The following is a 64,276-nucleotide window of genomic DNA, read 5'->3' on the forward strand; positions in this document are numbered from 1 at the left end:
GATGTGCGTTAACTAACTTTACGCGCATGTTATTATTTTGTTGAGTGTATTTTTTTGCTGATTGTTTTTTTTTCTATTTGTAGAGTGTATTTTGTCATGCACTCGGCACCGAGTATCTTATTTTTGCCGAGTGTATTTTGGAATACACTCGGTAAATATATTGTTTGCCGAGTGCCTCCCACACACAGATCGTTGGCGAAGCTCCCTACCTGGCTGGCCAGCTGTCGGTGTTTAATCGCCAAGCCCACCGAGGGATGCCCCCGAGGTGGTAGGTTGTAGGCAGGGACACATCGAGATTAGAACGCGATGGTGTAAGGAACACAAAACTTTAAACAGGTTCGGGCCATCGGAGCATAATACTCTACGTCATGTGTGACGGTTTGTATTACCTTAGAGGATTGATTGTTTTGGAGGGGTCCCTGCCTACCTTTATATAGTTTGGGGAACTGGATTACATGGAAATCCTAGCAGAACATTAACAAAGTCCTTGTATGTCGACTAGCTTAGTCCTACTTCTGTTTGAGCAGTTACAAGAGGATAAGTACATTCCATGTGTTATCCTTTACTCTAGAATATTCCACGCGCTTAAGCAGTCCCACTATTTCGGGTCTGACAGAGAGTTACTGAGAAAGGAAAGCGATAAATATAGTATATTTTTAAAAAAGAATAGACCGGCCGAGGAGGTAATACTATGGCGGCTGTAAGTTAGCGGGGTCCATATTTATTTATACATTTTATATGGGAATGAAATTATGAAAAATATCAGTATTAGCTACTCCTACATTAGGAGTTGTTTGACAAAAATACCACGAGAGAGAATCTCACGCACGACATTTTGGACATAACAGTTTTACTTTCTTTGTTCTTTCTTGGGTAATAAGTGGGTGGCTTGCAATCCTAGAACTTGTATTTGCGTGCACGTGCAGCTTGCTGTCGTGATTTGATACCAGTAAAGCAGATACGCATGCAATCTGCATCGGCCGTGCTGATCGAAGACCGCTGATACATGTCCTATTTTCAAAATAATGTCAACGCACCTTTAAGTACGTCTTAATTAGCAGCATTGAGAATTTGAAATAATAGCGCCCATAGAGAGTTACACAATTAAACACGAAGACTAGTTGCCTCGGAAAAAAAAAAAGGGGGAAACGCAAAGACTAGTAGCTGACTACCACCGCATTTATCTAGCTAGCTTCCACAAGGCTAATTGCCTTGGAGCCCAAGCACGCACAAGTCGTGACTCGATCGGCCATCGTGAGGCCGTTTCTGTGTGTAAATATATATGGCGTGCGCGCGCGGCGTCAAGCGTACCGCCCGCCCCGGCCGCGCGCGCGCCCAAGATGCTTGGGATGATCGAGCTTGCCGGCCTCCATCAGCAGGCAACTACTCCCAAGCATGACTGCATGCATCGATCATCTCTCTCGGGATCAATTCAAGGAAATCTAGTCAATTAATTCTCATCATCAGCTCCTTCTTTCAATTCGTCGTTGACCACCACATGGAGAGGAGGAGGGGGGCGGGGGCTGAATTTGATCGAAATAACGCCGCCGCCGGCGATGGAGGAGGAGCAGGAGGAGCAGGAAGGGTGGTAGCTGGCCCGAGGAAGCCGCCGGCGGCCGCAACGGCGGCGGGGCGCGTGCCGCTGCACCGGCTCTTCGCGTTCGCGGACCGGACGGACGCCCTGCTCATGGCCGTGGGCACCCTCGCCGCGGTGGCCAACGGGATGGCGCAGCCGCTCATGACCTTCATCTTCGGCGACGTCATCGACGCCTTCGGCTCCGCCGAGTCCTCCAACCGCGTGCTCCACAGGGTTGTCAAGGTGCCACAGCTACTTCTTGCTTCATCACATTTCTTCCCCTTTTAATTTGCCTCTATATATATCTGTAGAAAAGGTCAGGTCAGCTTCTATTTGTGTAAAAGAGCGCTTACACATGGCACTACATATATGAATTGACTAAAAGAATTATTACTCTTGTAGTCTTGTTTTCGTTCACTCTATTTCCAAATATACAATGTTTAGGATAAATAATAAACTGTTTAGTCTATTTTTTAATTAATAATTTATCTTAAATATTTATTTATATATTTAAAAACATGGGGTAGAAAATAAAAATACCATTGCCTTACATAACCCTCAGGTCGCAGCAAACCAGCCCACGTACGATCGAATATATTCAGGCTCTTTCAATCGACCTGCTCCTTCATCCTTCCTCACTTCACCACCAGTGGTGGGCCATCGCCAGTAGAAAAATTGAATGATTCATGATGCAAGCTGCCTTTTGTTTTAGCAAATGCTGACACGTACAGCATGAATTTGTTTACTGTGCCTTCGAATTAAATCAAGAGCGGCAAAGTAAAGCTATGGATTTGACTACTCGTTCATATATATATCATAAAACTTTTTAAAAAAAGAATCCATAATGGGAGGGTCACGTGGACCGTAACATCATCACTCTCATTTTCTCTCATACTCTTTCGAAGGCATCACCGACAGATGGACCCGAAGTGTGTATAATGACAATCAATTAATAATATTATATTGGAAGCACAGAACGCTGCACGACACTGTTGTGTCTTCAACCAAGACATGAGCTCACACGACGATGAGGACGCAAGGATTGGCCACAAATAGGGACACATATTATTTCTTCTTTGGATCCAAGTGCTAAACTTTAGCACTAGTGTATCGAAAAAAGTGCTAATGGGGTGGACCAAAGTTTAATCAAAACTTTAGTAAACATATTAGTGCTACTAGTCGCTAAAGTTTTGCAGTCGACTTTAGCCCGTCAAAGAAACCTTACATGTATGAAATCTTCAACTATAGCAGCTACTCCTTATGACCAAAAAATAAGTCATTCTAGAAATTCTAGGACAATAAAAAAATAAAATAATCATGTTTATTTATTATATATATTCACATGCACTTTTTAAATAGAATAAGATAACTTACTTTTTTTATCGGAGGGAGTAGTTTAGTACAAATAGACAGAGAGTGGCCCATAAGGTATTTCGGCCCAAAAAAATCATCACGCCTGCTTCTTCTGTCCTCTGTTTTGCTTGCTCTGCTTGGCGTTGCCGCCGGCTCGTCGCCACCGCGAAGGCGATGAGGAGTCTGCTAATATGCGGCGGCAGCCTCCTGTTGCGGCAGGATGACTTGATCCGTCGATTGCAGCAATATGGTATTCCTAAATCAACATCCAGAATCAGATCTCCTAGGAAGTCTGTTCGTCTTTTTGTTTATCAAATTTGCGATCTTCCACGATTATGATTTTTTTAGAAAATAAGTTCGACTTGCTCATGTAGATATGAGCTTTTCGTGCGTTTGACATGAAATAATTTCGTAGTATGTTAGTTCCTGGGCCTTCTAGTACTTGCTGTACTCCCCCAACTGAATATTATTGATGTGCACTTAGACTGTAGAAAATTTGTTCTGTTGAGCAATCATGGATTTAAGTATGCTTTGATAAGAATTTGCACCCCTACAGAGTACAATGCCACAATCAGAATAATGCTGTATAAATATTTTTAGTATTTTTCTTGCTCCAACTAAGATGTGTTTGCTTTTTTTTTCTATTCACATTCCTGCTCTATTCTTTCTCTTGATATATGTCCCGTTTCTTATTTCCAGGTGATCTTGAACTTTGTCTACCTTGCCATCGGAGCAGGGGTTGCTTCAACACTTCGTAAGTTGAATTCCTATTCAAAATTAATATGCCATATCCATTTGTGGACAGAAATTTTATTTATTGCTGATTAATAGAAAAGGAATGCTTATACAATTATATTGAAGTACTGTTATTTAGAATTTCTTTTTAAGGAATGTTATTACTAGAAAGAAACCTCCTCCCATTTAGTAATTTAGTATTTGTACTAGAGGTATCTTGTTGGACAATAACTGGAGAAAGGCAGGCAGCACGAATCAGAGCCTTGTACCTCGAGGCGATTCTGAGACAGGATATCACATTTTTTGACATGGAGATGAGCACTGGCCAAGTCGTTGAGAGGATGGCAGGAGACACATTCCTCATTCAAGATGCCATTGGAGAAAAGGTACACTGTTTTGAGAAGATAAGAAATGAAAGGCTAACAGAAAGGCCATTACTAAGCTGTTAGATGACATGGATATCTATGATCATTACAGTGGAGCTTGTAGAAAAGCCTATATCTTTAAGTCCATTGTTTGATGGTATAGATCTCTATGAACAATGTGGCAAAGCTTTTGTATTTTTTTTCACATAAAAGCTGCTTATACAACGATTCTACAGACACTTGTGCACCTACCTTTCACCAATACAGAAAATGGAAAGTTCTTCCTAGAAATGATCAACTAGTGTGAAATAGAAACATATTGTTCTTATTTTGTACTCCCTCCGTTCCAAATTGTAGTTTGTTTGACTTTTTTTACTCCAAGTTTGACCACTTCTTTGTTGTAGCTTGCTTTATCAATACAAGTTTTTGAAGAATGACTTAAATTTGACTATGTTTGTACAATTTTTTTTAATAAGATGAGTGATCAAACTTGAGGTTAAAAAAGTCAAACAACCTATAATTTGGAATGCAAGAAGTATTTAGAAAGAAAGTTTACTTTATTTTTTGTACATGGCATGCAGGGTTTGGGTTAACTACTCAAGTTATTTTCCAGATACAATATGAATTTGATACAAAAAATAAAAAGAGTTTTGATTTGATTGAACTTTTCTCTAAAAAGCAGTGTACTTAGTTACGTGGTGCTACACATTGCTAGAAAAAAACTGACAAGCTGCCCATGCCTCCAAATTGAGAAATACTAACTTCATACTAATTATTATTTAATAGTGAAAATTCACTTTATTGTGATATTTTCAAAAAGTAATTTGATAGAGTTGCCAAAGCCAAAGTGGAGACTGGTTTCAGACAGACAATATTGATGGCATGAACTTGCTATGCAATGTTTCAAAGTGTTGTAATTAGTATTCTTTCGGGAAAAAATAAATATGTGCTTGTTTTGTGTGAGAGCATCTGATAAAATATAGGCATTGCTTTATTGTTAATTCTTTGTAGTGTTTCTGCACATGTTCTATTTAGGTTGGAAAGTCCATACAACTCCTTTCTACTTTCATTGGTGGCTTCATTATTGCATTTGTGAGAGGATGGCTCTTGGCCCTTGTTATGCTCTCAAGCATACCTCCAATTGCAATTGCTGGTGTGATTGTATCAAAGCTTATGACAAGACTCTCCACCCGCATGCAAGCAAAATATGGTGATGCTGGCAATGTTGTTGAACAAACACTTGGAGCCATTAGAACGGTTAGTGTTACTAGGCACTTGTTTGTGGTTAGTCATCCTTGGGTCTGTCGCTATTAAAGTCCTGATGTTCTTTCTACCTGATTTATCTTCTTTTGCTTTGAAGGTTGTTTCATTTAATGGTGAGAAGCAAGCTATAACAACGTATAACAAGTTCATAAGAAAAGCATATGAATCTGCTCTACAAGAAGGTGCTGTAAATGGACTTGGATTGGGTTCTGTAATGGCAATCTTATTTTGCAGTTATGGTTTGGCAGTTTGGTATGGATCTAGATTGATAGTTGAGCGAGGATACAATGGTGGCATGGTTATTTCTGTCATAATGGCTGTCATGATGGGTGCAATGTAAGTTTCAAAAGTTGATTATGATCCACTGAAGGGTTCATAAATGAGTAATGACAATGATGATAAATGAGCCATGTTTCTGCATGGATGTGCCTAACATCTTCACTGTGTTAAAATGCAAAGTATAGTGTTTGCACTTAGGACAACTTTATAACTTGTAATATCAAAAAGACTTCCCAACACATTTAGAATAAGTTATTTTCATTTCTGTTTTTTTGGACAATGGGCCTTCTAATTTCAGTTTCATACTTATATTCTGCAGGTCCTTAGGTCAGGCAACCCCATCAGTGACTGCTTTTGCAGAAGGTCAAGGGGCAGCATATAGAATGTTCAAGATAATTGAACGGAAACCAGATATTGATATATACGATACCACAGGTATTATATTGGAGGACATAAAGGGTGATGTTGAACTGAAGAATGTGTACTTCAGCTATCCTACCAGATCTGAACATTTGGTATTTGATGGATTCTCATTGCACATACCAAGTGGTACAACTATGGCCCTAGTTGGAGAAAGCGGCAGTGGGAAGTCAACAGTGATCAGTTTGGTGGAGAGGTTCTATGATCCGCAGGCCGGAGAAGTTTTGATTGATGATGTTGACATCAGAAGAATGAAGCTTGGATGGATACGAGGAAAAATTAGTCTTGTCAGCCAAGAACCTGTGTTGTTCTCAACTACAATCAGGGAAAACATTGCTTATGGGATGGAAAATCTAACAGTTGATGAGATCAATAGAGCAATCGAGCTTGCAAACGCTGCTAAATTCATTGATAAGCTGCCAAATGTACACAAACTAACACACTCATATTTAACTTAGTTGCTAACTTTCTCCATACAATGATTAAGCAGTAATTTTGTGAAACATTACAGGGTCTTGACACAATGGTTGGGGAACGTGGAACTCAGCTGTCAGGAGGGCAGAAACAAAGAATAGCAATTGCTAGAGCAATTGTAAAGAACCCTAGGATCTTACTACTTGATGAAGCAACCAGCGCATTGGATATGGAATCGGAGAGGGTAGTTCAAGAAGCATTGAATAGGATAATGTTAGAAAGGACTACAATTATCGTTGCTCATCGCCTAAGCACAGTGAGGAATGCTGATGTGATATCTGTCCTACAACATGGGAAGATGGTGGAACAAGGTATACCATGTGAAAGTGGGTGACTAAATAAAATCCTAGAAATGGATATAGTTTCCTATAACCTCTAGAAGATTTATCATTCATATGTTGTCCCCAGTGCTGTAAAGATTTTAGGTCCCACAGTACAATATTTGTGCCACATAAAACTATAAATATACACAAGTCACGTCATATTTTTGCAGCCTTGTACTCTTGTGAGCAGCACAATTCATTTAGATACATATATTTTTTCCCTATAAGGTGCCGAATGGAAAATGTTCTGAGCACTAATGGACAAATACCTGACATTCTTTTTTTGCTCAGCATATCGGCAAACTAAGGTTTATAACATGGCAGTTACTTGTGTGAATTCTGAACAGGTTCACATGTAGAATTGATGAAGATACCTGAAGGTGCTTACTCTCAGCTAGTACATCTGCAAGAGACTCGGCAAGCAGAAGAATCTTCTAATGTCGACCCTGATATGATACTAACAAATGGTTTTGGCTCCAGATCTATTAATAACAAAGCAAGAAGCCAAAGTATCTCCAGGGGATCAGTTAGTAAAGGATCTTCCTCTTTTGGGCATAGTGGTAGGCACTCTTTCCCTGCTCCACTTGGCCTACCTGATCCAATGGAATTCAGTGAAGCTCCTGATGCAGAGGAGACTAGAGACCAAATGACCAGTAGTCCAAAGAAAGCTCCAATTGGTAGACTCTTCTATCTGAACAAACCAGAAGCTTTTGTGCTTGCACTTGGTTCCATAACTGCTGCAATGCATGGAGTCATTTTTCCAATATATGGAACATTGATTTCAACGGCAATAAAAGTGTTTTATGAGCCACCAGCAGAACTACTGAAGGATTCCAGGTTCTGGGCAAGCATATTTGTTGTGCTAGGTGCTTCTGCCTTTATTCTGATTCCAATAGAATACTTCCTGTTTGGATTAGCTGGTGGGAAGCTTGTGGAGCGTGTACGGTCACTGACATTTCAGAGTGTGATGCGTCAAGAGATCAACTGGTTTGATAAACCAGAACACTCGAGGTATGTGTTCAATCTTTCAAAACAAAATGCTTTCCTGTTATTCTAAGAAACATTCCTCCAGATTGTCTTTTTCAAAATTTACAAGTATGAAATCATAGTTGTTTCTCTAAGTAGAACTTTGACTTATATCCTTAATCCTGCAATACATAAATCTTATAACTCATCTTCCTGTTTTAAAATTCTTAACACTACAAAATTCAAAAATTGTGATGACTTGACGGTAAAAGGTAATATTATTGTCTTTACCACTACTGTGGTGCCAAATACTCTTGTATGTGCTTTTGGCGAACAGAATGTATGCTAGTTAGCACTAATACCCATCAACTTTACTCATTGCAAGTTTCACTTTTGCTTCAGTGGGTCAATTGGTGCGAGACTATCAACTGATGCTCTTAATGTTAAGCGACTTGTTGGGGACAATTTAGCAATGAATGTCCAGACTCTTTCAACTGTCATATCAGGCTTCACAATAGCAATGGTGGCAAACTGGAAGTTGGCACTGATTATCACTGTGGTGGTTCCTTTAGTTGGTTTCCAAGGCTATGCTCAAGTGAAGTTCCTGAAAGGTCTCAATAAAAATGCAAAGGTACATACAATGTGTTAATCACAAGTGTTTTCTTACAAGCATTTATGGTATGACAAATATTTTATGTCTAATTCTTGGTGGGATGCAGTTGAAGTATGAAGAAGCAAGTCAAGTAGCAACTGATGCAGTTGGTGGCATCAGAACTGTGGCGGCATTTTCTGCTGAGAAGAAGGTAATGGAGGCCTATGAGAAGAAATGTGAATCTCCAATAAAGCAAGGAATAAGGGAAGGTGTCGTTGGTGGCTTGGGGTTTGGATTCTCATTCCTCGCCTTCTACTTTACATATGCTCTGTGCTTCTATGTTGGAGCCAAGTTTGTTCAGCAAGGAACAGCTACATTTCCTGAAGTGTTTAGGGTGAGATCAAATTTTTATCTGTTCTGCATAGATTTATCGTTTCACATGTGGTTAACTGATCAAGAAGCTTTCAGGTCTTTTTCGTATTAGTTTTAGCAACAAGCGGAATCTCACGAACAAGTGCAGTTGGTGCAGACAGCACCAAGGCTAATGATGCGGCTGCATCTGTCTTCGAAATTCTTGATCGTAAATCCAAAATTGATTACAGCAGCGAGGAAGGTGTGATCATCACAAGTGTGAGGGGTGACATTGATTTCCAGAATGTGTGCTTCAAGTATCCGTCACGACCAAATGTCCAAATCTTCAAGGACCTATCATTGAGCATTCCTTCTGGAAAGGTCAAATTCAATCAGAAAAAACCGTAATTTAGAAATTTCTTGCTGAACTAAATTTTAGCGAATTATCCTTGCAGACTGTTGCACTAGTTGGGGAGAGTGGGAGTGGGAAATCCACAGTGATCGCACTACTTGAAAGGTTCTATGACATGGACTCCGGTAAGATCCTCTTCGACAATGTGGAACTTCAAGCCCTAAAAGTTAGCTGGCTTAGGCAGCAAGTTGGGCTAGTTGCCCAAGAGCCAGTGCTGTTCAATGACACCATCCGCACAAACATAGCTTATGGGAAGCAAGGGCAAGCATCTGAAGAAGAGATCATTGCTGCTGCTGAAGCAGCCAATGCACATCAGTTCATCTCCGCATTACCTGACGGGTACAGCACCATTGTCGGGGAAAGAGGGATCCAATTGTCAGGTGGGCAGAAGCAGCGTGTTGCTATTGCGAGAGCCATCATAAAGGACCCCAAGGTGCTGCTGCTGGATGAGGCAACAAGCGCGCTAGATGCGGAGTCAGAGCGAGTGGTGCAGGAGGCTCTGGACCAGGTGATGATCGGTAGAACGACCGTGGTGGTGGCACATCGTTTATCAACGATCAGAGGTGCAGACATCATAACTGTACTGAAGAACGGAGCTGTAGCGGAGAAAGGCAAGCACGAAGAGTTGATGCGGATAAAGGGTGGAACCTACGCTTCGCTTGTTGAGCTAAGCTCTAGTTCTGCATGACCTGATGAAAGCTTGGGTATTATTCAAACTTAGATCATCGTCCTCACATGGATTTGATAGGGATAATATTTAGAAGGCCATTGCTACTCAAGGTTCCACTTGAAGTAATTCTTATTCTGTTGAGAAGCAACTGGTTTCAGCATGTACCACTCGTTTCTGTGCGCAAATTTTCATGCAATGTATGTGAATTGACTAGTTAGGAAAAGTTTGTATAGGGATAAATATTTTGTAAGTGTGAAAAGCAAAAAGCTCTTTTGGTCGTTACTAGAAAAATGCCATGCTGTTGGCGCACCATATGAACCCGTCACCGGCACAAATGTCTTTGAGATTATGGAGAGATTACCATGGGATTGCTGTAGTTGGAATTGTAATTAGGAAGTTGTGTAATTGTATAATATAGAACATGCTAAGATGATTGAAAGATGTCTCCATTGTTTCATCTGGACAGGGTAAATAGAGTGTAGCATAGTTAACTTTTGCATATTACAATCTTGATGGCACTAACATTCAAAGGGCACTATGCATAATATATGCAGACTTCATCCCATCTAGTAGAAAAAGATGTCGAGTTCACAAAAGTATAGAAAATAGTCCATTGGTCATGTTGCTCGCTGATCACCTGCATATTGTGAGGAATTTTTTGTTTTCTTAATTAGAAAAGTAGCAGTTGAAAATAGAAATGGAAAATAAATTGAATTAAAAGGAAACCCAAAATTGAAAGTCGAAAAATGAGGAGATAGATGGGAGATTGGTCTTACTGTTTAAGGTTTTTGAATTTTGAATTGGTGTCTTTGTCCTCAGGTTGGTCAGACTCCAAGGTTGCTGCTCGTTTATTGTTTCCTTTTTGTTCTTCTCTGGAGTAAAAAATGTAGTAAAATATACAGTTAGTATGTGTTACTCAAGGTATGTAACATTTTTTGTTTTTAAGCTTTTCGTTTTGTAATGAGTGCAAAGGATACTTTGTTGGAGCTTCAGTTTCCTTCGGATCAGCACCATATTTTTCAATGTGAGATTCCTGCAAGAGATAGTCAATGCATATATGCAAGTATACAGGAATTTGTATATATGAACAGATAAAAATGTTGTAGTGAACCTGCTGATTATAGCTTGTACTATCACAGCGGCCAGCACGCTAGCGACGCCGCCTTCCCTCGCTGCTGCTGCTTCGCCGTCCCCGCGGTCGGCGAATACACCTCAGCCGCCGCTATGGCCTCCGTCGAAGAGCTGTTGCTCCACCGCCCGTGCGCTCGCGGCCGCCGTTCTTCTCCCGCTCCATCTCGTCCCGGGGATGCTCGTGCAGTCGTGCTCCTGGTCTACTACCTCGAGGGCCGCGTGTGCATGCCGTTCGCCGCCACAGACGGGGCCGGCCCCGCCTCGCGGGGTGGAGGAGGAGGCCGGTCCTGCGGCCGTGCTGCGCCCTCTCGCGGGCAGGGCTATTCGTCTTCGACTTGTATGGGTGATTGTATATATGGTTGAATGACAGGAACAAAGAGGAATCGGTAGAGTGCCGATTTGAAAGGTATGCGATGTAGCTATTGCTAATTCGCCGGTTGTTTAAATTGATTCACGGGAGATTTAAAAAAAAAGACAATAAAGGGAAAAGTCACCGGTTTGAAGACCTTTTCTTACATGACTTTTTTTTTCCTCCTTCGTATGAACGGGGAGCTTTTTTAAGTTTAAACTTTCTGAAGTTCAAAGGTCACTTATGAGTCTGTTGAGAAAGCTTCAAAGGGGACCAATCTCATCTCATGATTGTGACGGAACCGCTAAATTAAAACTCTAATTAAGCGTAATGGCCGTCATTTGAACACATTGGGCGCATTAGCTTAACGGTTTAATTTGGCGATCCTTTCTCAACCCACAGTCCGATTAAAACAACACCGGTAGTCTCACACGAAGGTGAGCGCAAATGGTACGAGTACCGCACAATATTTAAAAATACAAACATCAAATGCTATGAAACATTTAGTTTACAAACCGAGTTCGAAATACATAATATTATACAAGTGTATCTGCCTTTTTTTATACAAAGTTGGATAAACATGGAATCTGCCACTACAATATATAAGAACGGAAATGAATTACACACTCAGCCCACGAGTGTGCAATTCCATACACTCCAAAGCTACGTGTCTGGGTCCTCAACATTCCACTCCTCCGCGTCCAGTTGAACGAACTTGGCGCAACACGGACAGAAGTCTACGTGTGCGGGTCCTAAAATTATTTTTCCAACAAAACCCTGAGTATACTAATACTCAGCAAGACTTACCCGTCTAATGGGTATACTTAACCCACATATCTAGACATGCAAGACTTTCTGGCTGGTAGTTTGTTTTGCAAAAAAAGCACCTAAAAGTAGATCCTTGATTTCAAGATTTTAGCTCCCAATTAAAGCAATAGATTTGCTAAATATTTATGGTTTGCAGGTATATGACAACCAACGTGAAAACACAATTGATTAAGAAATATCATTCCGTTTCACTTCCTTACTACGATGTGACTCGAAGATCAAGGTGCTCATGTCCGAGAGCGACTGACGGCGAATCGATCCGATTTAACCTTGCAAGGTGGACCTAACCAACACGGCACACAAAAGCCTCGTCGGACTCCACGCACCAACCTTTCCCCTCCCCGCCTCGAACTACAGAACCGCCCCACCTGCATATAGTCAGCCGAGCCCTACGAGAGACCACCAAAAATAAACTCATGCATCCCAATTCTCCGCGGCCACTCGACTCGCCCTAAGGGGTGAGTAGAAGTTCTGTACTTTCGAAACAAGGCAGTACTCGGCTTACCAGTTTCGACTACCTCCTACTCCCGGCATGCGGTTAGTACAATTCAAACATGATCAGCAGGGCCAACAACGGTACGGTCCTCAATCGACTCGGATGGGGCTAAGACACCCAGGAACACTGTCCTACTGCCATACCTATACATCATCATCATTCCCCGCCCAGTCTCATATTTCTATATCAATTTCACAACTCAGGTACTGTAGATAAGTATATAACCTATATCTCGTGAGTAATCGGAAATTACTCGACTTCTAAATATCCTATATCTCGCGAGTGCAAGAAGTCACTCGACTTCTATCGAGAACTATTAAGCATAGCATTTCTATCGTCCTATACATGCTAGTATAACTCAGGGGAACCTAGGGATCATGCAACTAGGGTTCCAGTCAACTCCTGAAACGTAATGCACAAGTAATAAATACATATATAGGTGTCATAATTTGAAATAATAGGATGTGCACCGAGGCTTGCCTTCGGGTTGCTGCTCGACACTGGGCTCAGCTGGGCCTTGGGGCGGGTGCTCACAATTCTCCTGCTGAACTTGCCCCCGCTGCTCCTGTGGCCCGGCGATCACCTCGTACACGGCTCCTTCGGCGGCGGCGTCTACACGTATGCATATGATATGAGAATGCATAAATGGGTTGCAACCTTAAATAGCCAATGACTAGATGCAACTACTAGTAATTTACACAAAAATTGCACTCCCTGGCCCAAAACATTCCCCAAAAATCCAGAGTATCCGGACGAATACCCAGAGTATCCGGACTCCCAAGTCCGGAGTTTCCGGGCCTATACCCGGAGTTTTCCCCGTAGTGTTCCAAATCCGGAGTATCCGGACTTATACCCGGAGTCTCCGGGTTTCCTACCATTTTCGCCCCCAAAAAATGAAATCTTGATTTTTGGCAAAACCAACCCACAAAATTTGAATCCCTTTCAGACCCTAATAGAATGGTACATAAGGAGATGATTGACCCAAAAGAAATCGCTTTAAACACCCTAGATCAATCAATCCCTTTTTGCCCTAGCTCTTAGTACCTTGAGCAAGCTCTCCTTGCAAGAAAAACTCAAAAACGAAGCCACCCCATGGTGGAATACCTGGAGAAGATGATCCCCGCGCCGATTTGAGCTTCTTTGGCTTTGGAAATGGATTTGGAGGGAAGGATTTGGAGTTTAGGGCTAAGGGGAAAGGGAGAGCTCTTGAGGGAGAGAAAAAGAACATGGTTGGTGTTTTAACGTATGGAAATAGAAAAAGGACCCTAGCACGTGTTATAGGGTTGCAAGTCCGGACAATCCGGAAGAAAATCCGGAGTATCCGGGTAAATCCAGAGTTTCCGGATTTAACCCCGAAGTATCCGGGTTCACCCCGACTCTAGGAAATGAAAGTGAGTTTGAGCAGAATTTCGACTTGATTTGCGACGGATTAACTCAGGTCACTAATTAATTAGTTAAGCCCAGTTTTAACACTTGGGTGTTACAATGATTTGAAGTTGTTACGTGGCCATGTGTCTTGCCTTTTGCTTTTTTACCATACATGCTTGATTTACCGTTCCTTAAGTGATCAACGGCCGGTAGAAAAGAAGCTTACGTGGATGCTCTCAGCTGTGAGGGAATGCACTAGGTTTAGTTAGTAAGAAGATACTCATTGAATAAAAAGATTTGAAATGTTCATAAAAATCGCTCCCTATGTCCAAAAATTTAAACCCAATATTTGGGACAAAATAAGTAAGCACGCGACGGAGTTCATAAAAAAAACTCGACCCAGGGTCGAGAAAAGGCTAGGAACCCTGGCTATCCAGGACGTGCCACTAGTGGCATCAGTGGACCACATATTTCCTGTTTAAATAGCGGATCACACATTCTCTGTTTAAATAGCACAGCGAGTTGCCTTTTATTTACTCCGTGAGCACCAGCCTGTTGAATTTGGGGTTCGAGCACGAGTGGGCTGGCTGAGCAGTGAGCACCACAAGCCTCTGCCATCCGAGCAAACGCTCGCTCAAGCCAAGTATATCATATCTTATCACTAGTGTTGCCATAATCTTCGCCATTGTTGTATCGACCTAGTGCCAACCGCCATGCATGGTGCCTTACACATACAACACACCATTGCCCACAACACCATGACCATGGCTCTCCTACCCCCGTTGTGCCAACGTGACCATACGTCGCCGCCACAAATTAAGCCCGAGATGGCGTTGATATCGAACCTGGGGGTCGAGGTGGGGGGCACCTACTATGTAGTGTCGGATTCACAAATTTTGAAGAGTCCGGACGAGTATAGCAACTATTCTTCCCTCCGCCGATGCCCACACCGGCGTTGGTGGGAGTGGAATCGGCGGAGAATGGAGGCGGCCAGTTGTGCATACCTACTACTGGATCAGTTGTGGTTGCAATCTTCTACTGGAGATGGTAGAATTATCTTAGACTTTGTCTAGGCTTTTTTTGATCCCTGGGTCCACCATTGCTCGGACCCTTGATCCCGCCCTGCGCGAACTCACTTTGGTGAAATCCTCCACTCTAACACCAGCCAAACCGCCTGCCCCTACCACCGCAACCAACGGTGCATCGCTATCTTGTCCTGCATCCTCCCACCGCGCACGCTGGCCTGCTTTCAACTTTTATAGTTGGAGGGAGAGAGCTCGCCTCGAATCAAACCCCCTCAGCCCTAAAGAGTTGACTATTTTGCCGCAGCTTAACTCGGAGCTCAGACCGAGGGGATGAGAGAGAGAGAGAGAGAGAGAGAGAGAGAGAGAGAGAGAGACGACTACTCCTATTTCAGTGGAAGAGGAAAATAATACATAAGAAGATTCAACATTCTATGGTGGATAGGGGTTCGAGGCTTAATAAGATAAAAAGAAGAGACATCTTGTTTTCGTTTTGTTAATCCATAAATTTTATTATATATTTCGCAGAAAAAACTTCTATTATACATTTAGACATAGCGTATATTTAGATGTATTACAAACTGTTCTATAATTTTTTTTAGACAAATTAGTTGTGGCATGAAAGACTCTCATGCTTAATGCATATAGTTTTTTAGCATGCAAATCAAACATAACTAATTAGTTAAGCAGATAGTTGAGATCTAATTTCTTAAGATTGCACTCTTCGTTATATTTTTTTCAGACGCTAGGATTGTATTTTTTATGGAACGCGTATTTATTAGAAAAGTTATACCTATAAAGTTTTGAACGGATGGAGATGCAGTAGACATCTAACCGGAGTATCGGACTCGCGAGTGTGAATCGAAGTCCGACTCGCTGGAGATCTCCCGCTCATAAAACCGATGCCCCCGATCGCATCAGCTAGTAGAGATACAAGCAATTCTTCAAAAAAAAAAAAGTAGAGATACAAGCACACAGCTGCGTAGTCACTGACCATCCGGGCACGCTACGCCGTGGCCGTCCCGTGCGTCACACAACACGCACGCACGCCATCCCTCGCGAAGCTTCCTCTTCCTCCTCCGGCCGGCCGCCACCGACCCGAACCCACCCCGCCGCGGCGCCTCCCTTACCACCATATATATTCCTCCCCGCCTCTCGCCGTCGAGGGTCGTCGAGAGGAAAGGAGCCGAGGAGAAGTCGGAACGCGTTTTAGATCGGATCGGAGGAGGGGGAAGGGAGAGAAAGGATTTCATTCAGGATGGATTTCGAGCTGCGTCAGGCCCGGGAGAAGCTGGAGCGCGAGCAGCGGGAGCGGATGCAGCGCGCCAAGGCCAAGGCCGAGCGCGAGCGCCGGGCCAAGGCCGAGGCCGCGCGCCGCCAGGAAGCGCTCGAGGCGTCCCACCGCGAGCGCCGCCTCGACGCCGCGCGCGCCCAGGAAGAGGTAACCCCCCACCACCTCGACCTAGTTTCGTAGGCGCTGATTAACTGCCATGCCTGTGTGAGAAATAGTATGTTGCTAGCGCTGAATCCCTAACCCTTGATTCGGTTTGCGTGCTTTGATTTCTCGCTCCTGTTTTATCGGCAAACTGTTTGACAGGTTGCTTCCTAATTCGATCGCCAAAATCCTGCTAATTTAAAAAGGAATAGAAACATTTTGATCCTAAAACCTGGTCGGGGGCTCAGGGTGAAGTGCCCTTTATTGGCTCCGGGTGATCTTAATGGGAATGGCGCACGGTGTCTTGTTAGGATTCCCTTTTACTGATTGCTGCAATTAAGCTACTTTCATTGCCCCTTTTCACAACATGCTGCGGATAATAGGTTCCTGAAAACTGAATGTGTTTTTACTGCTCATCTCTAGTGGCTCTAGTCTCTACCTTGTGTTTTGCTACTGGGTGCTGATTGAATTGTCTGTGCTCCTGATAGGCTGACCAGAAAATGGAAGAGGTAATGCAGCTGGGGAAGGGGGTTTCATTCTCACGCATGTTTGAGGCACTTCGATATGATGGCTCTGGGGATAAGATCAAGCTACCACCATCTTCGTTTAAGGAATTATCTGATGAAGGAGCGCTGGATAAAGGTCCCATGTACTTCAGGTTGTCCAAGGTTAGGGACACAGTCCCGGGTGCCACTATGGAAGAAGACACCGAGGAGGCAACCTGTTCCGGTGTTCTGGAATTCACTGCCAGGGAGGGCTCTGCTGAACTCCCGCTGCATGTTTGGAACAACCTGTTCCAGAGTGGCACCCCAGACGTCCCTCTGATTGAAGTCAAGTATGTCAGTTTGCCCAAAGGAACATACGCGAAGTTGAAACCGGAAGGGGCTGGGTTTTCGGATCTCCCTAACCATAGAGCAGTCCTTGAAACGGCACTTCGCAATCACGCAACACTATCTGAAAACAATATTGTTGTGGTGAACTATGGGCTACTGCAGTACAAGTTAAAGGTTCTTGAACTGAAGCCCGCGTCAAGTGTATCTGTCCTAGAGACAGATGTTGAAGTTGACATAGAGGGATCAGATTCAGTTTTGGACAATGAAGAGAACCAACATGTGCTTGTGCCGCTTGCGATTGGAAAGGTCGAATCCAGTGTTGTGGAAGAAGGGAAGTTCAGGTACTACAAATTTTCAGTTGAAGAAAGTGCAAGTGAGAAAGTAGCTTCTGGGCGTGCTAATATTGAGGTTAAGATAGACACGGATGCGAGTGGTGGCGACACTGATATCTACGTTTCAAGGCATCCTTTAGTATTCCCGACTCAGCACCGACATGAGTGGTCTTCTCATGAAATGGGATCAAAGGTTCTTATACTCAAACCACGGGATTCCAGTTTGGTGACCGGTGTTTACAGTATTGGAGTTTATGGTTTCAAAGGGACTTCTAAGTACCAGCTCTCTGTAGATATTAAGGATGTTAATAGCCAAAGAATTGGTGAACATGCTAGTGCCTCAGGAAGTGTCGACGCTGATTCAGTACTGTGTAGGAACTGTAAGCGCCATATAGCCAGCCGATCTGCTCATCTTCATGAGGCATACTGCATGAGACACAATGTTGCCTGCCCGCATGATGGCTGTGGAGTTGTTCTCCGGAGAGAAGAAGCAGCAGATCATGTCCACTGCAACAAGTGCAGGCGAGCTTTCAAGCAGAGGGAAATGGAGAAGCATATGAAAGTCTTCCATGAGCCACTGCAGTGCCCCTGTGGGGTGGTTCTGGAAAAGGAAGATATGGTATGTCTTGCCATCTCTCTTCATTATGCTAGCTGCACACTGGTAACTTTCTGAAGCATAATTTTCTTACGAAATTGTCTTCTTTTTTTTTGTTAATTTTCAGGTCCAACATCAATCCTCAACCTGCCCTTTGCGCTTGATCGTGTGCCGGTTCTGCGGTGACACAGTCCATGCTGGTGGAGAACCAGTTGATGCTCGTGACCGACTCCGAAATATGTGTGAGCATGAGAGTATCTGTGGATCCAGGACCGCACCATGTGACTCTTGTGGGCGGTCAGTCATGCTGAAGGAGATGGACATTCACCTGATAGCCGTTCATCAGAAGAGCTGATCACCCAGTGGCACAGGGATGACCTGAGCTGAGACTGGTGCTTGCTCAAAGCTACAAAGTTGTTACTGAATTTCAGCGCTGCTGGCTTGAACAATGCCCCATTGAACTGCAAATATGTGGTGTGTTATGTTTGTCATTTGTGGTGTTCCCATGAAGGAAACACACTGGCGTTAGTGTTGTGTCTGTATCTTGTTTCTGTGTACATTATTTACAAGTCTTCTTTGACATGTTAGTATTATTTATTTGTTATTAAAACGAAATATGTTCTCTTCTCTGTGATGGACCGCGTAACGTGTGTCCTGTCATTTTAGATTGTATGGGTACTACATGTAGGCAATTGTTCACAAGGTTCATATTCAACAGGGTGGCTTACACTTTTTTAAAAAATATATACTGAGCTTCCACTGTTAGTAGCAGACGCGCGCGCTTGTTTGTCATCTGTCAAGCCGCCAGCGAGCTGTTCCTTCAGTTCAGCCAGCGCTCGTTTCTGATGGCCACCTGCGTATGTATCACGAATTCACGCCACTAGTCTTTTAATCCTTTTCAGAGGCTCTGAAACCACTACTGGGCAAGCAAAGATGGGCGCTTCGCCACTGAAGATGAGACCAGCGTTAGCCGGCCGCCGCATACTCCACCAAATCCACGAACATTCGTCTCCATTGCTTCCAAACTGCCATCAGGATTCAGGAGAGGGCGGCGTGCTAGGCAACCAAAAAGGAACAATATTGCGATTTGCGAACACATATATGCTATTTATCGGGGAGCCAGGAACGAGTTTTTGCGAACAAACTTAAGGCCAAACATAGAACATTTGTTTCCTGTTTGGAGCAAGTTCACTAGATGGTCAAACGCACAGAAAACTACCTGAAAAATCATAGAAATAATAGAATGTAACTGAACTCAAACCGATCGGCTGCTGGGAACGAACCTAGCTCCAATAAACTTAAAATTTCACCCTTTCCTTTTAATAATTCCCATAACGAAACTGTTAGGCTCGCCGAGCTGACACACACACACAGAGAGGTAGAGGATGAACATGGTGAGAGGAAGAGAAGCAGAGGGTAGACACGAGGAGTGTTGCTGCTTAAGAAACTGAGCTGCAGCTGCTCTCTTCTATATAGGCACACCAGTCAAAGTGAGTAGACATACAAGACTATACAAGGTATGGCTCTATAGTGCCACCACTACCTACCACTGTTACTACTACTCCTACCTCAGCCATGCTGCAAGTTGCAGCTGCCACTATGCTATAGTCATCTGCCGCCCAATGTCAAATGGCTGACCAAAACAGGAGCCAGGGCTCCTCCTACTAGCATTGATTTGCAAGTAAGAGCATGGGTAATTATCTAACAATTCTTCCCCTAATTGCACTGCTCTTGTTTGATCTACTCAACCCCAATCTTGGTCCTCAACTCAGTGAGTCGAATGCGCCCAAGTGGCTTGGTGAGGATGTCCCTGAGCTGTCGAGCAGTCTCGACATGCTTGAGCCTGATCTGTCCACCATCGACGCAGTCACGGATGAAGTGATACTTGGTGTCGATGTGCTTGCTCCGGTCATGGTGGACATGGTTCTTTGCTAAAGCAATGGCGGACTGGTTGTCCACCATCAGGACAGGTGCCCGAGCTTCTTCTCCGGTGAGCTCTGCCAGCAGCCACCCCAGCAAAACTCCTTGGCAGCATGCCGTCGCCGCTGCAATGTACTCTGCCTCACAGGTGCTCAGCGTGACGACCTTCTGATTCATTGATTGCCAGGAGATCGGGCACGCCCCAAGGAAGAAGAGCATGCCTGTGGTGCTCTGCCGTCCATCGACATCGCCCGCCATGTCGCTGTCGCTGAAACCGATCAGCTCCAGCGCTTCTGTGTTCCGCCTTGGGTAGACGAGCTCGTATCCACACGTCCCGGCCACATAGCGGAGCAGATGCTTGACCGCGGCGAGGTGAACCTCCCGCGGCTCCGCCATGAACCGGCTCACGTACCCCACGGCGAACCCAATGTCCGGCCACGTGTGCGTGAGGTAGCGCGGCCCGCCGACAATGCTCCGATAGCTCGTGGCGTCCACCAAGGGGGCAATGCTGTCCTTTGACAGCTTGATCTTCTCCTCCATGGGCGTCTGGCACGCCTTGCACTCGCCCATCCCGCTCCGCTCCAACAGCTTCCTCGCGTAGGTGCTCTGGCGGAGCGTGATGGCGCTCTCGGTCTACTCCACCTCAATGCCGAGGTAGTAGGTGAGCAGATCGAGGTCTGACATGCGGAACATCCCCTTCATCTTCTCCTTGAATGCGTCGATGTCCCGCTGCTCAGCTCCGGTGACGATGAGATCGTCGACGTACACCCCGACGATCACCAATCTCCCCTGTGATCGATGCGTGTAGGGGGCATGCTCGGTGGCGCACTTGGTGAAGCCGAGCGACGCGAGGCTTGCGTCCAGCTTGATGTTCCACGCGCGCGGCGCCTGGCGCAGCCCATACAGGGCTTTGCGCAGGCGGAGCACCCTGTGCTCCTCGCCGGCGATGATGAATCCCGGCGGTTGTTGTACATACACCTCCTCGGCGAGTTCCCCATTGAGGAATGCCGACTTCAAGTCCAAATGATGGAGCTTCCAGCCCCTTGCCGCCGCCAGCGCCAACAGCAAGCGCACGGACTCCATGCATGCCACCGGCGCAAAGACTTCCTCGAAGTCGATGCCCTCGCGCTGCACGAATCCCTTGGCGACGAGCCGGGCCTTGTGCCACACCACCTCACCGTGCTCGTTCCGCTTCACCTTGTACACCCACTTGAGCCCGATCGGCCGGCAACCAGCCGGCGGATCCACCAGCTCCCACGTGCGGTTTTCCTCCACCGCCGCCATCTCCTCCAGCATCGCCGCCTGCCAGCACCCCTCCTACTCTGCTGCGGCGAAACTTGACGGCTCCTCTGCACTGCCCAGGTGCAGCTCAAGATCGTCCAGCACACGGGCCGCCTGCCTGGCCGGACTTGTGTCGCCGACGAGATCTTCCACCGCGCGGAACCGGAGTGGCTCGCCGGAGTACTCGGCGTCGACGTTCGTGGAGGTGCTCGATGGAGGCGTGACGAAGTGGATTGGCACGGCGGAGCTCGGTGTCGGTGCCGGAGGTGTGGCCGGAGATGCCTGCCCCGCAGGCGAATGCGGAGTTGGCGCGACTTCCCCTGTTTCCAAAACAGGGGACCTTGGAACAGGGGAGCCGCCGCACCTAAAGCACGGGAGCCGCCACATGGGCTTGCCGCTACTTCCCTGTCACCGTCCTCCAGGTCCTGGTACTCCACGTGCTCGATGATGAAGTCACTCCAGGCACCGCGCACTGCTTCCCCATCGCCGGACTCCTCCTTCCAATCCCAGCTCGCCGCCTCGTCGAAGACGACATCGCGTGACACCACCACGCGCCGTGCTTGCGGATCGTAGAGCCGGTAGGCCTTGCTGTCGCGCTCGTATCCCAGAAACACCATGGGTGTGCTCCTGTCCTCCAATTTGGAGAGATTGGTCTTCGTCTTTTTCACGTGCCCGATGCACCCGGACATCCTCAGGAAAGAGACGTCCGGCTTCCTCCTGTGCCACGCCTCAAATGGTGTAGTCCTGTTCAGGCTCTTGGTGGGCGCGCGGTTCAGGATGAACACCGTCGTGCTCACCGCCTCGCCCCAGAACGCCGCCGGCATCATCTTGGCCTTCAGAATGCTCCTAGCCATGCCCACCACCGTCTGGTTCCTCCTCTCCACGACGCCGTTCTGCTACGGCGCCGTGAGGTGGCGCTCTACGCCTTGTCCCACATAGTAGAGGTCGAACTCGACCGAGGTGAACTCGCCACCGCGATCCGTCCACAGCACGCGCAGCTTCTTCCCTGTCTCCGTCTCCACCTGCGCCTGGAATTGCTTGATTGCCGCCGGCGCCTCGTCCTTGCTCGATAGGAGGTGCAGCCACATGAAGCGGCTGAAATCGTCCACCAGGAGTAGGAAATAGTGCCGCCTGCCATGCGTCGCCTGCGTGATTGGCCCGCAGAGGTCGCCGTGGACGAGCTCGAGGACGTCCCAACGCGTAATCTCGCATTCTTAGGGAACGGCAGCCGCCTCTGCTTGCCGGCAAGGCAGCTGTTGCAGAGCTCGCCGGCGTGCTCGATCGGCGGCAGCCCTCGCACCATTCCTTGCCGCGCCATCCTGGCCAGAGCATCGAAGCTCAAATGGCCAAAGCGCGCGTGCCAGCGCCACACCACGTTGTCGCAGCGCGCCGCCAGACACACTGGGCGCGCGATGCGCAGCGCCAGTGTGTAGAGGCGGTTCCTGCCGCGCTCGACCTTGGCAAGCAGCTTGCGCTCGCGGTCCCTGATCCGGAGCACGCCGCCGTCGATCAACACTTGGCAGTCGTGCTCGTCCAGCTGGCCAAGGCTGACAATGTTGCTCCGGAGCTTGGGGATATTGTACACATCCATCAGCGTCTTGTGCTCGCCGGCCTTGAACTGGAACACGACCGTGCCGCGACCCCGGATGTCGACGCCGGAGTTGTCGCCGAACTTCACCGTGCCGATGACGCCGGTGTCGAGCTCGGAGAAGGCCTCACGGTTTCCGGTCATGTGGTTGCTTGCGCCGGTGTCGAGGTACCACAGCTCCTCTGTTTCTCCTCCTTCCCGCCCGAGGTTGACCCGCGCGCGCGGCTCATCGAGCACGACGCGCACGCCACGGTCTTCTGCCTCGATGTTGATAGCCCAGACCTGCGCCATGAGCAGCACAGGCTCCTCCTCGTCATCGTGCGCCAGATGCGCACACTCCTGGCGCCGCGGCTCCTTGCAGTCGCGGGCCTAGGTGCCCGATCTTGCCGCAGTTGCGGCACCGGTCCTTGTAGGCGACGCGGTCGCCGCCGTTCTTGTCGGCGCCCTCCACCTTCCGCCGCGGCTTGCCGCGCCGCCTGCCACGCGCACCGCTCCTTCCGCCGCCGCGCGGAGTAGAGGAACTTTCCCCCTGCTTCTTCTCGCGCACGCGCGCCGCCCACTGCTCCTCCGTGAGCAGCAGCTGGCCGCCGGCGGTCGTGCGGGCAGGCACCTCCACGCGGTCCTCGACTGCCTTGAGCCGCCCGGTGATGTCCTCGATCGAGAGCGTGCTCATGTCGAGCATCGTCTCAATCGAGAGCGCGATCTGCGCAAACCGAGGGGGCACGACGCGCAAGTACTTCACCACTGCCTCCTCCTCATCGATGATGACGCCGACCTGCGCAAGCTGGCTCACCAGGGATGAGAGCTGCAGCGCGAAGTCCTCGATGGCCTCGCCATCGCGGAACGTGATGGCCTCATACTCCCGCCGGAGTTGCTGCGCCTTCGCCTTGCGCACGCGGTCGCCACCCAGCCGCATCGTCTCCAAGCTCTCCCACGCCTCCTTGGCGGAGTTCTTGGCGCCGAGCGCGATGACGTACTCCGTCGGCACCGACTTCAGGATGGCCTCCATGGCCGACTGGTCGTCGTCTTCATCAGCGGTACCCACGATCACCGCTGCCCACAGGCGCCTCGCCTTGAGCATCACCTTCATCAACACCACCCACTCGGCGTAGTTCGTGCGAGTGAGCATGGGGTACTGCACGCTGCTGACGTCCCGCACCGTCTTCTTCATGACGTACGTCGTCTCGCCATGACGTCGCCCCGGGGAACCGTGCTCACGATCAAGGGAGGCCATGGCCACCAGGCTCAAAACTCAAGCTCTGAATGCCACTTGTTAGACTCGCCGAGCTCACACACACATACACACACACACGAGAGGTAGAGGGTGAACACGGTGAGAGGAAGAGAAGCAGAGGGGGGTAGACACGAGGAGTGCTGCTGCTTAAGAAACTGAGCTGTAGCTGCTCTCTTCTATATAGGCACACTAGTCAAAGTGAGTAGACATACAAGACTATACAAGGTATGGCTCTATAGTGCCACCACTACCTACCACTGTTACTACTACTCCTACCTCAGCCATGCTGCAAGTTGCAGCTGCCACTATGCTACAGTCATCTGCCGCCCAAAGTCAAATGGCTGGCATGACCAAAACAGGAGCCAGGGCTCCTACTACTACTAGCATTGATTTGCAAGCAAGAGCATGGGTAATTATCTAACAAACTAATAACCAGCAGCAAAAATATAGTGCACTAACACAGTCACGCAGCAATATCTATGAAGCAAATTGAGCAGAACAAGAACAAAATATGGTGCGAAAGCACAGCAACATCCATGGAGCAAACTAAACTGAACCGTCCTCGGAAACAATAGAGTATCGGAAACAATAGAGTATCGGAATTTCAGTTGCACCCAATAATCCCAGCAGCAACTTCACGAGTGAAGAATTCACGGGAATAGGTAGAACACACCAGGCAAAAGAACCATACATGCAAAAATATATTTTGGCCATTACTCCTTATTTGTATAAACTAGAGGTACTCAAAAGCATTATTGTGCCCTTCACTAATATACATTGGAAAACTGCACAACTTTTTACAGCCGCTGATCATTTACAATTTCAGGCAGAGAAGATGAATCCGAGCTGTTGTATTTACTAGGGACAGGGGTGTTCCGCCTGGATTGCCGCTTGGTTGCCACCAGGACTTGCTCTGCCTCTGGTTCATCGACAATTGAGAACTTCTCGTCGTCGTCGTCACCTTTGAATACTGGGTGGATGTAGGCATTCATCAGATATCCTTTGAGATCAAATCCTGGCTCTCTTGCACGTTCTAGGGTATCCTTCTTCATTGCCTCCTAGAGAAGGAAATGGAAATGTATTACTAGTTTACTACTTGTAGTTATGTTCCATAGCGTGACTGTTGTAAACATGTTGAATTTATGCCGTTTTATATCTAATCATATTTAGGTCACATGTTTATTATAAACATATACAGGGTTGTAACTAGGTATAATGAGAGAAATTCATATCACTTATTACAAGCTTCTAGTGCAAATCATAGAGTAAACTTCGAATGGCATTAGCTATAGATCTTTACTCTCCATTCAAAATGTAGGTCGTTTTAGGATTCTATCCAGTCAAACTTTATTGAATTGGCGAATCAATGAATACTTGGTAATGTTACTAGATTCATCATGGAAAGTACTTTCGTAATATATAACTTTCACTATTTATATTTATATACTTTTAAAAAAATTGCAGAAAAGTGTCACATCAGAGACCATGTCAGTGTCCTAAATGACCTACACACTTGGGATCAGAGGGAGTAATTGACACCTTCATTTGTCAGTCTATCTTGCCAAATTAACTATCCGAATCTAAATGGGAAAAATGTTAGCACACAAGTTAATGAGTTTTTAAGCAACATTATTCATGTTTATTTGAAGACCCATTCTATATTATTCATATATTAACTCCAAAAATTGGAAAAGAAACATTACCTGTAACGGGCATTTCACAAAAGTAGGTTCATAGCGATTCTTGCAATACTTGTGGAAATAAAAGGTTACAACCGGAAGAACAAGGAGCACCGGGGTTGACTGGCCAGCGCCTTTTGTGCTAAGTAATCCAAGGAGGAGGAACTGTGATATGATCAATGCTGTGATTATACGCCCATGAACACTTGGCCAAAATGCTGCTGCACTCTCATATTCTTGATTGTACACATTTATTATCTGAAACAGTATAAACGTTTGTATGACGGTAGTTACAGACCATGGTCAGAACATGTGATAAACTAGTAACTCAATCCATAAAAATTACATGCAACACGCCAATTAGATGAATAAGAACATATCTAAATAATGATCTTGCTAATGTAGCTCAACCCCATGGAACATAAGATGACCAGACGCAATGTTTTAAAAAAATCACGTTAGAAACACCAAGCATCCAAGATATGCTTGATTACCTGGTGGCGGTATACAACGTATGCAAACCCGAAGAATATCAATATGAAAGGGAGCAAAAATGGTGTCACCACAGCATAGACAAGACCAAGTAAAAAATAGAGCTGAATTTGAGGTTCATTTGAGTCAAAACCAATACTTCCAGGGTCCATTGCCTCTTCTCTGTCTTTCTCAGTCTTGACCAAGAAAAAGTTTTTCAAGTGGAAGATTACCAGTGGCTTCAATCTTAATATTGCACCAGCTACCCCAGCCCAACCATCGACCATTACATATGTTATAAAAAAGGTTGCCTTCATTGGAATTGCTACACCAACTGTCCTTGGTATTCTGCAAAAGAGGCAAATTAGATACTAGGAATAAAAGCATACACAGTTTAAATAAAAGGAGAATAGATGGAATGAAAGGGGTTCAAATATAACCTTTTAATAGCAAGATCTTCAAACTATTACCAAATAACAAAGAAAGGAAAATACACTAAAAAATAGCATGCCAGTAAAATAATTTAATAACAGAGTAAACAGGAGTATTATTATGCATTTAGAAAGTAAATAAATGAACTGTTTAAGGGATATTCTCTCCATCCAAATTAAGTCCTTACCATGACCATTTAAAGTATATCATTGCAAATATAACAGACCCTACATTCCGAAGCACACGGTGCAACATTAATAGTACAGGTTATTTCAATGCTTAAGTACAATCGTTTCATCAAGCCAAGCTCCCTCTTCTTTTTTGTAGAGCACACACAACCCAAGATTCAAACTATTTAATCTTTGATCAACATTTAGTCTAAGGATTTCTAGATTATATTCAAATTTGGTATTATTGTATTCAGTTTGAAAATAGTTTCATATGATGTCAAATTTCATGGTTATAAACAATAATGTATAATATATTAGTCGTCAAAATGTGGCGTTGAAGACAACATCGGGTCAAACCGTGCTTTACAAAAAGAAAAGGAGTACATTATTACATCTCTAATGTTCAGTACATACAAGAATGAAGATTATCAATGGTGCAGCACAAAGGATACAATAAATATGAGAAAGACATACTCATTTGCAGATTGATGATTATAGCTTTTTAGCTGCTCTAAAGCAGATCCTGCAATAATGCTTGCCAGAAACACATTGAAAAATATGAAGATATAATATTTGGATGCAGATCTTCTTTCCAGTGAAGATATTGATGTCAATCCCTCAACCTTAGACATGAACATTAATATGGTCGGGAGCAGTATAAGGAAGATCTTCAGAGCAATTCCAGGAAGGAAACCTTGGATGAATGATTTAATAGTAGGTCTGATAAAAAAAAGTTGAAGTAAAAGGTGTCAGAAATCAGGAACATGCCCACAGAGCAGTGCACAAGAAATAAAGGAATGGGTATGCAAATTTGGTACTGAGAATTAACTATGCCAGTAACTTGTTTTGTTCCAGTTAAATCTGTTAGATGACAGAATGTATGCAGCAGCACTGCAGCAGTGACCTAAATGGCACAGCTAAATTAGTCTGGGTTTGTCGTGTCATTTTTTGTTTCACCTAGCTCATGGTTGGAGCAAAGTGGCATAAATAGGAATGTTCAGAAACTATGATTCTTTAAACTGAATGTTTAACACTTAAGTGGCATACACAAATTAGGAATAGTAAAAGTACGCATGCAAACACATGTTTTTTGCCTGGTCTGGTGTCCCAGTCGTGTCACTAAGAGAAAGTTCTTGTGTGTGTTTGTAGGGTGGGTTACACGCCCTTTTATCTGTAACATTTTGGGGTTCTTTACCCCGTCTCTTCTTAATATATTGATGCACAGCTATCCTGCGCGTTCGATGGGAGTTCAAGTATGCTGCACACAAATATAAAGCATCACAACAATGCGACACCAGAACTGTACACCTCAGCATACCTACAGCAGCAGATCTATGCCAGTATAGTATCCCATGGTTTCTGTACTAAACACATATTTTCATTTGGTAATAGAAACTAGAGATTTAATCGGATGAGTCTTTTTCTCCCCATGTACAGTATCTCAAATGCTTTTGATAACAAAAAACAGCTCTATACAGTGTGTACTTCAAAATGTAGGTTTGTGCAGTCATATATGTTCTCATCCATATCAGAGTTATGATCAATTTCTCTGGTCCGATTCAGTATCATAGGGCTGCTTTTTCATTTGTAACAAAAGGTCGCACTTTTTTAGATGGTAAACATAGAGCTACGAGGGTACGGCATATTCATATACATCCAACACTAGGGATGTTTAAAACCAACAGATACTACTAAGTAGAATCGAAAATAAAAACATTTCTGGAGAAGGAATGGCATGTAAACATAGACATACATTTCAACCAGAGGCTTCAGAAATGGAGCTGCCTTCTCAATCCCTTCAAGATTTGCAAGAGACTGAACAAATGCTATTGGGATCACATAAAAGAAGTTCAGGAAGAAGAATGCCACTGCCACTATCAACCTTCGAACTGTAAGGGAGACAAATGGAATAGACAAATTATCCCAGTACACATCTCGAGGTTCTGGAGCCCATTCAGTCAACCAAACAGTTGGATTACTGGTTTGTTGTGTCTGAGCACAAACTGCTGCACCCCAACGTGATCGGAAGGAAACAAATGCTGCTGGGACAACTGATTTGGGATCTTTTACAATCTTTTCACGCTCTTCTGCTTCCTAAATATCATTTACATGAGGTGGTAAATCTGACAGTTTGTGACAGGTACCCTTTGTTTCAAAAGATATGGAATTGTAACATTGAGGAAGATAAATATATTACTGACAGTCCTATCAAAATTTCGTTTTCTATTGCATGCAAAATACCTATATAACAAAGACCACTTCAGTGCATATTTAGTGTCACTGCATACCCAAGACTACACTTAAGAAAATGATACACACATCCAACTAGACCTTTCTTAATGTGTGTATGTTTGGAAATTAAGAAGAAATCCATTTTGACCCACTAACTATTGCTGGAGCCTTATTTTGGCCCTAGAACTCTAAAACCCAATTTTGTTGGCACCATAACTTGTCAAAACCATTCGTTTATCACCCTTCACAGATTTCTAAGGTAGCTTTGCCCAGTTTTGTGCCACGTCATCTGTCATGTCATCTATCACCACCACGTCAACATCATTTCATCCTTTTCTTCTACCCCATCTATCCGTGTTCGAGAGATGCTGCTCTCATTCCTTGAAGGGCTAGAGCACTACCCAGCTGGACCTCGCTTATGACTCGTGACCTCGCGTGCACCACCTTGCTCCTCCACCATGCAACAGCGAGCACCTGACGTCAGGTCTGCCCAAGCTGAATTGCCGGTGGACTTTCTAGGAGCATGCAGAAGCTCATGTGCTGTGTCTTTGCAAGTCCAGGCAGTGCATCAAGCACAGCAACAGGCCTCTGGCAGAAGTGTGGTCAACAGGAAGGAGAACTGGGTCTTTTTTTATTGAAGCTCAACAGGAAGGAGTGAGACTTGGTGTTTTTCTTATTGAAGCTCACAGGAAGAAGTGAGACCTGGGTGTTTTTTTATTGAAAAAGGTGGCATTTTGGTCAACCATGTCGATACCAGGCAAGTTGATGTGGCTCAAAACCGAGCAAAATCACCTATGAAATCGGCTAAGGGCGCATAGTAAACTGTTTTGATAGTGCCAAAGGTACCTGGTTTTGGAGTTGGATGGTGAAAAATGGACTTTTTCCATATTGTGTATTTGATACATATGATCAATACATTCTATTAAAAAAAATTGTTACTGTGATTCTATACTGTGTAGTTGATACTGTTGGAGTATTTTGAGCCCATGTGTATAGAGGCCCATCTAGAGGCCCATGTATAGGTATTATATATACCCACCCTTCTAGGGTTGGAGGAATACAAGCCACTATTCTCTACATGGTATCAGTTGCTTAGGATTCTTCTCCTCCCATGGCAGCCGCCGCCGCCGTCATGGCTGGCCAGCCGCCGGCGCCGCCCACCCCATCCCTCTCCTCTTTCCCTCCCCTTACCTCTGTTCCCGCTGCCTCTGTTCCAGGGGCGCCGCGCGCGTGGCTTCACGCCGCCGCAGCGCAGCTGCCCCCCACCGCAGCCGCCACGCTGGACCCTGCTCCCAGCGCTGGCGCGGGCGCGTTGGCCCCGGGGGCCGCCGCCGCCGGATCCCGCCCCTCCCTAGCCACCAGATCTCGCCCCTGCCTGGCCGCCAGTGCCCCTCCTCTGCTCCAGGGTGTGCCGGCACCTCCTCTGCTCCAGGCTTGCACGGCCGGCCCCTCTGCTCCAGGCGCGACGCCGCCCCTGCGACAGGCCGCCGCCGCCGGCCCCTCTGCTACCGACGCAGCGCCGCCCCTGCTCCAGGCCGCTGCCGCCGGATCCCGCCCCTCCCTGGCCGCCGGATCCCGCCCTTGCCTGGCCGCCGGTGACCCTCCTCTGCTCCAGGGTGTGCCGGCACCTTCTCTGCTCCAGGCTTGCGCGGCCGGCCCTTCTTCTCCCAGCGCGGCGCCGCCCCTGCTCCAGCCTGCTGCCCCTGCGTGGCACCACCCCACGCTCGCCGCTGCTGCAGGTGGGCCGGCTCTTGGTGCCACCGCCGCGGGCGCGCTGGGACTGCCCCTGGCCGCTGCCGCCGCAGTTGTGGCTGCCGCCGGCCCTGCCGCCGCTCCTCTGACCGCTGTATTTCCCTGGCACCTCTTGCGGCCCCCGGCGCCGCCCCTGCTACTGCGCATGAGCGCGCTCAGGAGATGCTGCGGGACCTCGAGGCCAAGCTCGTCGAGGGCAAGCTCGCGCATGCCGTCGTGCCCGCCGCGCTTGAAGCGCAGGCTGCCGTCGCGCCCGCCGCGCACGCTGCGCAGGCCGCCGCATCCCTCGCCGCCGCGCATGCCGCGCAGGCCGTCGCCCCGCTGCGCGGGCCGCTGCCTCCCTCGCCGCCGCGCGGGCCGCGAAGGTCGTCGCCCCTGCCGCGCAGGCCGTCGACCCCGCCGCGCAGGCCGCGCGGGCCGCTGCCTCCCTCGCCGCTGCCGGATTCGCCTTTCCTGCTGTGCCGCCCCTGCCTGCGCCCGCGACGGCCGCGCTGACCATGGCGTGGCCTGCGTTCGGTATGCCGCCCGGGGTCGCGCCGTTCTGGACCCCGCCCGCTCAGCCCAGCCAGCAGCCGACCTGGCCTGGGGGGTGGGACCAGGCAGCCCTGGCGCAATCCTTCAGCGCCATGGTGCTGACGCCGCCGGTCAGCACCGAATGGATCGCCGACTCGGGTGCCTCCTTCCATACCACCCCACATGCCGGTATCCTCTCTTCTGTCCGACCCCCACACCCCTCTTGTCCTTCCATCATGGTTGGTGACGGGTCTTGTCTTCCTGTCACTGTCGTGGGTTCTGCTCCCGACTCTTTTCGTCTTCTCAATGTCCTCGTTGCTTCTCAGATGGTTCATAACCTTCTTCCCATTCGTCAGTTTACAGCTGACAATTGTTGTTCCATCGAGTTTGATTTTTTCGGCCTCACTGTAAAGGATTCGGCCTCCCGGCGTCCGCTACTCCGGTGTGACAGCACAGAGCCCCTTTACACCCTTCGCCTTCCTTCTTCCGCTGCACCACTCTCGCCTTCTTCTTCCCCATGGCCGTCTTGGTCTGCCGCTTTTGCCGCGACGCCGTCTTCCACCACCTGGCATCGCCGTCTTGGTCACCCTGGCCGCAACGTTATGGCTCAGCTCAGTCGTAGTAGCGATGTCCCTGGTACTAGGGCTCCTGCTGAACCCCTCTGCCATGCGTGCCAGCTCGGTCGTCATGTTCGGCTCCCGTTTTCTTCTTCTTCGCATGCGACGCATGCATTTGACCTTGTTCACTGTGACCTGTGGACCTCTCCTGTACTTAGGCTTTCTGGTTATAAGTACTATTTGATGGTGGTCGACGACTTCTCGCACTACTCTTGGACGTTTCCTTTGCGCGCCAAGTCTGAGACCTTCCCCACCCTCCTCCACTTCTTTGCCTGGGTGTCCACTCAGTTCGGCCTCACCGTTAAAGCCGTCCAGTGTGACAACGGGCGGGAGTTCGATAACTCCACATCCCGTTCTTTCTTTCTCTCTCGGGGTGTTCAGCTGCGTATGTCTTGTCCGTATACCTCTCCTCAGAACGGCAAGGCTGAGCGGATGATTCGCACGACGAACGTCGTCGTGCGCACCCTTCTGATCCAGGCCTCTCTGCCCCCGCGCTTCTGGGCGGAGAATCTCCACACCGCCACCTACCTGTTCAACCGTGTTCCGTCCACTGCTTCTCCTGCTCCCACTCCGCACCACGCTCTTTTCGGTACCCGTCCTCGCTACGACCACCTTCGGGTCTTCGGGTGTGCATGTTACCCTAACACCTCCGCCACTATTCCTCACAAGCTGGCGCCCCGCTCGACTCGTTGTGTGTTCCTTGGTTACTCCCCTGACCACAAGGGGTACCGATACTTTGACCTCACCTCTCGCCGCGTTCTGATCTCCCGACACGTCGTCTTTGACGAGTCGGATTTCCCCTACTCCACCTCATCCACACCTTCTTCTGATCCCGAGCTGGCGTCTCTGTTTCCGACTGACCCGGTGGTTCAGCCACCGTTACCTGTCTGTCCTTTTCCTGCAGGTTTTTCCGGCGCACCGGCACCGCTTCCGGTGATCCCTGCTGCGCCGAGCGCGGCCCCGGTGCCCGCGGTCGCGCCACGCGCGGCCCCCGGACATCCGGTCGTGCCGCGCACGGACCCGGTGTCTCCCGCTGCGCCACGCGCGGCCCCGGTGCCTTCCCCTGCACCTGAGCGGTACGCTGAGCCGGTGCAGGTGTACCGGCGTCGTTCGGCGTCGACACCGGCACCGCCTCCTGCTCCGGAGGCTCCTGCGACGCCGACCCCGGAGCTGTCGCCGTCGCTCCCTCCTCCGGCTCCCTCTCGAGCCGAGCCGGATGTGTACCACCCGCCGGTCATCCATCGGGATCCTCGGCATGTCCATCCCATGGTGACTCGGCGGATGGCGTCCCAGGCCGCGACTTTCTCCGCCACCGAGGGAGAGCCGCGGGTCTCTCCGGTACCCTCCTCTGTCCGCGACGCCTTGGCGGATCCTCACTGGCGTCGCGCGATGGAAGAGGAGTACGCGGCTCTTCTTGCCAACCAGACATGGGACCTCGTGCCGCGTCCGTCTGGTTGCAATCTGGTGACTGGCAATTGGATCTGGACGCATAAGCGTCGGGCTGACGGCACACTGGAGCGCTACAAGGCTCGCTGGGTTCTCCGGGGGTTCACTCAGCGGCCTGGTGTGAACTATGATGAGACCTTCAGCCCGGTCGTGAAGCCCGCTACTGTGCGCACAGTCCTCTCGCTTGCGCTCTCGCGCACTTGGCCTGTGCACTAGCTGGACGTGAAGAATGTGTTTCTTCACGGCACCTTGTCAAAGACTGTTTACTGCTCTCAGCCTGCAGGATTTGTGGACTCGAGTCGTCCGGATATGGTCTGCCGGCTCAACAAGTCTCTCTATGGACTGAAGCAGGCTCCACGGGCTTGGTACTCTCGGTTCGCCACGTTCTTGCTTACACTGGGGTTCACCGAGGCCAAGTCTGACACGTCTCTCTTCATCTACCGCCGTGGGGATGAGACAGCATATCTGCTGCTATATGTCGATGACATTGTGATCACAGCTTCCAGTCAGCAGTTGCTTCAGAGTGTCATCTCCTCTCTGCAGCAGGAGTTCGCTACGAAGGATCTCGGTCAGCTCCACTTCTTGGGCGTCACTGTTGAGCCTCGCCCGTCTGGTCTTCTCCTTCATCAACGGCAGTACGCCCTCGATATTCTAGAGCGGGCTGGGATGACTGATTGCAAGCCCTGCTCCACTCCAGTCAACACTCAGGCGAAGCTGTCTGCTAATCTGGGTGATCCGGTGGCTGATCCTACTGCCTACCGGAGTCTGGCCGGCGCTTTGCAGTACCTCACCTTCACCAGGCCGGACCTCACCTACGCTGTTCAGCAGATCTGTCTCCATATGCATGATCCCCGGGAGTCACACCTTGCTGCGCTGAAGCGTCTCCTCCGGTACGTCCGTGGCACTGTGGACCTCGGCCTGGTACTTCACCGCTCGCCCTCTGCTGAGCTGGTGGTCTACACCGACGCTGACTGGGCTGGCAGCCCGGACAACCTCCGGCTACGCCGTCTTCCTGGGCGGCAACCTGGTCTCCTGGTCGTCCAAGCGGCAGCCGGTTGTCTCCCGCTCCAGTGCCGAGGCGGAGTATCGGGCTGTCGCTAACGGCACGTGGAGATCAACCTAAACTTCGTGCGCGACAGAGTCGCCATCGGCGATGTTCGGGTACTCCATGTCCCGACTACCTCCCAGTTTGCTGACATCTTCACCAAGGGGCTGCCCTCCTCGACCTTCTCGGAGTTTCGATCCAGCCTCAACGTAGCCGGTGGCTAGTTGTGGCTGTGGGGGGTATTTGCCTTTTGTACTCTATTTGTACTCTCATCTTGTCCAGTCTTGAACACCGCTGCGCCGGTAGTTCAGACTGCGGGGGGGGGGGGGGGGGGGGGTGTCGGCTTTCTTATTGTCCGCTGTGCCGGTAGTTCAGACTGCGGGGGGGTGTTGGAGTATTTTGAGCCCATGTGTATAGAGGCCCATCTAGAGGCCCATGTATATGTATTATATATACCCACCCTTCTAGGGTTGGAGGAATACAAGCCACCATTCTCTACAGATACACACCATCAATACATTCTATTCAAAACTTTGGTTACTGTGATCTATCAAACTAAATGATTTACATCTATTTTTTCAATGACACAATTATAACTCAAGATGACTATTAATTCATTAAATGATGAGCAATCAGCAGATGGTGTGACTCACTTCATTTTCTATCCACTCAATTTCTGATTTGTAGTACTCAATAGCATCCACCTTGGCACCAAAACAACCAAGAAAACCAGTCTGTAGCAGAAGAATTAGAATAAAAATAATAAAAATGGTTACTATTCTGATTGGAAGATAAAGAAACTATACACTATGGTATATTTTTGTTGAATAACCTTAGTAGTAGGCCTCTTAGATGCATTTCTTTCAAACTTCAGCTGATAGTAGTCAAGCCAATTCTGCATCTTCGTCTTTTCTTTAACCAATTTTGCAAGCTTATTTGCATTGAAAACAACCTACAAAAGTGCATCAGTGAATCTATCATAGTCTTCTCTTTAACCAATTTTGCAAGCTTATTTGCATTGTAAACAACCTACAGAAGCGCATCGTTGAATCTATCATAGCATGGCTAGTTATGTTTTACAGAATAATAAGAACAAAATCAAAATACCAGTTAAGCTGGAGTACTTTACAAGGAATCGAATAAAATTCCATCTGAACTGGAACAGAATTTAAGTGAAGATAACATGGGTCCACATAAATATATGAAACATGCATTTGTACAAACATGGAATCACCAAACCATACTGTACCAATCAAGAAGATGGTAAGCCGGACAACCAACATAGATAAATTAGAGGAAGAAAATAAGGATCAGATAGTGACCATGGATATTCATGATTACCTGGTGTGTCAGATAGTGATCAGGATGATTCACAAGAAAGAAATGTTCAACAAGCTCACCGATTGATTCATCTGGATCAGGCGGTATATTACGCACAAGGACCTAAAACACTTACATTGGTTAATTACATTCAACAAGTAACTATCAAAACAACAAAATCCACTTGATTTTTTTAAAAAAAGGAGGAAATAAGTTCTCATTCAAAATCTGGTTAGCAAAGGAATGAATATCAAGTTTAATTCAGTTACGCATCTGGTTAGCATTAGGTGCTCGATGCATAATTTAATCGATTGGTACAAATACTGTCTGCACTTATCCTAGTATTGTGTGGTCATGTGGGAAAATGGCGAAATATCTTCTTCCTCTGCTAATCTGCTCACAACTGATATACAGCCCGTCACTACTGTATTTTTCTCGAACGCAGCCCGTCACTACTGTAATACAAATAGTATGTTGTATATCTTACTAGCCCATATACTAACTTATAATTTCCCCTCACTTTCTCTGTAGTTGATAAATACCTCACCAATATTTAATGGAACAAAGTACTGAGGCACAAAAATTTTTAAATGATCGTAGTGATTTGTGCAAAAGACTCAAGCATACCATGAACTGGATGTCATCTATTCAATTGAATTAAATAGAAAGCAACTCAACGGGTTCAGAGTCATACCTTGAACTGGTCTGGTCTGCGTTTCTCTGATGCAAGAAAACGCAGTCTCATTTGTGCAACGATTTCATACTCACGTAACAGTACATAGCAGGTCCAAAATGTGAAAACATAAGCCATTGACAAATGGGCTATAAACCTTCACAAAGAGAAATAAGTTAGGACTCCTGAGCAGTCAATCTAAACTCAAAAATACAATCTCTAATTTGAATGAACATGAAAGTACTTTTAGCATCTGAACCCATTTCCCTAAATCTAATGCTTGAACTTGAATTATTTTTACGTGCAAAATTATCTTATTTATTCCACATTACGAATTTTAGCTCCTAAGTTTCCTCACTTGCAATCTACCAGATCTTCCTCTAAAAAAAAACTCGACCTGCGAGGGGCTAGCCGCCCCCCGAGCATTCTTATAAGAAGGAGGCCTTCTAACGCAGGCCGAGAAACCCCCCGAACCCCGGCTCTTTCTGACCTTGGGTCTGGTGCCATTTCCTGGAACCGTTACCCAGGCCGGCACCGTTACCCACTGGGCTGGGAAACCGTGACGCCAGGCCGAGCCAGGTTGACTACACAGCCCAAGCTATCAGGAGAACAGCGAGGGGGGTTTTTTCCCACAGGCGGGGAAACTCGCCCCGGTGGGGGTTCGAACCCCCCACCTGTGGAGTGCCGCCGGTTGCTTCGCACCACTCGGGCTAACAACCTTAGGCTACCAGATCTTCCTCTCCCAAATCAGTTTCTGTCAGAGGTTGGGTAATAGTTCATGTTATACAGTTCCATCCATATATCTTGAGGACTTCAGTTTCACACCATCCCTGACTCTAGTGGAAAAAGATACCAGGCAGTGACCATCACTCTATCACATGTGGCACCTTCTACCTTAGGCAACCCCGTCGACTATGTTGAAAAACTCTGGTTGTTTTAACTATCAAACCATGTGTAATGCGTGCATAAATAACTATCCCTGGTAGCCAGAACTTCCCCCAAGAATCATGGTGTTATAACATAAGCTTTATATGGAGCTGTAAATACATTTCATAACAAAGAAGAAATCACCAAGTGCTAACCTTTTCGATCCAACAGGTATATTTGATATCGAAAGTTTATCAATGTTGTTGTGTTGTACCTTCGAGAATTCCAAAGTATCATTGGTCCAATTAACAGGGACAAGAACACTGAATGCTAGAATTGAGATTGGAGCAAATATTTTAAGCCTGCAACGCTTGAAACAAAGTAAATAAGTAAAGCTAAGGACGACAAATGGAGGTGGGCATCAATCAGTGAAAAATAGAAACATAAAGCAAATGGGAACTGCAAATGTTTTGATTCAGTAGAAACGTATTGAAGTGAATGAATTCCCTTTTCTTTTCTCAAGAAATCCTGGAGGCTAGATACCCAATTGGAAAAATAGTAGTCTAATAAAGAGTAGCCAACATAACCAAACAGAACAAAGACCTAGCACTGAATTTCTTTTGCCTAGCTCAACAAATGTGTTTTGAATATTGCAGAGTAATATAATAATTAGTGACACTACCATGTCGATTGCCCATTTGTAGACCCTCCTATATCAGGTGCAATTGGTAAGAGAGATACGGATATGACAAACAAAAACAATTAAACATGACCGAAGAATATGGAATACAAATCACATACCCAACTAAGTAAATCCGCAGATAGACAGCTGAATCAAGCCCTGCATGGCTAATCAACTCATCCTCGGGCATTTTGAGAGCAGCGGGCATCCAACTTAAGAACTTCAAGTACGAATGCATGTCCAAATTGACAAATTTCCGAACAAATGTACCCCCATGACTTGGGCTCTCTCTTGCACCTTTGAGGTACCATTTTGGGAAGTAAACCCTATCATTGATTGGCTGCAGTCGTAGGAAGGTAAATGCCAGCAGGAATGATATGGCCCCCAATATATTGAGAGCCGCAGAGAGGCCTATATCTCTAATATCAGCCATAGTTATCCTTTAAATAGCTTGGAAGAATTCCTATAGAATTTTATCTGCAACATGTAAGGAAGAACACAATCATTTACCACTAGACAGTATGATGTCACAAGAACACACATCTAAGCAAAACCAAATAGAGAACATGGCCTATCAAAGGACTAACTGTGGCAACTTAGTGTAAATTGCAAAAACGAAACACAAATCTAGTTTGTAGTTAGGCATTTGAGATTGGAGAACCATCTGTAAGTTCCTACTAGTTGAATGGAACTGTTGATAAGTGATTTTGAATTCTCGGAGTGCCAAGAATTGTGGAATAAATCACAAACAAAAAGTTACTTATCCATTTATAACACTATGCAACTTATCCGCAGTGTATATGACATACTGTGCCAATTTTGATTCATCAGCACAGAAATTAGTCAAAAAAAGGGTAAGCAAAAGTAAAAGATAGGCATAGCCAACCCATAAAACATTAATCCATGGTTGAACAACTGTGAAACAGAATTCTAAGTTTCACGCGATGAACTATGTTTTAACTGTAGGATACAGATGGCGCTTCTGACAAAAAAAAAATTGTTTTGTGACAAAAAGCTAAAGGAATGAAGCCAAGATTGCGATCTGTAGCTAGTGAAATCCAACCCAGACTCCTGTTCCTTTCGTATAGGCTATGAGATATTGAATGGATAAGTAACATACTTGGTGCTGTGAAGTGTCCACATCAAACCCAAAAGATACTAGCTGAGCAGCGACCGCACTAGATGGCTACATATAGTGGGTAGAAGAATCAAATATTTATATCTCCATACCAGAAGAAATTGGTCCATTATAAGCAGGCATCCAGGTTCCAAAATTGCAAACTAATAAGTTCATAACAGTTGGATTATAGTAGACTGCTAATTGGATTATTTGCCAACGCATACTACTGCAACGCAACAATAATTGTAATAATAAACCTCAAGGGTTTCAAGTGCGGAATTTAAGGCGTGAGGCCGTGACAGCTCAAAAGCTCATAAAACTTTGCATAAATTCGATCCGCCCGGAAACGTCCGTGTGAAGCATTAAACCATCCTGGAATTGTTGAAGCGGCGCCACCGCCGTTAAGAAAGGTTATATATACCCGGCAAATCTTTAAAGTGGTATTAGGCAGGCCAAGTTGTGGACTTTAATTAAGTGTTGTCGGTTGAAGGGGGAAAGGCGGAAAGGAAAATAAAATCGCGATGGAAGCCAAATTCATCTGCCCTCCTACTTTTCTAGAAAATTGACACATGTACTACGTACTTACTACTAGTTATCTGAAAAAAAAAACAAGGTGCGATTCTCTAGTGGACAACTAGAGCAGAACAAAATTGGGCGAAATTGCGACGGTGCCAGCAGAAGAAGCACCGGCCCCGAAGGTTGCGAAATTTTTGGCGAAAACCGAAGGGCCTTTGTGTGGCTCCTCCATTCTAGCCGGCGGCAAGGCAACTCGAGCGCGATTGGACTGCAGGGCAGATTTTCGGCCCCCAGACGGCAGCGGGAAGAGACGAGGAGAAATCGGCAGAGCAACCAAAATGTTGGGAGCAGACAAGACAAGGTAACAGCGATATATGCGAGGCAGATCTGACCGCCGACCCCGGAGCAGCAGCGAGAGATAGCGGAGCAGGCCACGAGACAGAGGGGCGAGGAACCCGCCGCGAGGGCGGAACAGCAAGCAGCAGACGGCACCGTACCTCGGCCGCGAGCAAGAGAAGAGGGAGCCTATCTCGGAGAAGAGAAGCGCCGGGTCGCCCTCGCTGGGCCTCACCCGCCGGCGCGGCGGGCCGTCATACTACCTCCCGCCGAATGCCGGCGGCTCCCTCGGTCAGTCCCTCCCTCCCCTGTCTTCCTGCTCCCCGGGCGGCGCTCGCTCTCTCCTGCAAGGGCAGCAGGCTGTCAATGGATGGGTGCGCCGCCTGCTGGTTGCTGCGGTGTGCACGCGCAGCACGGCCACTGGCACAGCGAGAGTGGAGAGAGGTGGGGGGGACCGGGGACAGTTGGGGAGGGACGCGCGGCACGGGATACCCTTTTTATCTCCCCTCTCCCTCTCCGCTGCTGCTCGTGGTCGCTGGGGACGACGACGACGGAACCGGATGCTCTGCAGTAGACGGACGTGAACAGTAAAATGAGTCTATCGCTACAGTATTCCGACGTAGTACTGTAACAGTGATCAAACAGTGCTAGGGTACTGGGCACATCGGTACTGTTCATTACTGTAGCACACGATCTCATCCGTCCGCTCCAGGTCGGACAGTTCTCGTTCATTCCACCTCTCGTTTCGACGAGGACGGGGCGTTCGACTTGGACGGGAACGGGGGGAGACGTTACCGCCGCGGCTGCTGTGCTGCCATTGGCAGTTACTACGAGTTTCCTCCCCCGCCCCCGCGGCCGCCAACGTACAGAAAGGAAGGAACTGGCTTTGGTTGTAGTTGTAGCCGTTCGTCCCTCACTTCAAGATGCCATTGGTTAACCATTGTCCGTATTCAAATCCATACTCATAATATTTAGGGAGGGTATGGATTACTTATATATGTATGGGTATAGATAGGGTATTGGAGGGTAATTACCCATTTACCCATATACCCACTAATTACCCATGTATAGGTGATTAGTGGGTATGGGCACGGGTGACCCCATTTCCTACCCACGGCATCTTGAGGCCCCGCTACCAGTAACGAGGACAGCTTGGCTGCGCGTTCCTTTCTCCTAAATCGTGACGGCGTGGCGAGTCCAGCCGAGCTGGCGAGCACGGTCGGGAACGGGTGAAAAAGGCGTGGGACCGCAGGCGTGAAACGGAAGCGTCCAAAAAAAATTTCTACCTCCTTTCTTTTTCATGTATTTTTTTGATCAGGAAAAATAAAAAATTATGTCAAACTGCCTAAATAAGAATTCTTGAGCGTCGAACGAGTACTAACTCCATACACTGATAAGGGATGTATGGATTCTCGAGAAGAGAGGAGATCAAAGTCTCGATAGTTAGCTCTAGGTCTTCCGGTTAAAAAACAACGTCGATGATCGGAATAGCGGACGTAAAGCTATTGAACTTGGGTATGCTCTTTCCTTTTGTCGAAGTGGAATCGTCAAAATATGCAAAAAATAGTATTTCTACGTAAAACACCCATAAATGATATTTCAATTGAAATACCCAAACAGGATATTAGCTCTTTCTCTTGTTCTTGATGATATTGTAATGGAACGACGAACCCATTTCCTTCTCGTAGGAACACATACAAGAAAAAGGATAATCGTAGCCCTCCCATTAACCTTCTCCTCCGACCATTTCCCGCTAAAATAATAGGAATTAGGCCTAAAACGATTCCAAATAGAAAAACTTCAATCATTTCGATTTGTTCGAGGGGATAAAAAAAAGAGGTACGACAAGAAGAAGGGGCGACCCATATCATCTTGACTTGTTCTGCTTCCCTTCTTTTTTTTTAAGAATACCGAGTCGGGTTCTTCTCCGACCAGTATCGAATAGAACATGCTGAACAAGATCTTCTTCATGGAAACCCGCTCGATTTGGGGGGGGGGAAGAAGAGTGGGTACGGGTCTTCTTTCACTTTTGTTAAGATGTCGAAGGGCGCGGTGGGGCCCACATGGAGATGATGTTTAGGACAGTGATACGGTCTTCGAAGCATAACTTTGACTGTTTATTTTTATAAAAATATTTATTGCAAAATAATATATATATTATGAAAATGATTTTTAAAACAAATTTATTCATATAATTTTTATTTTTTCAAACTCAATAAACTAAAAAATATTCATGATTTATATTCTCAGTATTTAACTTAAATTTTGTTCAAAACGTTATCTATTTCTTGTATGGAGAGAGCACACATACGAGTGTAGTACGTTTGATTAATAATAAAAGGCAGTTAACTCTTGCCGCCTCAGGCCACCCGCAACGGTTAGCGTGAGCTGCTCTCTATAAGGCTTAGGCCCTGTGTAAGGATCACCGGGGTGTCCGACCCTAGAGGGGGAGGGGGTGAATAGGGTCGCTAATCGTTTTTCTATCCTAGGGCTCAATCTAATTGCTTAAGATAAACCTAACACGTCCTACACATGCTAGTTATGACTAAGGTTTATCTATGCTACCCTCTACTTACCCCAAAAGACTTGCCACCTATAGCCAATCCTAATCAAACTAACTAGGAAAGTAAAGGTAAGCAAGAAAGAGTAAATGCGGAAACGTAATGCGGTAAGTAAAGCGGTAAGGGAGAGGATATGCAAACTCCCGTGAAGACACCAAGACACACGATTTAACGTGGTTCGGTTAGGACACCAAAGTCCCTCCCTACGTCCACGGCCACTTGCTCACAAAGAACAAGTGTGATACCGAGTCTCTTCGCTTGATCACCGTCTTGCCACGCCTCCAAGGCTCCCGACAAGCAAAGGCTAAGTGACACCAAGTCACAAAGACGAGGTCACCGCCACCGTCTATCTCGAAGCGTCACCACGGCACCGTCTTCACTATCTTGGAGCTTTAACACCAAGTAGGGGCCTACTTCCCCGCACAAAGTGTCGTTGCCACTCCACACCAAGTCGGAGGGTCACACGACGAGTACAAGTGTTTGCTTGCCGCAGCAAGACTTCTCTCAAGGGAGCTCTCGCAAGAACTAATCCCTAATCAAGCACTAAGCACTCTAACAAGTGTGCTTAAGCCTATATGATGTACAATGAAGCTCTATGGTGGTTGGAGATGATCTTTAGCTCTAGTATACTTCTTTTAACTCCAGCACACTCAAATGGTGCGGCCTTGAGGGTATATATAGGCAGCACAAGCAAATATAGCCGTTGGGGAAAACCTGCCAGAAATGTGCTTAACACCGGTTAATCCGATGCTCCCCAAATTGCCATCGTCGGTTTAACCGGTGATACTAAACTGCCCACTGAAAACTAGCCGTTACGTGTACGGGCAATCAACCGACGCAATCGACCGGTGTATGTAATATTAGCGTCGGTTTAACCGGTGAGTGCAACTGTCCTCTGATCCTTGAAAAACAAACTCTCTGGACAACTGCACCGACGCCATTAACCGGTGCATCATCGGTTCATCCGATGTATGCATTTTCCTTGGTCTGCTTCTGCCATTGTACCGACGTATTCAAACTTCCTATCGTCGGTTCATCCGGTGCCAAACCCTAGCCCGCAGGCCATCTCTGTCATTGCACCGATGAGTACATTTTGCCTTACGTCGGTTCATCCGGTGATACTAAAACTCCCAGACGTGCTCAAGTCAATGCACCGACGTGTGTAATTTGCTTGGCGTCGGTTCAACCGGTGACTTGATTTCTTTTAGGTTTCAGGGCGCTGCCCTGAGACCCGCGAGGGGCGGCTCCCCCTCGACCCCCGTCCGCTAACCGGGTAGCGGAACCCCCGTAGGGGCGGCCCTTCGGGCCTAGCTTCGCCTCTCTTCTCTTTGTCATCACTTGAACCTAAAAGCCTGAGTATATCATCTAAGCAAACACATTAGTTCAAGTATTGCGTGTGTCATCAATCGCCAAAACATTATATTGAAATATGGCATGAGAGGCCATTTTCGCTACACCCTGCTTAGTTCCCAAAAAAATTTCTGCAGTGTCCGTCAAATCGAATATTTGAACATATACATGGAGCATTAAATACAGTTAAAAAATAACCAATTACACAATCTAATTAATTAGTACGAGATGAATCTTTAAATCTAATTAGTCCATAATTGAACATCATTTATCAAATAACAACGAAAATACTACAGTGTCAACGTCTAAACACAGGGCTTAGCTGCACGCTGCCAACTCAACTAGCAGATATCACAAATGGCAATTGTTCCAATAATTTTTTAATCACGTGGGGCCATCTCCCTTCTCAGGCCATGTTTGGTGCCATCTCGAAATATTTTTCACAAAAAGACAAATGTATACATGAGTACTAAATGAAGTTTATTAGCAAAACCTTTTTACGGATGGGTATAATTTTTCGAGACGAATCTAATGAGTCAAGTTCCACCATGTTTGGCTACAGTGATTGTGAACTCGTGACGCTAGGCAACCGAGGAGTCGTCTTGATGTGATTGTGAACTCGTGACGCTAGGCAATGCATTCTTTTCAACAACACAATGAATTCCGTCGCGTTTCACTCGATTTGATTTTTCTTACCGCGCGCAAAACGCTTTCGCCCACCAGAAATATTAATCGATGTATCTCTCCCGATTCAATTCCCTGCTTTTTCCTCGCCAAAAAAATAAAATTCCCTTCTTTTTTGTTTTTTCAAAAAGAAGCGGGCCGTACCAACGCACCTGCTCCACGAAAGGCGAAACACCCCTCCGCCCTCGGATTTTGCTCCAAAAGCCAACTCCCACTCAGGGTTTACTTTTCCGACGGAAAATGATTTTCCGGACGTTCTCGGAAACGGAAAATTACCGGTTTTCCGTTTTTTTTCGGATTTTCCGATCGGAAAACGATTTGAAATTCAAATTTCGGTTTTCGACATTTTCCGACCGGATTTCGGTGTTTTCCGACCGGATTTCGGTGTTTTCTGACCGGAAAATGTTGTTGGTGATCGGAAATTGTAAAATCAGTGAGGAAAAATTAAAAATTTTACAGCACTTCATCTAATTTTGCATATATAACAGTTCACAAAGCATAATAAATATTTCACACACCAAATATTAATAGGATTCACCTAAAACATGTATGTCCAATTGTCCATACAAGACACACAATCTAAATCCAATATAATACAATACCAAGTCCATTGTCCTAGTCATACAAGCCATAGGTTCATTGCAATAATACAATACCAAGTTCATTGTCCAAGTTATACAAGCTGATCATATATATGACATGTTTTGCTAAATAAACCCAACATGTGTAATAGTCATGTGAGGAATATATTATTTTTACGGAATCTATGTGTGTTTAGTCATATGAGGGATACTTATTAAGAGTTTACATTTCTATTTCATATACGGATCTATATGTGTTTAGTCATGTGAGGGATATATTGTTTTTACGGAATTTGAATGGATATTTCGTGTTTAAATTATATATACATGTGTAATAGTTCCTTTGCAATACCATCTATACCAAAATATTTTTTTACATTGCTAAAACAATGTTTTCCGACCGGAAAGCACCGAAATCCGACCGGAAAGCAACGAAATCCGGTCGGAAAATCCGGTTTTCGTTTTTTATGAATTTTTTTGAATTTTTGAATTTTGAAACCGAAAAATTCGAAATTTTGCCGGAATTCGTTTCTCGGACACAATCGGTAACGGTAAATTTTCCGGTAAACCGGATTTACCGTCCGAAATTTTTTTCCTTGCTCCCACTCCACTAGCACAAAACTTCAACCAGCTGCCACCTGCTTGCCTGCCTGCCCACAGAAATTGTAAATTCCCCATTCAAAAAGGAGGCTTCTCCGCTTCACACGTAGGCTTTGCTCTGCCCGAAATCTCTCGCTCCCATCAATGGCGTCGTCGACCGCCTGAGCAGCTCGGTCCCCAGCTCCGTCGGCGGCGGCGCGACACTCCGCACCGGGCTCGCGACTCTTCGCCGCACGGAGGAGGAAGGGAGGCCGCGGAGATGGTGGGGGGAGGCGGCGGCGGCGGCGGGGCGCTGCGGCGGGTGGGCAAGTACGAGGTCCGCCTCTAATCATCTTCTAAGCATGCGTCAAAAACCTTATTACCTACAGCACATGATACAGCACTATGATTGTAGAGATTGTTTTATAATTAGACTTCATTTAATATCTCTAATTAGTGATCAAAAGACCAAAAAAAACTTCATGAAAACTTTTACACCTCCAAAGCCTCTGCCTCTAGCCCCAATCGCCCCGGCGTTGTGTTCGTGGGGCCCGCCACATTCCTTGAATTTCGTGCTGTAGAGTGTTGATGGAGGTATCGGCAGCTCCTTCTGTCTCTTCTACTCTCTTTCCTACGTGGTTGACTATCGGCAGCTGTTATCGACTCACTAGTCACTACGGGTGGCCTCATGTTGGCCTCGTAAAACCTCTGCACAAATGGCACATCGGCAGTTTATTACTATACTACTACCGTGGTTTCTTCTGCTCGGAGATTGTAACCTGTGGGCACAAATGGCACATCTTTTCCCTCCCCGTGTGCACGGCACAAGTGCCCGATGAGGCGATGATGCATCACGACATTTAGTTAATTTCCGCCTAGACAGCTAGACTACAGATTGTAACCTGAGCCTTGTATATCTATTCAGTTTCAGATCAGATTTGGTAGGCGAACGAAAGGTTAGCTAGGGTTTTTTAACAGCGGGGCCACAAAGTCAAAACTATGCGTGTCCCGGCAGGCTAGCAGTAATCGGCGTGTGCTTAACTTCAAAAAAAAAAAGTAATCGGTGTGTGCTTGGCGTGGTCAGGACTCAGGAGAGGCCGGTGGGCCGCCACGTCGGCCACGCTGAAAAAAAAATCAATTGAGAAATCGCCGCCGCCACCATCGGCGATCTAGTACAGCCGGCCTCGTGTCGGCAGCGCCCAACTGCCCCCACATTATGGCTGGGCAAAAAACCCGATACCCAAAGCCTGAATCCGAAAAACCCGAGCCCAAAAAATCCGAACCCTAATACGGGTTCCAACCCACGGTACCCGAAATTAATACGGGTAGTTCGGGTTTTGGGCCACGGTACCCGACATACCCGATTTACCCGAAAAATTGGTCAGCCCAATAGCCCAAATAAATTGCAGCCCAGCCCACCACCAACACCGAGCGTCCAAGCCTAACCCTAACCCCACGCCGTGCGCCCAGGCCCCAGACGGCCAGACACGACTCGCCAGACGCCCCGACCCCGCGCCGCGCCGCCGCCCCAACCCCGCGCCGCGCCGCCGCCCCCCCACGCTAGCCCCAGCCACCCACCGCGCCACCGCCCGCCGCCACCGGCACCACCTTCCGCGTGCGCCTGCGCCTGCGCGAGCGGCCGAGCGTGCAGGCCCCCGAGCCCGAGGCGGCCTCTTCCTCTTCTTATCCCCGGTGACCTCGACTTCCTGTCCACACGACGGCACCGCCCTTCCACTCCGCCTCGCACCTCCACGCAACGGCGTCGCCCCTCCACTCCTCCTCGCGCCTCCACGCAACGGCGCCGCCCCTCCGATCCGCCTTTGCCTTCGCTAGATCCGGCGAGCCGCGTGTCCTCTGCCTCCACCTCTTTGCCGTCGTCGTCCACCACTGGGGTCGTCGAGTTCGCCACTCGCCGCATCCACGTCGAGGACAAGGTCGTCAAAGCCCAGATCTGGGACACCGCTGGCTAGGAAAGGTACGCGCCCCAGATCCGTCTGAGCTCTGCGAGGCTCATCGATCCCCTTCCTCCTATCTGATCTCCGATTGGTCCATCCGTTAGCAATTGGTTGGTCTGCGTCGTATGGATCTCTGTAGCTTAACTTGGTCAGTGATCCCTAGTTGGTAGTTGCCAATACGATTCCGCGTGTTTTGTAATTTATATGTCCGCGTTTGTGTGCTGCTGCTGCTGCGGCTGAGGCCAGTGTGTTTCTTGATTGTTGCATTGCGCCCTCAGCTAAATCAATCAATATATATATGTGCACTTGCTAGTCGTGAATTTTACATATATAAGCTTTTCCAAGTATATGTAAACTCATCATGTACTACATACTACTTCCTTCTATATATCCATCTGATTCCAAGTAATGCTAATGTTCTTCCTTGTCGCTTTCAACATCTGATGATGTGCTTGCTATACCTGTCTCCACAAAGGATGAGGATGGAAAGTGGTTCTAGCAATACAGCCAAGTCAGAACTTGACAAGTATCTTAGTGAAGATACAGAGGATAGGAATAAAAAGATTGACATCCTTGTTTGGTGGAAAGACAACGCACCCAGGCTTCCAGTTTTAGCTCACTTGGCTCGTGATGTGCTTGCTATACCTGTCTCCACAGTAGCATCAGAGTATGCTTTCAGCACAAGTGGACGTATTTTAGATGATTTCCGTACTTCTCTTACTCCATTCATGGTAGAGGCTCTAGTTTGTGCACAGGATTGGCTTAGGAGAGCAACTCCTATTGACATCAAAGAGAATATGGAGGAATTAGAAATGATGGAAAAAGGTACATAATTTTACTTAACTCATTTATGCATTTGTTGCATTGCATCATTGTAAAATTTTACTCATTGCTTGGATTCCTGTCATTGTAGAGTTAATTGAAGAATTTGGTAACCATAAAGCTCAGAATATTAGCAAAGGAAAAGGGAAAGAAAAAGAGGCTTCCACTGAGAAAACACAAGCAACACCAACAGGAAGCAACTCCAAGTCCATCTCCAAACCCGGGTCGTCTACATCTTAGAAGGTAATATTATCATTGTTATTGTTAATTTGCATCCCTGTCTTATTGCTTTGTGTGCCTTTGCATGTAGGCTGGTGCCGTGGTGCATGGTGCTGGTGGGTGCCTGGGTGGTTTGGACTTTGGTGCCTGCCTGCCTGGAGGCGCAGCTTCATCTTCATGAGAGTCATGTTTATCTCTGTTGGGTGCTTCAAAACTATATTTATTAATTGTGATATTTGAAGTGTAAACTGTCAGTTTGGTCATGTACTAGTAGTGTTGTTTATCTTTGAAAAACTCATGTTTATCTCTGAACATGTATACTAGCGACTGGGCATGTTTATTCAGTTACTCAGTTTGGTCATTCAGAGTTCAGCAATTTGGGTAGTTCGGGTAACCCGAACCCGAACCCAAAGTTTTCGGGTACCCGAATTGTCGGGTTCTGGTTTTTGTCAGCGAATTTCGGGTTCTATTTTTCAAAACCTGAAATTTTCAAAACCCGAAATACCCGACCCGAACTTTTCGGGTAACCAGAACGCCCAGCCATACCCCACACGGCCTGCGCCAAGGATAGGTCCGGTGATCGTCGCCTCGTCGGAGGCGCTGCCACTTGGGCCGTGTTCAGGGCCGGCTCTAGTGTTTTAAGGCTCTCCGCACTCGTCACTCTCCAAATTCACTCTCTAAAAAGAATATTCCATCCTAATCATCGAGATTCTCCACTCTACGTTCAGTTTCTCTGCGCTCGTTCACTCTCTATATTTCTACTCCATACCAACTACCAAGGCGTGGGGCCCACGTGTCATAATTTTTTTTTCTTTTCTACCCCCCTCTCCCCCGGCCTCTCTCTCCCTCCCTCCGTCCTCTCTCCCTCCGCCACCGCGCCCCTCCTCCCCCGGCCACCGCCACCGGCCACCACCTCCTCCCTGCTCCCGCCGGCGGCCCGCCCCGCTGCACCGCCCTCCTCCTGGCCACCTCCTCCCTCCTTGCGCCTCCTTCCAGCGGGGACGCGCCGCCGTCTTCCCTTCCCGCGCCAGCCACGAGCTCGAGTTCGACCTGATCCGCGCTGGATCGAGCTCCATGGCGGCCTCCGCGGCGTCCCCGGCGTCGGCGAACCGAACACCGGCGCGCGCGGCGGCTCGCGGGACAGCGGCACGGCGGCGGCCTCCTCCTCTCTGTCCATGGTCGCGGCGGGCCGGGGATTCGGCGGCACCACCTCCCGAGCACCCTCCCTGACGGCGGCCCCTCCTTCCTCCCCCTTCCTGGCCCGCCTCCCCACGCCCCTCGAACAGCGAGCGCGCGCAGCAAGGCAGGGGACCTCGCGCGGCGGCGGTGGCGATGGAGGCCCGCGCGGGACGGCGGCCCGCACGCGGCGGGGCCCATGGCGCCCTCGATGGGATGGAGCGGCTGCAGCAGCGGTGCGTGGGCGGGAGGCGGAGCCGTGGCGGCCCTGCTGCTCCTCGAGCTCGCCTCGCCGCAGCCCTGCTTCTCCTCGAGCTCGCCGGGGGTGGCAGGTGCGGCCTCCCTCCCCACCGGCGCCCTTCCTCCCTGGCGGCGGCGACGGCCCAGCGAGGCGAAGGCGAGGCGAAGGCGCGGCGATGCGAGGCCGCGCGCAACCCCTCCCGCCCCCTCCCCTGCGCGCTGCTCCCTTTCTTCCATGGCGGGCGGTCCAGGCGGAGCGAGCGTCGGGCCCTCCTCCCTTTCTTCCATGGCGGGCGGGCCAGGCGGTGGCTGGCGCGCGGCCATGGCGAGGCAGGGCGGCCCAGCTCCCTCCACCGAGCCTCCTCGCCGGCTCCTGCGGCGGAGCCTCGCGCGGCCGCGCGGTCCCGCCTCCTCGTCTTCCTCGCGGGCGGCGCGGCTGTGCGGGCCTCCTCTTCCTCGACGCCGCGCTGGCGCCCCTCGTCCCCCCTCTTCCCTCTGTGCGGGTCGCTAGGACGGCGGCACGGCGGCCGAGCTCCGCGCGCAGCAGGGGAGGGAGGCCAGCGCGCGGCACACGGCGGCCATCCCTCCCCGGCGGCCCGCCCTCCCTCCTCTCCGGCGGCCCCCTCCCCGCTCGTCGGCCGCGTGGTTGGGATGGCGCGCGAGTGCGCGGGCCCCGCGCCACGTCGTGTGTCCCGTTCCTTCTGTATCTGCGCTCGTCTGCGCTCGATTTGGAGTGTGCATGCAGAAACGGAAAAATAGTGATGGGTTTACCGTCCCCCGCTGCGGACGTTTTTTCTGTAAACTGACTCTGTATGTGCGATACCGCGTGGGATAGAGTACCCACTGCGGAGAGCCTAAGGGCCCTAGAGCGAACGGGATACGGTGGGCCCTTAAGCTATTTTTTTCACATTTGCAAAATGATAAAGCATATATTAGTAGAAAGATTTATTTAATTCTTAAAAACATTGTCCATATTGTAAACTGAAAGAGCATTAAAATGAGACTATTATGCCAAATGAGAACCGAAAGCTCGAACGACTCCATCAACGATAAGAAAACATCCACCGACATTTATTTATTACCAATACACGATATGGGTATGTCGATATATATATATATATATATACACTTGCAAATATGTGCTGCCGGAAGCTACATAAATATATTGATTAGCATAAAAATCATATATATATTATACACCATATGCATTTATAATAGAGAAAAGTCCGGTTTACACCCTCCAACTATCGCAAAAGTCCGATTTTCAACCTTCAACTATAAAACCGGACAACATAGACCATCCAACTGTCAAAACCGGACAAATTTAGCCCCTGGGGTGGTTTTGAGGGTGGTTTTCCATTTTGTAAGAATTAAAAATATTTAATTTTACACTAAAAATGTATAAGTAATTCATTTTAAGTCAAAAAATTATGAAATGGGTGTCAAAAGTTTTCTGAAAATGTAACCTATCTATTGTCACACGACTTGTGAGCTATTCAGATATAATTTTTTATATTTATAATATTTGGTTGCTTGCAATTATATCAATTATTTTTAATAATTAAGATTCAAATGGAGCAATAATAGATAGGTTATTTTTTAGAAAAATTTTGGTACTAGTTTCATATTTTTCTGATTTAAAGTGAATTAGTTTTAATTTTTTAGATCTAATTAGATTTATTTAATTTTTTTAGAAAATAGAAAACCACCCTAAGGGCCAAATTTGTTCGGTTTTGACAGTTGAATGGCCTATGTTGTCCGGTTTCGTAGTTGAAGGTTGAAAATTATACTTTTGCGATAGTTCGAGGATGAAAATTGGACTTTTCCCTTTATAATAACATAATACGTGTTGGCTGAGGACTTCCATCTTTTTTTTATTTTATTTATCAAACCCTAACTGTAAATATGGCTTCAGACCCATAGCTCAACATACGGTCACTCGGATTTCAATTAGAACTTGGATGAATCATTGCTTGCTTTAGTAGTAAGTAGAGATATAGATAGAGATGTATGTAGAAGGTTAAATATTAGAATTATCCGGAGCTCAAGATCATCTAACGTTGAAGATCAATTGTTTTAGCACAGAATGTGAGCTCCTAGTTACACTTGTTATTCCTATTCTGTACAACCAGATGCAAGGCACGGAAAATATCTCAAACACTAGGGGCTCTGTTTAGTTGGTGAAAAGTTGTTGGTTTTGTTACTGTAGCACATTTTGTTGTTACTTGACAAATAATGTCCAATCATAGACTAATTAGGCTTAAAAGATTCATCTCATGCTAATCAGTTAGACTGTGTAATTAGTTATTTTTTAACTGTATTTAATGCTTCATGCATGTGTCCGAACATTCGATGTGACTAATACTATAAAATTTTTTTTGAAAACTAAACATGGGCTCAACCCCAAATCACACCAAAACTCTAGCAGGTTACTAGAGGATGAGAATGCAGACGTACAGTGAACTCCGACAGCTTTAGGACTTTGGTCCAAACATAGAGGCGCTCACTCCCAATAACAGTGCAAGCAAGATGTCAGATGTGGCACAGGAGGATAAATTGAGAACGAGAGGAGACGCGTGCCGCGCAAACATCGTGGCTGTCAGCATGCACGGCGGTTGGGGCCCCCTCCGGCCGGGCACCCCGGCGGTCGCCCCTCCCGCCTAGGCCCAGAGTGGGGCCTGGCCGTGTTTGGATGGTTTCTGAAAAAAATTTCATGAAAATTTGTCAGTATTTTGACCATTAATTAGGGGTATTAAATAAAGTATAATTACGAAATCACCTCCATAACTATGGTACTGTAGCAGTTATTGTAGCTAATGAGACCTTTGACTGTGCGATTAGGGGATGATTAGGCACGGTTACTGTAGCCAATCATGATGGAACTTGGCTCATTAGATTTGTCTCGAAATATTACACTCATCCATGAAAAAATTTCACAAATAAATTTCGTTTAGTACTCCATACATGCATTCGTCTTTTTTGAAAAAAAAGTTTAGGTGATCAACCAAACACGGACTTGCCGGAGCGGCTACGGCTCAGAAGGTCAACCCGCTAACGGTCGGCACGGGGATAAGCACCCGGCTGGCGATGGAGCACGTGTGCGCGCTGCGGGGGGATCTGCTTGAGCACGTGTGCGCGCAGGCGAGGGGCTCGCCGCCGCAAGCCATGGCGTGGCGGCGGCCCGCCGGCGAGGACGCCCGCGCGTAGCATCTCCACTCTCCACGCGGCAGGCGGTAGGTTTTTTCTCTTTTTTTTCTTTTTTTGAAAAGAGCAGGCGGGGTAGGTTTGATCGGCGGATCGGCTACCTACGGGCCTGATTGGTTCTCTGCTGCCGGCAGCCTGGCTCGCGCTAGCCATCCAGACCCGTGCTGGACAGGCTCGCGAGGTGCAGCGTCAAATTGCTTGGTTCACGTTTCCCTAGAGCTAGGCCAACCAGAACAATTGATTGGTTATATGTTTAACTAGTTTGACCAGTCATTTTTGTTTGTCTGGACGCTGGCCCCCACACTTGCTCCTGCATCACGGCAGCCAGGCTCACCGTGTGCGACCGATTTACACGTTCCTCGGGAGCCAGGCTCGTGGGAACCTTTTGCACCGCCGGATACAGGCTCGCTACCTCGTGCAGATATCAAACAGGCTTAAACCGCATCCCGTGAGCTTAGCTACAGGTTGATGCAGGTAACCAATCAGACCCTACGTCCCTACGTGTGCCCGGGGATGACGCGCGCAGCAGGGCTCAGGCTGTTTTTCCTTGTCGTGTTCGCTGTGATCTGAGTGAGGCGCGCGGCGTCACGTGGCCGGAATCAACGGCGGATGCCTGCCAATTTGGTTGTCGACCCGCCACGTGGCTGTATTAGGTGCATCTGATCCATGAGCGTAGGTATATGCACTTTTTAAAAATGTGTTAGGCACATGCAACATGCCCCAACGGCCAAACCTGTACACACGGACCACCTACTCCCTCCGTCCTTAAAAACAAAAAAAAGTAACTCTCACTTGGAGAAGTTAAATATTTTTTATTTAATCAAATTTATAAAATAATTACTATTCTATATATCCAATTAGATTTATTATGAAAACAAATTATATGATTAACTTAATGATATACTCCCTACGTCCTAGGATACAAGGCACACATATAATTTAAGATTCAATTAAAAAATTTGACCTACAATTAATCTTGTATATAAAAACTTTAACTTATAACAATTATATTATAAATTTAGTTAAAATTAAAATTATTGACACCTCAGAAAAAGGGAGTTATATATCTTTTGGACTGAGGAAGTACATCTCCTGCTTGTCGATAAGCCCGTTATTAGCTACAGGCTAAGGCGACGCCATGCTCACATGAATCGATTCCTGCTTCTGCGTGGCGCAAACTGATAATGGCATTTTTTATCTTTCCATGAAACCAACATTTTGCTGTTACTTGTAGTGAATTAATAAAAAGTTGTGTAACCATTAGTTTCTGCATCAGGTATAGTGCGGTGGAGCTCTCGGTATGCCAAAGTACGGTCATAGTACCTTATTTTACCGGTAGAGCGCTAGTGGCACCGTTAACACGGTCGACCATATTTGTTAGATAAGGATTAATCTGACCTCTATACCCGATCGTCGATCGATCACATAAAGAGGAAAGGAAAAAGTCTAAATTACTCATCTTAACTATAGCTAAAGTCCGAATAACCTTCTAAACTATCGTTAGTTCATTTTATTACCCTTCAAACTATGCTCTTTGGTCCAAATTACCCCCTAATATAATTTGTCTATTTTATTTCTCCATGCATAGACGTAGTTTTAAGTTGAAATTTTACAAGATGATAATACACGTCATAACACATGTTAGAAAAATACATCATAATTTTTTATCATATTTTTTGTAGGATATGATATTTAACAATAAAATAATCATTGGATTTGAAAATTATGTGAAAAATAATGACTAAAAAATTATAATAACTTTTCATTAAGCATTGTAATGTCCACTGCTACCCTGCAAAATTTGAAATTAATATTCAACTTGTGTATGTAAAAACAAAAAAGACAAATTTTATTATGGGGTGAAATAAACTAAAGGGCATAGTTTAGGAGGTAAATTGAACCAAGTTATAATTTAGAAGGTTATTCAGACTTTAGCTATATTTAAAGAGAGTAAATTGAACTTTTTTCAAAAGGGAGAACAAAACTAACCCAAACCCAACCCAAGCATGCATTGGCCCTGTTTGGTTTATGTTAGAAAGTTCATACTAGGCACTTTGATCATTAATTAAGGTTATTAAATAAAGTCAGTTTGTAAAACCAACTCTAGAACCCCTGGGGTAGGAATCCTGAAGAATCTAATGAGATCTTTGACCGCGCGATTAGAGGATGGTACTGTAGCATTATTGTAGCATATTATCAATTAATTATCGTCATTAGATTCATTGCGAAAAGTTACATTCATTCCTAAAAAAATTTGTAAATAGACTTTATTTAGTGCTCTATGTATACGAGATTCTTTTTTCAAAAAAATATGCGCGCTAGGACGGTAGAGGCCTTGTTTGGTTCTTTGTAGCACAAGTAGTACAAAAATTTTGACTAATAATTAGGGTTACTAAATAAAGGCAATTTACAAAACTAACTCCACAACCCTGCGCTACTTCGCGAGACGAACCTAATGAGGCCTTTGACCGCACGATTAGATGATGGTTACTGTAGCCAATCATCGATTAATTACTGTCATTAGATTCATCGTGAAAAGTTACACCCATCCGTGTAAAAGTTTTGCAAATAAACTTTGTTTAGTACTCCATACATGTGAGATTTTTTTTCGAAAAATGTGTGCGCTACTCCTGCTACGGAAACAAACAGGGCCAGAGTGATCCAAACATGGCCATTGCATCTGCTGCATGTGCGCGACCGGCCGGCGCAGCAACTGACTGCCAGGGCATTGTATACCGGCACCAATTGGCGCTGATGGGACCACACATCACTGAAGCGGTCAACTGCATGTTTTTTTAGCACACTGCACATCCCTGTTGCTAGGCGCTAGCATATATACTGTGCAGTTTTGATTCACCTTTTCATTCGGGGCGGTCCTGATAGCTACAGGTCCGTATAAATGTTCAGACTGTGAATTATTTTTTGTTAGGCCGGGAGATATGACGGAAGAATTAAGGTTAATTTACCGAGCGTAGAGTGGCATCTCTCGCAAAACCGAAGCTCCGGAATCAAGAGGAGCAACCAAACAAAACCAATACCAATAATCCTCCAAATTCCAAATCCCATCATCATCGATCGGACCCACTGCTCTCGATCGCGCATCTGACAGTCTAACTGTTGGTGGCTTCCATGTCGCCGAGCGTACGGGCCGTTGGGCCTTGGGTTCTCGCGGCACACGTAGCAGGCGTCGCGATCGTTTCTGTGGCGCTGCCATAGGGCGTGAAAAAAAGGAAGTTTGCCAACTTATTAGGCCTTTGGTTAGACAGGATTTATTCCAGACCGGACATGAAAGATACAAGAGAGATTGGAATTTATTCCAGGTCAAGAACTAATTGTAACAAAGAGATTGAGAATCCATCCATAAGTCGAGACGTGTGAAATCAATCCTAGTCTCTTATTATACCTATTATGAGTCCATTTTGTTGCAATAATTTCTCGACCCAGAATAAATCCAATCTCTTGTAGTACCTATCACGAGTCTCTTGGTGTACATATCATTCTCGAATCCCGACCCTGAAAAACTACGTAACCGAACAATGCCTTCGCTAGCTTCCAGTTCTCCGGCTCGCGCACGCGGCGTAAAGAAAGCAACGGGTACAAAACATAAATGTACCCACAGACCTAACCCAGTCAGCATGGATACAGGTCTAAGTTTGTACCCACATATACCGGCGTGGGCACAATTTAAACCCAATGCATATCTGCTAACGAATTTCAAAAAGTGGTACCCGAACCAACAAACCAGCCAGACCCGCTTACATGTGGGCGCGAATACCACTATATAAAACACTATAGGGTTCCAACTTCCAACTCATTTGAGTCATTTCTCACACTCGCGTCTCCCGGGCGCCACCAAACTCAAGTGCTTCCCTACTCCACGCCTCCTTAGGTGGTCAGGGCTCTAGCCCGAGTGCGGACGACAACCCCTCCTCGTCTCTTCAACGCAGTGCTCGCCACCCCCCTCTTGGCTCTTCCCCGCGCCGGCCGCCACCCCCTCCTCAGCTCTTCCCCGCACCGGCCCTTGCCCCTCCTTCTCGGTCTTGGCTCCTGCCCATGCCTGCCAAACCCATGTGGACTTGTCGTCCGCGCCTGTGCCCCCGTGCTAGCCACACCCCTACGGACGCACCTCCCCCGGCTCTTCCCTGCACCGGACCCCACCCCTCCTTCTCGATCTCGGCTCCTGCCCACACCTGCCGCACCTTGGTGGACGCACCTGCGGCGTCCAGCCCCACACCGGCTGTGACCGTGCGGTCGCAACGCCCCTCTTTGGCTCTTCCCCATGCCCCCCCCCCCCCCCCTCTCCTCAGTATCGGCTCCTACCTAGGGGTGGTAATGGGCTATGGCCCTAATGGCCTCTTCACAGCCCAATAAAGCCCTTAAAATTTTTAGTTCAAAAATACATATATTTAGAGCCCGGCCCTTTTAAGACCCGATCCTTAGATTTTCTAGTTCAAAATGTTGGGCCCTTTACCACCCCTAATCCTACCCATGCTTGTCGCACCCAGGTGGCCGCGCCCAGGCAGAGGCATCGGCCGTGCCCAGTCCCCCATGCCTCCCGCGCCCTCAGGTTGTGGGTACACAGGCGTGCCCGTGAGCATGCGGTATCTTAGGATAGCGGGTATAGGCTTTGCTTCTTGCCCATGGCGGGTTGCGGGCACGGATTCGAGCACGGATTGTAGCTCGCAAATAGAAATCTAAAATGTGTACATCCGTGCGGCATTTTATCCATTGCCATCTTTACTCTCGTCGTCCTCGCCTCCAGTGACATCACTGGCGCGCAGAGTTTCCGGCGGCTTTCTGCAGGGATCCCAAGTCCGAATAAGGGCCCCAAACAATCATCGATGTCTTTTTCTTTGGCGTGCATACAAATATCGGTCGCGTCTTTGTCAATGCACAACCCCAGCTGACGAGCTCTACGTCATTTTTTTAAGCCTCTCGTCTGGATACAGCTACAGTACCTGTTCATGAGCGCTGCGAATCGATTAGCAGCAGGTTCGTCGATGGCGACGTTGCTGGCTAACGAGCATCCAAAGACAACGACGCCCACTGCTCTCCACGGATGTATCATGTTAGGGCATATATAGTAGTGGCCCCCTTGGATGGATGGCTGCTTTGTTGTCACTTGTCAAAAACGAACGATTTATTTGGTTGCCAAGTGCCACCTTCCTGATGAATCATTCCGGAGTGGCGCTTTGTCGGATGGAGAAAGATGGTGGCATTAATGAACCAGACAAAACCGGACACCAGGATATTTGCGCACACGTGTTGCTATATTAGAAAACCAGCCTCTCTGGAGTGCAGCAGCCAGAGAAGAAATATGTAGGGCGTGTAGAATTATCGAACAAATCGCCAGGCGGATAACTACTTCAAACTGATGAGAGGATACGATACCACTATATACTCCTGTCTACAGAAGAATGAATGCAATTCTCGCTTTTGGATAAGTCCTTGAACTTTGAATATAAGATCTTAAAAAATAACTTAAATTTGATAATATTTGCACAAAATTTTTAAATAAGATGAGTGATCAAACTTAGAGTGAAAAATGTCAAACGAACTACAATTTAAAATGGAGGAGGTAGTATATAATAAATGGAATAGACAAAATAAGGGCTCTGTTTGGTTCCCTACGCTAGGGAGTACTAAAAAACTTTGACCGCTAATTATGATGTTAAATAAAGCCAGTTTACAAAACCAACTACAGAACCCCTGCACAAGAAACCCTGAAGAATCTAATGAGGCATTTGACCGCGTGATTAGAGAATGATACTGTAGCATCACTGTAGTAAATGTCAATTAATTACCGTCATTAGATTCGTCGCGAAAAGTTATACTCATCTCTGAAAAGGTTTGCAAATAGACTTTATTTAGTGCTCCATGCATGGGAGATTTTTTTCTCGATTTGCGTGCAAGAAAACCAAACAAGACACCTTGGCGGCAACCAACGGTCGTATCGGAACCAGCTCTGCTAGGTTGCAGAAATGATGATGCTGTGTGTCCTATCCAGCTAATACCAACAAAAAAAATCGTCCTATGATTGCTTCCTAATAATAGCACTGGAACAATCCATTCCTTTCGTCTGCGTTGAAATTAAACGTGGCCGCCAATAATCTTCCATCCATTCCGTTCCGTTTATTATATATATCCGTAGTATATATCTCTAAACAAAGTATAGGTGCCCAAAGTATACTACACCGTGTGGGAGTGGTCCTAGCTAGCTAACCGTGTGTTTGGTTGGAGAGCGGAGCGAGCCGGAGCGGGTTCAATCCGTTCCCAGGAGTGTTTGGTTTGGGGCTGAGTAAAGATGGTTTCAACTCAGAGGGAATATTCTTACAATATGCAGGTTGGCTTCATCCGCCATATTTCGAGGGACGGAGCGGCTCCTCTGGGTTCCGTCAGCGTCGTCTCTTTCCTCCGTCTCTTTCCCAGGACTCGGCGCACCCGAGCGCCGCCGGCCGTCCGCCCCTCCCTCCCTTGCCGGCCCTTCACCGGGGCCAGAAGTGGCGCGCGACCGCCGAATCAGGGGGCCCGGATCTACTCCTCCTACGACCTCCGCCCCAGGTCACCGCCTCCTCCGGCCTCGGCCTCCTCGCCGCGCCTCCTCCTCCAGCCTCCCCCATCGCCGCCTCCTCCGGTGCCCCTCCTCCCTCCCTCCCTCCCCAGCGGCCGCGGGCGGGCGGTCCCCGGCGTCGTGCCTCCATCCTCCCTCCCTCCCCCGCCGCCCTTTGCTCCTCCTTCCCCCTCCCTCCCGCGCACGGCGAAGGCGGAGGCGGCGCGGCGCTTGGCGGAGGCGGAACAGCGCTCGACGTGACGGAGGTGGAGCGGCGCGGAGCTGCCGCGGGCGCATCACGCAGAGCGGCAGGGAGCCATGGGGGAGCAGGGCCCCCAATCCGTGTCCAGGCGGGGGCGGCGCAGCGCGACCTCCGTAGAAGAAGACAGGGGCAAACATGAATTAGAAACTATTTCCTGGTTCCAGTTGTAAATATGCATGACTCAATGATTTTTACATTCGGGCCTAGTTAATTTTTGAGAACTGTAGGGTTCCTGATGTAAAATGCCATAGCAAACGGTGTTATATCGTCATCCAACCCTTATTCTCAATTCCTTCAACCAAACACTGGATGGGTTGGCTCCGTCCCCAAAATCAGAGGTGTAACCAAACACTGGATGGGTTGGCTCCGTCCCCAAAATGAGAGTTGGATCCAACCCAACCCATTGATCCCGCAACCAAACAGACGGTAAAAGAGTGCATCCTCCCATGCTTCCTACGATACTAATAATAGTATGATCTCGTGGCCTTGGCCACAGCTGGGACCATTGTTTGAATCTAGTGGCTGTAGTTAATCAGGTTACCGTTAACATGGTTAAAAATAAAATATGGTCGATGTATCCTTTGCGGGGGAGTAGAGCCGGTAGACCACTTTCTTTGTGCGCGACGACGGGCCCTTTCCCTGCTTCCCGCCCGGGGCTACGATGACGGTGCTGCAGCCGGCACTCGGTGCTCTGTCTTATGTACTGTACACCACGCGATCAGTGGGGACCACGAGACAAAGCCTCTGACGCGGTTTGTGTTCAGCTTAGCATTCGGTCGCCGCAGTACCTCTGTACAACGTTCAGGTTGTGTGCAGTGCGGAGGTGCCTCCCCAGCACTCACGTGAAATGCCATGTGTGGGCGTTTGATTCAAGAGGCACGTTGGATTTATTTTGGATTTAAGTGTTGATGGATGAAAATACTAAATTTTAGTACTAGTATATTCAAACAGGAGTGTTATTAAAGTAAGTTAAAGTTTAGTCAAAATTTTCAAAAAAATAGTTTAGCCAAGACTCAAATTACCCTGTTTAGATCAAGTAGGGCTAAACTTTAGCCTTTATCACATGGGATGTTTAGGTGCTAATCATAAGTATTTAAGGGGACTAGTAACAAAACTAATTGCATAACTCTAGGCTAATTCGCAAGACGAATTTGTTAAAACTAATTAATAAATAGTTAGCCCATGTAATGCTACAATAATTAAACATGTGCTAATTATTGATTAATTACACTTAATAGATTCATCTCGTGAATTAGTCCTAGACTTCTGCAATTAGTTCATGTTTAGTCCTCTTAATTAGTATTGAATCATCCAGTATGCTGACAACACCAAACTTTAACCCCTGACATCCAAACAACTGTTAAAATGCTAATAGGTACTAAAGTTTAATATTCAACTTTAGCCCTTCCGAATAGGCCCTTGTATGTAAATAGTTGATCTAAACATAAGCTAATTGCTTATCTAATTACACATATGATGGCTACTTGATCGTTAGAGTCCCTTAGCCCTTGATTAGATCTCATTAGCTCATGTTTAGCCTCATTAGCGCATCTAGAACTAAAATTTAGCATCTCTATTTTAGCACAGCCAGAGCCCCCCTAAGTCGTAATGTGCTAGCATTTCCATGGATACAGGATGGGCATCATGCATGCCAATCGAGAGAGACGTATGTGTTGACAACCAAATTTAGGCCCTATTTGGATGAATTAAAGTTGTGTGCTAAATTTTAGCACATATTAACATTCATATTTTTGCTAAAGTTTTTGAATCTTGTCAAAAATTTAGTCCATCATATATGTTAGCACTCCTATTTTGGTAGACTAGTGCTAAATTTCAACATTTTTAAATATTAACACTTGCTTATATCCAAACATCAGGTAATCTCGACAACTTTCTGATGCATGGCGCACCGTCTCATCCATCAGATCCGCCGGAACCACACCACTCTGCTCGTGTCTCGATCGCGTCTCTTGGTGGTGGGTCGCATTGGGCCGATAGGTTGAGGGCCCCCGACTTGGCCGCCCCGGCCACGTGAGAGACAAAGCAAGTTGGGAGGAGGAAGAGAAGGGTGCGGGGGCCGTCGCGAGCGTTTTGTTTCGTGTTTTTGTGTGTTTCCTAATTATTTCCTATACAGCATGAAAAAATGGGACGTTTTGCTGCCAACTAGACTAGTTGCCACGAGGCGTGGTAAAGGCCTTGAAATTTATCTTATATATATAATTTTAAGTTTTAAAATAGGCCTTGAAATTTATCTTATATATATAATTTTAAGTTTAAAATATATAAGAATCAAGCCGGATTGTAAAGATAGCATTAGTCGTGTTTAGATAAAAAAAATTAATCTAAAACCCGTCACATCGAATATTTGAACACATGCATGGAGTATTAAATAAAATTCGATTATAAATTTTTTAAATAGGTGGGTTGTAAATCGCGAGACGAATCTAATGAATCCACTTAATTCATAATTTGTAACAGTGATGATACAATGACCACTCGCTAATTATAGATTAATTAGACTCATTAAATTCATCTCGCGATTTACAATCTATCCGGACAAAAAAAATTTATAAATAAATTTTATTTAATATTCCAAAATAGTAAGATTTTTTTTAAAAATCATGATCCATTGCCGGTTCTGCGGCTTGCGTCACCTCCAGTGAAGTCAAACCTTTGTGCTTGGTAGGTTACTGCATCATCAGTGGTCTCTCTCACTCCCTCACACAGCAACAACATCTGATTGATGAGCGCTGTACCTCTCTGTCGTCATTTGTTGATGGGACCCGCCCGTCGATCAGCAGCTGAGCTGGTGGATGGCGACGTTGCTGGCTAACGAGCGAGCCAACAAATATAGCAGACTAGTAGTCGCCCCCCTTGCATGCGTTGGATGGCTTAATTTGTGGTTGCCACTTGCCACCACATGATTATCGATCGAGTGGCGTTTTGTCAGATGGAGAAAGGTGGGTGGCACTAAACAAATCAGAGAAGATCGTGTTCCCCAGGATATTTACGTACATGCAAGGAAAAATCTAACCGCCGACTAGTCGCTACTTGAGGCGATTGCGCCACCTGTTCGGCCTGCGTACGGCCTATTAAAATATCATGGCCCACATCTCTCACATTCGCATCCTCTTCTGACCTCGTGGAACGTGACCTGCGCCCACCCTCGTGACAGGTACACCCCCTTCCATGTTGTCTAGGTTCACCTAACCAGTGGGAACCGGTCCGGTTTGACCGGTTATCGGTCAAACCGGTCCGGACCGGTTCCGGTTCCGGCCGGTACCTAACCGACCAAAATTCAAAATTAAAATTTGAATTAAAAAAATGAAAAATTCCTAAAAATACTTTAAGGTGCGATGAATTTAATGGTGTCAAATTTTCTCAAAAATTCGTTCGTTTAATATACTTTTCGGGCATTTAAAGTTAAAACAATAAAGAAAAAGAAAAAAATGAGACGGTCCATTAAGACCCACTTGGTAAACCGGTCAAACCGGCCGGTAAACCGGTCTAACCGGCCGGTATACCGGTTACACATGCGATTTTAAATTTGGATTTGAATTCAAACCAGTCAAACCGGCCGGTAAACCGGGCAAACCGACCGGTAAACCGGTCTAACCGGTCGGTATACCGGTACGAAGCGGTTGAACTGAGTTTTTTGAATTCAAATTTGAATTTGACCGGTTTCTACCGGTAACCGGTCAAACCGGTCCGGTAAACCGGAACCAGTGGCCGGCGATTTGGGGTGTCCGGTCGGTAAAAAGAACCCTGCATGTTGTTCACCCTTGTACAATAGATTTCGAAGTTTTTTAAACACAAAAAAAAATCAGGTTAAAAAATATTTTATCTCTTTCATACGATCTCTGTTTTGACAACCTATTTCACTGTTGTGTTCTAAACGACAAGACGAACAAAACTAGATACCACTTGTATATATTTTGATGATATTTTGCATTAGTAGCAACTTATGTGTAAATTTAAATTTGAAGGTTATTGAAGAAGTTGCTACAATATACATATATAAGTTGCTAGTA

General features: G+C 46.9%; 4 protein-coding genes and 2 long non-coding RNA genes across 12 annotated transcripts; 3 read left to right on the forward strand and 3 right to left on the reverse strand.

Annotated features, from left to right (window-relative positions):
• Positions 1-1,315: 1,315 nt before the first annotated feature.
• On the forward strand, positions 1,316-10,091 carry LOC120707106 (ABC transporter B family member 4-like). 3 transcript variants are annotated; one of them, XM_039991880.1, is made up of 12 exons: positions 1,316-1,819; positions 3,629-3,683; positions 3,875-4,050; positions 5,065-5,286; positions 5,390-5,628; positions 5,891-6,416; positions 6,503-6,776; positions 7,136-7,799; positions 8,157-8,385; positions 8,474-8,740; positions 8,815-9,078; positions 9,153-10,091. In XM_039991880.1, the coding sequence occupies exons 1-12, from the start codon at positions 1,499-1,501 to the stop codon at positions 9,795-9,797; spliced, it is 3,882 nt and encodes a 1,293-aa protein (XP_039847814.1). In that variant the 5' UTR covers positions 1,316-1,498; the 3' UTR covers positions 9,798-10,091. The 3 variants fall into 3 exon arrangements, with proteins under 3 accessions (XP_039847814.1, XP_039847815.1, XP_039847816.1); XM_039991881.1 differs by lacking the exon at positions 1,316-1,819 and adding an exon at positions 3,045-3,179 and having other exon boundaries at positions 3,877-4,050; XM_039991882.1 differs by lacking the exons at positions 1,316-1,819; positions 3,875-4,050 and adding an exon at positions 3,046-3,179.
• A 118-nt stretch (positions 10,092-10,209) lies between these two features.
• LOC120707107 lies at positions 10,210-11,250 on the reverse strand. Its single transcript, XR_005688813.1, has 4 exons — positions 10,891-11,250; positions 10,757-10,812; positions 10,556-10,651; positions 10,210-10,416 (listed from the first exon to the last, which is right to left on the reverse strand). It is a non-coding gene; the product is annotated as an uncharacterized LOC120707107 (long non-coding RNA).
• A 4,646-nt stretch (positions 11,251-15,896) lies between these two features.
• LOC120707108 lies at positions 15,897-18,867 on the forward strand. The gene is made up of 3 exons (XM_039991883.1): positions 15,897-16,414; positions 16,897-18,192; positions 18,296-18,867. The coding sequence occupies exons 1-3, from the start codon at positions 16,232-16,234 to the stop codon at positions 18,521-18,523; spliced, it is 1,707 nt and encodes a 568-aa protein (XP_039847817.1). The 5' UTR covers positions 15,897-16,231; the 3' UTR covers positions 18,524-18,867.
• Positions 18,868-19,908: 1,041 nt separating this feature from the next.
• Positions 19,909-20,658, reverse strand: LOC120709851 (secreted RxLR effector protein 161-like). Its single transcript, XM_039995488.1, has one exon. It carries the CDS (start codon positions 20,656-20,658, stop codon positions 19,909-19,911), a length of 750 nt encoding a protein of 249 aa, XP_039851422.1.
• A 4,196-nt stretch (positions 20,659-24,854) lies between these two features.
• On the reverse strand, positions 24,855-40,638 carry LOC120707109 (calcium permeable stress-gated cation channel 1-like). Of its 5 annotated transcripts, none has more exons than XM_039991885.1 (13): positions 40,256-40,529; positions 38,210-38,567; positions 38,091-38,118; positions 37,624-37,778; positions 36,563-36,698; positions 35,890-35,991; positions 35,381-35,500; positions 35,202-35,282; positions 28,697-29,037; positions 27,418-27,663; positions 26,365-26,689; positions 25,895-26,128; positions 24,855-25,249 (listed from the first exon to the last, which is right to left on the reverse strand). In XM_039991885.1, exons 2-13 carry the CDS (start codon positions 38,521-38,523, stop codon positions 24,989-24,991), a joined length of 2,343 nt encoding a protein of 780 aa, XP_039847819.1. In that variant the 5' UTR covers positions 38,524-38,567; positions 40,256-40,529; the 3' UTR covers positions 24,855-24,988. The 5 variants fall into 5 exon arrangements, with proteins under 5 accessions (XP_039847819.1, XP_039847818.1, XP_039847820.1 ...); XM_039991884.1 differs by having other exon boundaries at positions 40,224-40,529; XM_039991886.1 differs by lacking the exon at positions 38,091-38,118 and having other exon boundaries at positions 37,624-37,770; positions 40,224-40,638.
• Positions 40,639-47,396: 6,758 nt separating this feature from the next.
• LOC120710632 lies at positions 47,397-49,174 on the forward strand. The gene is made up of 3 exons (XR_005689958.1): positions 47,397-48,597; positions 48,686-48,837; positions 48,905-49,174. It is a non-coding gene; the product is annotated as an uncharacterized LOC120710632 (long non-coding RNA).
• Positions 49,175-64,276: the final 15,102 nt, after the last annotated feature.

This window comes from Panicum virgatum, chromosome 5K (assembly GCF_016808335.1).
Source record: "Panicum virgatum strain AP13 chromosome 5K, P.virgatum_v5, whole genome shotgun sequence".
Taxonomy (NCBI): Eukaryota; Viridiplantae; Streptophyta; class Magnoliopsida; order Poales; family Poaceae; genus Panicum; species Panicum virgatum.

Excerpts from the sequence above, each read along its gene's own strand:
- LOC120707106 (XM_039991880.1), top strand. The coding sequence starts at position 1,499 with ATGGAGAGGAGGAGGGGGGCGGGGGCTGAATTTGATCGAAATAACGCC. Across the intron at positions 1,820-3,628 it reads TGCTCCACAGGGTTGTCAAG|GTGATCTTGAACTTTGTCTA; the intron begins GTGCCACAGCTA and ends TCTTATTTCCAG. Across the intron at positions 4,051-5,064 it reads AAGATGCCATTGGAGAAAAG|GTTGGAAAGTCCATACAACT; the intron begins GTACACTGTTTT and ends TGTTCTATTTAG.
- LOC120707108 (XM_039991883.1), top strand. The coding sequence starts at position 16,232 with ATGGATTTCGAGCTGCGTCAGGCCCGGGAGAAGCTGGAGCGCGAGCAG. Across the intron at positions 16,415-16,896 it reads CCGCGCGCGCCCAGGAAGAG|GCTGACCAGAAAATGGAAGA; the intron begins GTAACCCCCCAC and ends TGCTCCTGATAG. Across the intron at positions 18,193-18,295 it reads TTCTGGAAAAGGAAGATATG|GTCCAACATCAATCCTCAAC; the intron begins GTATGTCTTGCC and ends GTTAATTTTCAG.
- LOC120709851 (XM_039995488.1), bottom strand. The coding sequence starts at position 20,658 with ATGGGCGAGTGCAAGGCGTGCCAGACGCCCATGGAGGAGAAGATCAAG.
- LOC120707109 (XM_039991885.1), bottom strand. The coding sequence starts at position 38,523 with ATGGCTGATATTAGAGATATAGGCCTCTCTGCGGCTCTCAATATATTG. Across the intron at positions 35,992-36,562 it reads GCAGACCAGACCAGTTCAAG|GTCCTTGTGCGTAATATACC; the intron begins GTATGACTCTGA and ends TAAGTGTTTTAG. Across the intron at positions 27,664-28,696 it reads CTGAAGCCTCTGGTTGAAAT|ACCTACTATTAAATCATTCA; the intron begins GTATGTCTATGT and ends TTTTTTTATCAG.